General features: G+C 34.7%; 6 protein-coding genes, 1 long non-coding RNA gene and 4 other non-coding genes across 14 annotated transcripts; 4 read left to right on the plus strand and 7 right to left on the minus strand.

Moving 5' to 3' along the window:
- Positions 1 to 435: 435 nt before the first annotated feature.
- On the minus strand, positions 436 to 16084 carry LOC129245997 (gustatory receptor for sugar taste 43a-like). Its single transcript, XM_054884478.1, has 12 exons — positions 15931 to 16084; positions 14993 to 15047; positions 11178 to 11310; positions 9417 to 9516; positions 9297 to 9353; positions 8616 to 8759; positions 8362 to 8487; positions 6456 to 6534; positions 6173 to 6365; positions 6028 to 6096; positions 5852 to 5941; positions 436 to 498 (listed from the first exon to the last, which is right to left on the minus strand). The coding sequence occupies exons 1-12, from the start codon at positions 16082 to 16084 to the stop codon at positions 436 to 438; spliced, it is 1263 nt and encodes a 420-aa protein (XP_054740453.1).
- A 1608-nt stretch (positions 16085 to 17692) lies between these two features.
- On the minus strand, positions 17693 to 20724 carry LOC129244622 (lactoylglutathione lyase). Its single transcript, XM_054882348.1, has 5 exons — positions 20470 to 20724; positions 20142 to 20278; positions 19931 to 20017; positions 19744 to 19857; positions 17693 to 17970 (listed from the first exon to the last, which is right to left on the minus strand). The coding sequence occupies exons 1-5, from the start codon at positions 20707 to 20709 to the stop codon at positions 17847 to 17849; spliced, it is 702 nt and encodes a 233-aa protein (XP_054738323.1). The 5' UTR covers positions 20710 to 20724; the 3' UTR covers positions 17693 to 17846.
- Positions 20725 to 23564: 2840 nt separating this feature from the next.
- On the minus strand, positions 23565 to 24982 carry LOC129244376 (piggyBac transposable element-derived protein 3-like). The gene is made up of 3 exons (XM_054881996.1): positions 24787 to 24982; positions 23895 to 24431; positions 23565 to 23836 (listed from the first exon to the last, which is right to left on the minus strand). The coding sequence occupies exons 1-3, from the start codon at positions 24980 to 24982 to the stop codon at positions 23565 to 23567; spliced, it is 1005 nt and encodes a 334-aa protein (XP_054737971.1).
- A 1425-nt stretch (positions 24983 to 26407) lies between these two features.
- Positions 26408 to 37475, minus strand: LOC129246482 (uncharacterized). Of its 3 annotated transcripts, none has more exons than XM_054885339.1 (9): positions 37398 to 37475; positions 36447 to 36783; positions 31198 to 31391; positions 30834 to 30947; positions 30300 to 30482; positions 29894 to 30220; positions 29621 to 29723; positions 29404 to 29556; positions 26408 to 29301 (listed from the first exon to the last, which is right to left on the minus strand). In XM_054885339.1, exons 2-9 carry the CDS (start codon positions 36669 to 36671, stop codon positions 27820 to 27822), a joined length of 2781 nt encoding a protein of 926 aa, XP_054741314.1. In that variant the 5' UTR covers positions 36672 to 36783; positions 37398 to 37475; the 3' UTR covers positions 26408 to 27819. The 3 variants fall into 3 exon arrangements, with proteins under 3 accessions (XP_054741314.1, XP_054741312.1, XP_054741313.1); XM_054885337.1 differs by lacking the exon at positions 37398 to 37475 and adding an exon at positions 37203 to 37340; XM_054885338.1 differs by lacking the exon at positions 37398 to 37475 and adding an exon at positions 36981 to 37340.
- Trnae-cuc (transfer RNA glutamic acid (anticodon CUC)) lies at positions 34895 to 34966 on the plus strand. The gene has a single exon. It is a non-coding gene; the product is annotated as a tRNA-Glu (tRNA).
- Positions 35961 to 36032, minus strand: Trnae-cuc (transfer RNA glutamic acid (anticodon CUC)). Its single transcript has one exon. It is a non-coding gene; the product is annotated as a tRNA-Glu (tRNA).
- A 1828-nt stretch (positions 37476 to 39303) lies between the features above and the next one.
- Trnad-guc (transfer RNA aspartic acid (anticodon GUC)) lies at positions 39304 to 39375 on the minus strand. Its single transcript has one exon. It is a non-coding gene; the product is annotated as a tRNA-Asp (tRNA).
- Positions 39376 to 48232: 8857 nt separating this feature from the next.
- Trnae-uuc (transfer RNA glutamic acid (anticodon UUC)) lies at positions 48233 to 48304 on the plus strand. The gene has a single exon. It is a non-coding gene; the product is annotated as a tRNA-Glu (tRNA).
- A 101-nt stretch (positions 48305 to 48405) lies between these two features.
- On the plus strand, positions 48406 to 48945 carry LOC129246485 (uncharacterized). Its single transcript, XR_008582468.1, has 3 exons — positions 48406 to 48513; positions 48572 to 48686; positions 48859 to 48945. It is a non-coding gene; the product is annotated as an uncharacterized LOC129246485 (long non-coding RNA).
- Positions 48885 to 49789, minus strand: LOC129246483 (lysozyme 1-like). Of its 2 annotated transcripts, none has more exons than XM_054885341.1 (2): positions 49515 to 49789; positions 48885 to 49432 (listed from the first exon to the last, which is right to left on the minus strand). In XM_054885341.1, exon 2 carries the CDS (start codon positions 49402 to 49404, stop codon positions 48973 to 48975), a length of 432 nt encoding a protein of 143 aa, XP_054741316.1. In that variant the 5' UTR covers positions 49405 to 49432; positions 49515 to 49789; the 3' UTR covers positions 48885 to 48972. The 2 variants fall into 2 exon arrangements, with proteins under 2 accessions (XP_054741316.1, XP_054741315.1); XM_054885340.1 differs by having other exon boundaries at positions 49502 to 49788.
- A 10405-nt stretch (positions 49790 to 60194) lies between these two features.
- Positions 60195 to 60749, plus strand: LOC129246486 (lysozyme 1-like). The gene has a single exon (XM_054885342.1). The coding sequence runs from the start codon at positions 60266 to 60268 to the stop codon at positions 60689 to 60691; it is 426 nt and encodes a 141-aa protein (XP_054741317.1). The 5' UTR covers positions 60195 to 60265; the 3' UTR covers positions 60692 to 60749.
- Positions 60750 to 71050: the final 10301 nt, after the last annotated feature.

A 71050-nucleotide genomic window follows, 5' to 3' on the forward strand; every position in this document is an offset into this window, starting at 1 on the left:
CCAGTAATCAAGACTAAGAAAATTATGAATTAAAATCTCGCATAATATAAAAATGTTTCTTAACTCGTTTAAACGCAATTCATTAAATATCTCGAAACAAGAAATATATGACTTAGACTTTAATATATGACTTAGACAACTTTCATAATTATGGGCACAAATATAACTCGATATATGTATGACTTTTTGTCTTGAGTAATGTAATAAAAGTCAGAAATAAATTATTATTACTGAAATTTGAAAATCTCAAAATTATGATCAAATAAAAAAATTAAATAAAATAATTTATTATATGATTGAGTGTTTTTTTCATAAAACTGATAATGATTACGGCCCCTGGTACATTGGCTATGGCATGATTATACTCTATTTTTACTGCTCTTCTCAGCTGCTTTTCAGCATAGGCAGATCTCTCAATTTTTAAGGACTGTCCCATTATCCGCCGGATTTCTGGAACTGTATTAAAATGACAAGATACGTAGCAACGGCTGAGCTCAACTGCAAGTAAAAAATTGAAAAGACATTTAAGCCAATTAATTAAAAATATCAAAGCACTATTGATTTAAATGGAACATTAAATTACTAAAAATTTCTTATGTTTATGGTGATTATACAATAATTAATATAAGTTTTATAAAATTTTTTTGAAGGAATTATGATATTTTGTTTTAAAATTTGTTCGAGGAGAAATTTTAAAATTTTAATTAAGCCATTCTTCCAAAGCACCAGTTTATCAGAAAGCTATAGTTGAATAATCTAAGGGCTGTAGCTTTCTAAGCTGCTTAAGTTAAAGTTCTAACAAACGCCTTATTTGTGGGTAGGTACTCCAAATTTTGACCGCCGTGGCCGAATGGGTTGGTGCGTGACTACCATTCGGAATTCAGAGATAGAACGTCGGTTCGAATCTCGATGAAAGATCAAAAATTAAAAAAACGGTTTTGCTCGATAAATAAAAATCGATTTTTTTTTTTTGCATGTTATTGTAGTAAAACATTTCAAAAATACCGTGTTAAAATTTTAAGTCAATCCGAGCAAAACTTTTTAAGTTATAGAGCATAAAGCCGAGCCGCCTCAAACATCTGCCGAGACGCAGCGGTTGCGCGCGTAGTCCATTACAAACTTTAAACGCGGTTTTCTCGAACCTTTTTTTTAAAGTGCGTAGTCATTGGCATTTGAAAACTACTCAACCGATCCTTTTGAAATTTTGCACACATATTTTACATATAAAAACCTCCCCCCAACGTTTTTTTTCGCCATTTTTTTTATATTAAGGTGGTTTTACACCTACAAAATGGCGGCACACCACAAATAGGAGCGGATGCTCGGTCAAACACACAAAAAGGGTGTACGCCAATTATATACCTACATATATATACTCCAAGTTTTGTTAGGTGAAGTCTTACCGAAGAAATCTGGACATATACACGTTTGGTGAAAGTGGTTGGAAAAATACACGCCAAAGAAGATTAGGGCACCAAAAAGTGGAGAAAACCTAATAAAAATTAGTATTTCTTTATTATTCGTTATTCCCTTACTCGTGATTACTCCTTTACCCGTGTCAGATGGTGTAAAGAAATGTTGAAGAAACTCAGCCGCGGTGGTTTAAAGCACGTCTCGTATGGCATTGCTACAGGTGACCAGATCTATGCATCAGCAATCGCCGATATGGGTGTTCCAAAACGAGCTTTGTGGAAGTAGCACCTCAAAGCAAATGGTGGCCTGTTTTTGTTTTTCAGAAAATCTAGACATGTCGCAACTATACCACTAGAGAAACTTACCTATAACAAACAGTAAATTCTGAATGGTACACAACCATTTACTTTCGAGAAGTTTTCGGAGAATTAAGGAAAACCAACCGCCCAACCGAAAACGATTCACCTTTACCAAGACAAAGCGAGGTTGTTGTTGTTGTACGAGCATAAACATTACTTATACATGCTGCCTGACCGGATATAAACCCGGGTCGTTCCGATAACGAAGAACCGATTATCGTAGGAACATACAATAGAACCGACAGTCGTCGGAGCTCTCATGTATCGGCTCATACAAGAGACTTTTGTGCACTCAAAAGTCCGAATTAATGGGTCATCCGCCTTACAGCCCTGATTTGTCACCCAATGATTACTTTTTGTTCGCGAACATCAAAAATAAAAAGCGAGGTCAACGTTGTTCAATGCCTGAAGGAGCTATTTAAGTTTTTAAACAGATTATTTTGGAGGTATTTGAGTGGCAAAAGTGCTTTGAAAATTCGTTCAAGCGAAAGCAGACGTATGTTGACTTCCAAGGCGAATATTAAAAAAAAACAAAGCCATTTTCACTTATATTTTGCTGTGTTTTCATTATTGGGCGCAATATATAATATAACACCCTCGTAAAAGATGAGTGAAAAATTTAAACAAATTATTTAAGTGAATTTAATTAATATTAAGAGGTTAATTCTTAATATAATCTCTACTTTTCATATAATTTAATAATACGAAAATTCCTTTCCTTATAATTTGCAACTCAAAGTCGTTGGCAACAAAGTTGAATTTTGAAAAAAACTTTCTTTCTCAAATAATTTTTTTTAAGTATATTTTATGCTAATGAATTAGAAAAATATGGATAAAAATTTTAAGAAAAACCGAAGAATTTTATATTTTTAAAAAACTCTATACGATTATTTTCAATTTATACTATAAAGGTGAATGTCTGTTCGTTGTCCGCGCATCACTACGAAACGACAACACCAAATGGCGTAAAAATTTTTTGCATTCATATTTTCACCCAGTGAAGGTTATAGGCATGTTTTTATGATGGAACTACCTTCCCACAGCCCTCAGGCCGCGCCACCACGCTCATTCATCACTAATAATCGAATATTTGCTTAAATTGAATCTAAAAAATCTTAGTTTTTCCTATTTCCCACTATTTATAGCACACTCTAGACTTCATAATCCGCAGAAGCTATTTAACTATGACCCAAATGCAAAGTTCAAAAACGGTGGAGATAGAAAATTAATAAAAATAATTTTGCTTGATATTTTTCTGATTGGTTGTTTTGATTTTATTCAACGAGGCATAGCAGCGGATGCCGGTATTTTAATATTATGGTTATTAATATAAATTATTAAAAATTATCTATATATATAAAAATTAAGCCGAAAAAAGTGTGCATTTGTCCGGGGTAATCTCAGCAACGCGTATAAAGAAAACAATGAAAGTTTCCCACATTGTTGGTGCTGGTTTGGCAAAGGTTTCTGTGAAGTTTGATTGAAATCCGATAACGCGTGTGTGTGCGGTGCGTCGGTTAAGTGTTTTTGCTATTTGCCGCACGTATTTTTTGTACCGCACATAGCATTCATTAGAATTGAATACATTTTGGTTGGGTGTGTCTGGGCCGATTATTATTGTATGAAATTTGGTATATATATATATTTTTCCACGGTGAAGCTTAGTATAATGTGCTTATTGATTCCACTCGCCACCAGGTGGCGCTGCCGAAGCCCAAAACGAGGACCAGGGTAACCCTAGGATGTGTTTTTACATTGTGGGTATCAAATCAAAGCTACTGATGAGTGCTTTAATACAGAGTATTTTTTAGATCTCTGAGTGACCAGGGTGTCGAGATATAGCCGAGAAGGTGGACCAAGGTACCCTTGGATGTGTTTGTACAATATGGGTATCGGATGGAAGCTGTTGATGAAAGCTTTTAAGTGAACTAATTTTTACTGCCCGTTTCCGGGATAAAGAAAGGAGATGGAGCTGGAGATGGAAGAGGAAAAGGAATAGCTACAGGAAGAGGAAGAGGAAGACCACTTATTATTAAAAATTAAAAAAAAAATTCTAAAAAATTTTTTAAATGTTACATATACGCTTTTTATATAAACGTTAATCTGAAGTCAGTTATAGTGAAAAATTCATTCTATCATTGCCGGCGTGATTGGTGATCGTTTCCTTAATTTTTTGCAGAAAGGTTATACTAATATGAGATATTACCAATATCATTCATATATTTACGTATTACCTGTGTACTCACAAATATACGGTTGAAGCAAATATATGTCAGTTTTTTTACTTCGCCTGGAAAAGTTTATATAAATTTAAGAAGAGTATGGTAAATATAACTTATTTTATATCAGACTTCACGCAAAAAAGTCATTTGCACCTGAACACATAGCTGGGTTTAAGCGGGGGAATAGAACAGTTCTCTTCTCCTTCTCCGCTTTTTCGCACACGTAATTGTATGGGATGAGTGCATGATGGCACATAAAAAGTCACTGGAAGCGCTTGATAGGACATTACGATATTTACGTAGTAAAAATGAAATGTTTGGTCGTGCCTTAGTGCTGCTGGCAGGTGATTTTAGACAAACACTGCCTGTTATTCCTCGAGCAACTGTAGCAGATGAATTGGCTGCATGTTTGAAATCATCATATTTGTGGAAACAGTGGAGACATGTTCAAACACTCAAACTAACTACAAATGTACGTGTTCTAATGCAAAATGATCCATCAGCTGCTGAATTTTCACAGCAATTATTGGATATTGGAAATGGCAAAGTTCCTGTCGACAATTTAACTGGCTTAATAACTTTTGTCAAATAAGTCAAACGAAAGAACAGTTAATTCAAAGTATTTCCCCAAATTTGCCTCAAAATTACAAAAATCATGATTGGCTTAGTGAACGAGCCATCATGGCTGGCAAAAATAAAGATGTGAATGAAATGAATGCGGCTATTTTGGCTAACATACCAAGTCCAGAACAAACATATCGATCCGTTGACACTGTTACAGATCAAGATGATATTGTAAATTATCCCATTGAATTTTTGAATTCCTTTGATTTACCTGGATTACCGCCACACATGCTAAACCTCAACCGATTATTATGTTGAGAAACATAAATCAACCACGACTATGTAATGGCACTCAATTAAGAGTTAAGAGATTGATGAATAACGTCATTGAAGCAACAATTTTGAATGGAAAATACTCTGGTGAAGACGTTTTAATACCGCGAATACCAATGATACCATCGGATATGCCGTTTGAATTCAAACGTCTTCAATTTCCTGTTCGCCTTGCATTTGCGATTACTATTAATAAGTCTCAAGCTCAAACTTTATGAATTTGTGGTATTGATTTAGAATACCCATGTTTTTCTCATGGCCAACTTTATGTTTCATGCTCAAGAGTTGGTAAGCCATCGGTATTGTTCATTTGTTCAACAACGCATGGAAAAACGAAGAATATTGTATACCAAAGAGCATTACAATAAAAAAAGTAATAAAGTAAATCACATCAAACGTTTTTTAATTGCTATTACTATTCAAAATTTCTTTCATTACTATTCATGCGCGAGAATTTCTATAAAAAACACACAGTATTTCTCGGCTTAATTTAATTAATTAATCTAGATTTTTTTGAAGACGACCAGCGGAACGGGCGGGTTTTCGCAAGTTTTCTATGAAACTAAAGCCGGCTTTGAAAGTATTCGATGCGGTAACAGCTGGTGGTAACAGAGGAAGAGGAAGGCCTCCTCTGCGTTGGAAAGATCAGGTGGAGAAGGACTTGGCTTCACTTGGTGTGTCTAATTGGCGCCGGTTAGCACGAGAAAGAAACGACTGGCGCGCCTTGTACAACTCGGCCAAAATCGCGTAAGCGGTTAAGAAGAAGAAGAACTGGCACTTGTGAACTGAACTAAACAAGGTCAAAAATAAAGATTTTCATCGCTCTAAATAATTTTTTTAATTGTATTTTATAAAAAAGTTATTCAAAAATAAAAAATGGATGCTTAATTTTGTGCCACCTTCTAACTTGTTACTAATTTAATGAATAACAATAAAATATTTTCCAGTTTGTCTACTCACCGATGTCAAAATATTTCTATTAATACGACATAGCCCCAGCGCGGAGAATTCTACATCGATAACAAGTAACTGTTGCCAAAACTTTTTGATCTATGCTTGAAAAAAAAAACAAAAGTTTATATTACAAATTCAGTTGCTCACACGATTTGCATGAGCAACAAAAACAAAAGGTTCACCTCTTCCACTAGTATCGGCTCATTAGTTCTTCGCTCGATCTCGGACACAATTTGTATAGTTTTCTTGGACTGGTTAATATTTTTTTATTATAATAATTTGATATAGAAGTTTAAAGCAAATGATGTTGGAAGACTTTATACACACCTCCCTCGTTGCAATGTGACATGGTTCCACCACCAATAACAATCGCATTATATGCAAAGTAATCCACAATGCTTGACCCCATACATAGCCGGTAGCATTTCGATTTAGCAACGCCACAAATAGAAAATAGGAAGTGGCCACCACGTGCAGCAGGCAGGATACTAGGATGAAAAGCACAGCAGTGCCATAGGTGCTGGTGGGCGCAAAAAATAATTATTTGGGCTTATTAGTTTGGAAAATTTTATTTGATTTTTTTAGGTTTCTTTTATATGATACTACTTACTGTGAAAAAATTTGCACACATTTGCCCAAAGATTCGTGATGGTCGGCAAGTGATCGCAACAGGCAAACTCGTGTTTTTCCTGAAAGAAAAGAGCAAAATAGCTTAGACATTGAAAATGGGCGTGGAGCTAAAAAGATATGCACGATTCTTATATGTATTTGTACAATGGTTTTTTGAGCATAAAAAATTGAACATTAATTTTTAAATCTTCACAATCTTGCGCTCCGCTATATCTTTGAAATTATTGCGTATTAACTTTGATATATTGCGGAACACTTTAGCAACTAGGGAGATTTAAAATTTGTACACCCGTGCGCACTAGTGTACTAGAGTAATATAACATTTTTCACATAATGGTTGTTTGTAATGCATTGAACCCATTTAGATAAATCGAATAAAAGTTGGAATATCGCAAGCTTCCTAGTACGAGTGGAAGATAAATTGGTATAAAAATTAGCGAAATCGGACAATAGGCACCAAAGACCAGAAAGTAGTCACAGTCCATAGTCCACAGAATGGTAATTTCGACACTTCGGTAGCTACTAAAGAAAATTTGCTCATAATTTATTTAAGAAATTGTCTGAGAGACAGAAGTAGGATTTGTACATGAGGAAAAATATTTTTGAAAATTGATCTCATTTTGGCAAAGAACAGATAGACATACCCGTACTTATATATAAAGCCCATATGAATAAATTATGAAAGGTTGTATCAAAATCAATAAGAAGAACTAATTGGCTGATGAACTGATTGAGGGTGACCAACGTACATTGTCCAAATATGACACAGAAATCAAATCAAACGAAACCCCTGACTCTTTAGTTAGGATGGAGACTGCAGATGGGCAAAACTGATGTTACCTGTCATGTCCGACCGACTGTCGCAGATCCTGTTACTAAGCAGAAACGACTGTAGGCAGCTGGTTGGCCTGATGATGACAGGCTACTTTCTATTGGGGAAGCACTTGGAAAAGATGGTCATATCAGGCTATGCACTTTGCCCAGCATGTGGTGAGGAGGATGAGACGGCGGACCTCTTCCTGTGCGTCTGCCCGGCCTTCGCTGGAATCAGGCTCGGGGTCTTTGGTACTGATGTGTTAAGAAATGACCTCCTTAGCTTCTTAGCACCACAAGATCTACTCAAATTTCTTTGGAGGTCGGATAGATTGAAAGAAAATTAAAAAGGGAACCCGAATGCAGTACAATGGACTTAATGTTGCCTGAGTGCTGTACAAAAAAAAAAAAAAATGAACAGAAAGAAAAGTTTATGAACCAAATACAAAAAAAAATGATTTTGAGTCATGAAAATTTTTGTTTTGACCTTCACGCGCTCCATTAATTGTCTATTTGTATAAATTGTAATAATTATAAATCATCCGCTAGAGTAATTAATTTTGCGCCACCTTGTAAAAGAAAATGCCATTGAAGACATCTGGTTTAAACAAGACGACCAGATTTGCGTCTGAATTCTGCGATTTCCGAAAACTTAATAATAAGCCGAAGCGGTGACGTCAATTGGCCTCCTCGGAGCAGCAATTTGCCTACCATTAAACAGTTTAATGTAGGGCTCCATTATGGACAAATATTATGCCAACCACCCAGAGACCTTTCAAAAGTTGAAACACGAAATTGATATACACTTTGATGAGATAATTGCCAAATATCGAAAATGTATTAAAAAATTGGGTTCACAGCGCCGAATGGGCTTACAGTACAGCCAGCCGTGAAATAGGGTTGAGCTTGTGTAATAAAAAAAAAAGTCGAATGAAAAAGAAATCATTGGAAATACTAATTCGTATTTTATTTAATATTATATTATTACACCTAAAACATGCGCCGGCTATATGAAGCTCGGCTCCAACCGAATTAAAGCTCTGCTTCACTAGTTTTTTTTCGCTTAAACTCACCTAAATTTTCTTTATTCATTGATTCGCTTTGCAAATGTTGTATACTCTCATGTAGTGACATCGTATTACCTGGAGTGATTCTAATGCTATTAGAATGATTTTTCATAACACCGTAAACTTTTTTATCTGTAAAAAGAAAAAAATATACGGGTTTAGTGTTGAATGAAATATTTACAAGTGTATTTTAAATCGCTTTTTTCAAATGTTTACTTATAAAATAAACACCATCAACCTTGTACTTATTATACCCTTACCTGTAAGATAATGACTCCTCAACGTTTCATTTAAACGGCGAAAACGTCTGCCAAGTCCAAAGGCAGTGTTGGCGAATAAAACATGGAATCCCATCATGATAAAATAAAGGAAATAAAATGGTAAATACCATTCGATATTGGTTTCTGAAACAAAACCAACAAATGATACATGTTGCTCTATATGTACAGGGTGGCACGAAATTAACCACCCTATCGGAAGATTCATAATTTTTGCAAATGGCGTCGTAAGACAGTCACATTTCCCACTTGTTACAATCTAGACAACCGCAGTATACAAACCAACAAACAATGGAGGGGGTAAAGGTCAATGTAAAGAATTCGATCATTGAAAATATTTTTTTTTATTTATGGATGATAATGATATTTGGATGATTAATTTTGTGCCACCTTGTATAAAAAAAATGTCATTTGCTACAAGAATGCCATATTACAAAAAAAAAATTATTTACTTTTAGATAATATGTTTGCAGAAATGGCCACAAGCTCTTTTCTAAACTGTGAAAAAAAATTATGGCAAAACCAAATAAAATACGTGTTATTACTTTGACTTAGGAAGGCATAGTCAATTTAAGCCTTTAAATTCGTTTTTCTTACCTTATTGGCTTGTGGATTATGGCGCTCTTGCAGCAAATGAGCGATAGGTTATTTTCAATCACTTACTGCGAGACTTGTTTGGTCCGATTTCGACTTGGAGTAACCATGTCCATATGTCAAACCCTTCAACAAAATTTTTTGAAATTGTAAATAGCAAATGTCTATTTTTTTAAATGATTATACAACCTATCAGTACTGCAGTTATTATCAACGGGATTGTGGCCAATAGTCTGGCTACAATGCGATCACGTTTGAAGTTCGAAAAAGAATGCATTTCGGCATCGAACTGTAGAATAAAAAATATGTATGTACTTATATAAGAATTAATTAATCTCGTCGTAGTGCTGGGTACTAAATTATTTAATATTTTTTATAGGTTTCAGGTTTCACATATCGCTGTAGTGAAAATTTTCCAGGTCTACTTTTTTCGAAAATATTTATTTTAATGCCAGCAGCAAGAAAAATAAAAAAATGCGTCATTGCCCAAACTATTGAACTACTTATTTTATTGTTAACCGTTTCTTCTCCATGATAAGAAACTTTGCTAAGTCCAAAATATTCATCGATACTGTAATAGGCCCCAAAGAATACCAAAACTGTTCATCAAAGTTATGGAAATCGATTCGTTTGAGACTGTTTTAGCTTGAAATTCGCAAAATTTGAAAAAACTAAAGATGTTCCAAAATAACACATGGGCTGAAAAGTCCCGAGCCTAACAAAGAAGACAGGTTTCTTTGTTTACACTCAGCTTTATTCATTAACGTAATTTCCATCAAGAATAACGAAATCATTCCAACGCCGCTCTAACATTTCAATACCACTTTTGTATAACGATTTAACTTAGGCCTCAGTTCAGCGATAACCTCTTCATTCGAGCGAAATTTTGTACCGGCGACCATTAGGAAAAGCCATTAGTCACTGGGAGCCAAATCTGGCGATACGATGGATGTGGGAGTGATTTGCAGTTCAGTTCATGTAGTTTTGTCATTGTTTAGATTGATTTGTGATACGGTGCGATGTCTTGTTTTTGGCCAACAGTGAGAAAACGCGGCACCCTCTTTGAACAGAGCTTTCTTATAGTGAAATGCTCAAGCAATATAAAGCCAATACGTTCTTTTGATATCTTTACGATGTCAGCTAACTCAAGCAACTTCACTTTTCGGTTCATTGGATTTCGATTTTGTGGATTTTTGTGCATCATAGGTGCTTTTACGACCACATTTGAAGTCAGCAAACCATCGGTTTTTTGTTGTTGCTTCTGAGCAAAGCGGAGTCCCCATAACACATTTCCAGCCATTGCTTCGCTTGAACGGTGTTTTCCCCCTCATCAAGAAGCAGTGTAAAATTAAAACACGAAATTCTTTTTGATCCATTGTTATGAAAATAACCTCAGTAGCGTCACTCTCAGCCCAATAACTCACGAACTAATGAATAGAATACAATGAAATTTTAACAACTGCCTGTCTAAAGTTAGTACTAACTAAAAAAGAAGTGAACGCAATAAAACTAGTGCCTTATATATGTTTGGCCCGGCACTTTTCAGTCCATGTGTTATTATTCAATATTAAAGAAGATTAGTTATCCAGAATCAGAAAAGCTGATTTTTTTAATGCTTCGAAAGTATAGTCTATTGAGTATTCAGTCGCATTACAAAATTTTTTGATCGATTTTGAAGCTTGTTTAGCTTCTACAACCTTTTTAGCGATGGCGAACAGTTGGCCTGCTAGCAAATTCGTGTTATTTAAAAATTGAAACGCATTTAATTGGGTAAAAAAGTGGAAGAATATCTCGCCGATGTTAAATATGGAGTCTCTTAATGGTTTTACTTCTGAGTTCTTATCTGTGTTCGTACCTTCGGTTTTAGACAATTTTAAGAATAAAAAGCTTCGATTTATAGCACTTAAACTTTATGCTATCTATGAAGAGTGGATAGAAAAAATTATTTACCTTCCTTAAACGTGAATTGAGCTCTTGTGTAGGTTTCACGCTGAAGAGACCGCAACCCATGCCAGCAGCACTCGACAACACCACCACAGTCACATCGAACGCAGTTACCACTTTGGAGGTAGAAGTATTCATTCTAAAAGATTGATTATTTGTATTAAGAGGTAAGTTATGTATTGTAGTTGTGAAAGCAGGCGATGCAATAAAATATTAACTTGATCTCAAAACCTTTTCATACTACTTAGTGAGTCTAAAAATACAGTGAATAAATTTCGACTTTTCTACAAAACCTTTCAGTCATTTCTAGTTAGAAGAAAAGTATAAGAAAATAATTTAAAAAAAATGTCAAAGAGGATCAAATTCACATATCCAACTTCAACTTTTCCAAAAATTCTACATCAAAACATTTAAAGCACTCACTTTTAATAAAAATGCTGCATAACTCCGAGCAACATGTTGTTAGCAACAATTTCACCAGCAACATTTCTGCGCGCAAATAATAATAATTGCATATTTTTAATGCTTATAAGTAAATTTTCAATATTATACGCTTCATTCATGAAAGTTTAATTAATATTTTTTTAATTTTTTGAAATATAAATTTTCTTTTTCAATTATTAGTATTAACATTTTTTTAACATAAAAAAGCACGTAAGCACTAGAGTTTTTGCACCGTGGTAAATATATTAGCAAGTGTAACAATTAACAATTCAAGTAGTAATAAATATTTATGTGCATATATAACATCCCCATCGCTAGTAGGTAAGTTAACTCTTATATTCCAATTTATTAAGTATTAATTACACAGCTCTAATTTATTACATTGTTTGCATAAACCATTTTTTAATAGGTTATTTAGGTCGTGAATTCCAGCTAGCCGTAAGTGGATTGACAATACTCGTACATGTACCTGGTCGGAACCACTACTTACGGTTCTTTACTGATGGTGCAAAGTTTAATTAAGTTGGCTTGGCGTCTACTGTAAAAAGACAAAAGTAAGCGTTTCGGCTCGTCTTCCTAATCTGTAGCGTATTTCAGGCTGAATTTCCAGTCATTAATGAGGTAGCTGTCTGGTTAGGCAAAAATGTGACTTCCTTTAGAGAAGCCTATACTTATTATGCGGCAATTTAATCTCTTGATGGGGTTGTCACTAATTCCATTATTGATCGCAAATGCTGAGAATCTCTTAACGAGATAGCGGAATATTTTCGCATCCATTTGATATGGGTGCCATAGTGACACGCCAGGGAGGTGTAAGGGAGACAAAGCGAGAGAGGACACCACCTCCGTATGGAGACTACAATGTTCTCAAACACCTCTCAACTTACAAACTGTGTGGTGCAAGTAGCATTGCCACTTCGGCCAACACGAAGTGAGTTCATAGTCTGACGTGTACACTACAAAAAGAATTTGACCAAAATGGGATGTCATGCACTAAAAGGTTACTTAATCGGCCCAATCGTCGAAAACGGCTCTATGTTAGATGTTTTCATCACAGGACACTGCTTCCTAGGTTGTCATGCTCAAATATTGAATATAACTTATTTCGACTATTGCAGATGCTGTGAGAATGAGGAGGAGGAAGAGTCTGTCAGACATCTTCTTTGTCCTGCGTGGCATGCAACTGGGTTTAGATACTTTGGCTCATCGTTATCCAATGATACTGCGGACCTTAGAGATACAAGTATCAGTCAGATCAATGCGTTTGCACTTAAAACAAAATGGTTTCACTCCTGTTGTGCTTTGGTATCACAATGGATCGGCAACGGTCTACGTGAGCTGGTTTATTATTCTACTACTTATTAAATTTTTTTATAATGTTTCAATAGCATTATCGTATACAAGTTTTATTTTAATATTGGAACTATGAATATTTTCTTAATTAGTATTTATGTTATTGTACATATTTTGGTTGCTCTTTGTATGGCGAAACTTTATAATTTTTATGTATCACTTATTTCTATTTTCCGTATACTTTTCTCTAGTTTTATTTTTATTATCAATATCTAAGTCCAATATTTACTGGTTTTTATTTGGTGACTGGTGACTGATAAAGGGTTGTCCAATAACAGGTGTTACAGATGAATGGATTGAGCTATCAAGAGATGACTAACGATTTTTTATGGCCGAAATTGGATGGTATTGATCTGGGCAATGTTTATTTTTAACAAGATTACGTGCCACACAAGCAACGAAACCATTGATATTTTGCGAGAAAAGTTTCCGGACTGTGTTATCTCTTCAAGAGGTGATCCCAATCGGCCACCGAAATCTTGTGATTTAACAACTAGTTTCTTTGGGGCCACGTGAAAGATAAGGTCTACGCCAACAGCCCAGGGTCGATTCAAGACCTCAGAGATGGAATTCGTGAGGTTATCGAGGACATAGGGCAGCCACTTTGCAATTCGGTTATAGAAAATTTGTGAAAAGGATATAGTCCTGTAAGTGTGGTTGTGGTAGTCATTTGTCTGATGTTATTTTCCACTATTAACGGCATACCTTCCTCTTTATAATGAAATAAACATCCGATCATTTATATTACAAAATAGCATTTTTCTTTGAATATCAAAATAACACCTCTTATTGGAAAACCCTTTAGAATTTTTATAATATTTTTAACTAGCTGAATTTGTATTATGTGCTAAACAGTCTTGCAGCGGGCAGCAGGTAACGGCTGACGGCTACTTGCATAACATTTAATCGCATTAAATCGCACAGAATTGCGGCGGCAATGGTTCTCTTGCCGTCGGTTATTTTTACCGCGGAAAAATAGTGAGACGCATTTCAATTATCTCCGCCGGGTTGAAGACTCAGGGTTGTTTTTCTGATCACTTGACGACAATTTGTTTGTTTACAAGCAGCAGGCCGGCAAATAACAAGCAAATAATATTCGATTTGATTGTCACAATACGCCAAATCTTGGAGAATCGACACACACCATCTTTTCATCGATTTCAAAGCTTCATTCGACAGTACGGAAAGGCGTTACCTGTATGCCGCGATGTCTGAATTTGGTATACCCGCAAAACTAATACGGCTATGCAAGATGATGTTGCTCAATACGAGCAGCGCCGTCAGAATTGGGAAGGACCTCTCCGAGCCGTTTGATACCAAATGAGGTTTCAGACAGGGTGACTTGCAGTCGTGTGACTTCTTTAACCTGATTTTGGAGAGAATCGTACGAGCCGCAGAACTTAATCGCTCAGTCACAATTTTTTATAAGAGCGTACAATTGTTGGCGTATGCCGATGATATTGACATCATCGGCCTTAACAAGCGCGAAAATAAAATGCAAACCAAATAAAAAAATAAATATTGTACTACACATTTTCACACAAAATGAAGCGATTTTGGCCATTTTTTTGTTTCTATTTTTCATTTGTAAGTAGTGTAAAATTGACTCAGGACACTGATGCGTGTTAAATAAGACGGCAATGTTGGCAACATTGTAGCGCAGCATGCTGCTAGCGACATTTGCTTGCAGCGCCAGTTGAAGTTGAACATTGAAATGCGTGAAAATAAATGCTTTTAAATTATTTAAAATTGAACTAAAATTAAAAACAAACAAAAAACACTTATGCACACAGTAAATTATTGATGGCAGTTTTAACATAATAAAATGGATGAGAATATTTTTGATATTTATTTGCTTGATTTTATGGAGAACAATATATTTATGTTTTCTTTTAATTAATGTGTAATTATTATATTATTATTAAGCTATTGAAACCAAAACTTAGTAATATAACGATTTTTAAGCTTAGCGTGCTGTATATGCGTATTTTAAAAAGGTAAGCGTGATTTAAAATAATACTTACCGCAAAGGAACTTCCGAATTTACATCGAATAATAAGCCCTCGATGCTAAGAACCACTACATATAATATATAAAAAATAACACCATACTTCATCATTTAATGAAAATTATAGAACTTGTGCTGCCACTAAAATACATTTTACTTTCATTTCACTAAATGAATTCAATTTTTTTTTTTTTTTTGCTTGATTTAAATTCTACTTTCACTGCTTATTTAAGGGGCGTTGGACCTTGTGTTGGACTAAAAAATCGATATTTTTTTTATGACATATTCTAAAAGTACATCGTCTTAAAAATATTAATTAAAAAAATCATAAAGATCGGAGCACTAGAACGAAAGTTACAGACCGTGGAAGCGCGCAAATTATCCATAAATGAAGTGCACGCAAAACTTTAGACGCGGTGATCATTATTTATCAAAAACTATTTGACCGATTTGCATAAACTTTTTTTTTATTATTCGAAGTTACAACCCGTGAATCTGAACGGTTCACTTTTTATAAATATTTGCATAGTTCGCTGAAATTAATTTTTTTTTTAATTTTTCAACCCCTCAAAAATCGTTTTTTGGTGCAAAGCGGTTTTCATGTCGAGAAAAATTTTTTTTGGGTAAATAAACCATTTAGATTTACTAAAAAACATTTTTCTACAATAATCATTTAATTTTTTTGATTTCAGTTAAGCTGCTCATGCGCTACCGTGATCACTGCAAGCCTCTTCTAAAAAACTGCGTTTCGGGGGAGAGGCGATATTAACAATAAATAATAACATTTTTTTAAATAAATACATCAAAATGTGTTCTTCGAGAGTTACACTTCAGCATGATATATGCCTCATTTGAATAAAAGTTCTAAAACATATTTAAAAAAAAATTATAACAATCGTCCATTTTTTCGGACTCACAAGGTATATAACCCCTTAAAATAGCGCTCATACGCACCCAGGATCAGGCCTAAAGCAGCCGAGTATGCGGACAACAAAATGCTACGCCTTATCTCAATTGCGCCTTTCGCCTCTTGACGAATCGAAATCGGAGCTAAGCCTAGAACTTTGCTGAGATAAAACACACTTAAAGATGACTCGTTGATTTCCATTTTGTAAATTTGATTGTTAATTAAAAAAGTAAAACTGTTTTTTTTTTGTTTGAAATTCTATTATATACTACATATATGTATATGTATATATTTTTCTTCCCGTTAGCACTCCGAAATGTTAACCGAATATCAGAGTATAACCTCCGTATGCGACAACGTACGATCTCCGTTCACCAACTGGCATCGCCTATTCAAGTTGAAACTGTGTGAAAATTAAAATTTCGTCAAGTACAAGTTGTTATGCATTCATTTTGATAAATGACCAAAAGTGACGGTGTACAAACAAGCACTGGTGGTAAACAGCATTTTCGTCACCACATTCCGTTGCCACTAATGGGCCACACACTTAGACGCAAATAAGCGATTTATTGTTGAAGTAAACAAAATGCACACACGTCAAGAGACTAGGCAGTAATCAAGTTGTACAAATTCAATTTAAGTTCAACTTCAATTGATTCTTCCCTCATAACTAAACACACCAATTGGCAGACGCAAACCAGTCGAGTTTTTTGAGGGCAGTTATTACTTTTTTGTCTGATCTCAATTACGCCCTTTGCATTTTGCTGCATCGAAGTCGAAGCTAATGCCACGAGTTTGCTGAGATAAAAAAAATCTTTGAAATTAAAAATAAAAACTCGTTGTTTTCCATTTTGTAAATTTGATTTTTAATTATAAGCACAATATTTCCTATCTTTTTTTTTTAATTGCACCAAAGGAAATTATTGGTTTTCAATTAAACACCAAAATTACAGCATAAAAATATATAGGCATACACACATCCACTTGTATGTACATAAATATATTTATATAATATATATTTTCCTTCCCGTTAACACCCCTAAACTTTATTTGAAAGATATCAGCGTATGACCTCCGCACGCGCCGACTAAATTTCGTCAACTGGTATCGCCTTCTCAAGCTGACACTTAGTGAAAATTTAAATTTCGTCAAGTTCAAGTTATTATGCACGATTTTGATAAATGACCGCCACTGCATAGGTATACAAACAATGGCTGGTAAATACCGTTTTCGTCCTTTCCGTTGTTACTAATGTGTCATACATTTAGGCGCAAACAAGCGATTTATTGTTGAGGTAAACAAAGTGGGCACATCGAAAGACTAGGCAGTAGGTACAGGTGCCTTTACCATACAAGTTTGTTTACATACGTATGCGTGCACATGTTTGCATATGCATAGATACGTGGGGTCGTGTCTGGTTAAATTGTCGAAGTATATCGAAACAAGTTGGGAAAAAATTTGTTGCAAATAAATGTTAGATTCTTATCTTAAATGCGCCAGCAAGCCCGCACACGAGAAACATATTGAAACGGCAATACCATTTGAGGAGCTGTAGTAGTAGTTGAGAGGAACACCAAGTAAATCAGCCAGTCACTTGTCCGTAAATAATGTAAATAATATTGCTAAAAGCGTTATTTTGCATTCACACGTTTTTGTGAGTAAATAATTTTGCGAAAGATACATTGTGTATATTTTATTCATTTTGTTGTTGTTGTTGTAGCAGTACCTTTGCCCTGTCAGTGTAGCGTAATCACCGGTCGTCTTCGTCTAGCTCATCTAACGGTAGGCCCAGGAAACAAACTTCGAGTGTCTCAATGCTCGCTGCTTCTATATTATTTATGTTTTATTTTTTTAACAAATTTTGGCATTTTATGTACAACTTGTGGCATGTAAGCATATAATTAAACTTAATCAACATTTTAGAACTGAATTTCCAAGAAATATCTAAATTTACTGGTTTGCTTTAGCATACAGTGTTGGCGTTGAAAATCTCAATCCAATAACCATCGGGATCCTTGATGAAGGCCAATCCTTTCATACGTCCATCGTCGGGTTTCTTAACAAATTCAACGCCATGCTCTTCGAAACTGTATAAAAACAAAATCAATTAATTTTATTATTCCTAATTTTATATAAATTAAAATCAATTTTTTATCAATTGAATATTTTTTTATCAAAAAAGTATTTTTGTTTTTTTTATCAAAAAGAACTAAAATTTTAAATAGAATTTATAAAAAAAAATCAATCAATTATTTTTAAATTTAATTTAAATTAAAATCAACTATTTTATAAATTGAATTTTTTTTTATATAAAACATTATATTTTTTTTTGCTTTTTTATCAAAAAGAACTAAAATTGTATATAGAATTTATAAAGAAAATCAATTAATTATTTTGAAATTGGTATAAATTAAAATCATTTTTTTTATCAAAAATAAAATGTTTGTTTTATCAAAAAGAACAAAAATCTTATATAAAGGGTTTTTCAATAAGGGCGGGTAGATGTTGAAATGGAATAAAATGGCGTTTGCTGTGTGGCACGTAGCGTCATCCTGCTGGAACCACATGTCGTCTAGGTCCATATGGTTCAATATGGGCCATAAGAAATTGGAAGGGCCACCACGTCTACCGAAAAATGGGCGCAATGCGCGCAACGTTTGCGTTAATGAACACACATTTTGATAATAAAGTTTTATCATTTGAACGTGCTGTTCAATCGTGTAACTTGCCATGATGATTTGGCATAAACAACTGAATAATAAACAAAAGATTTGATAGAAGTCACCACAACAAAATGGCTGCCACAGGGCGCCAAAATCGACCTGCGCCAATTGAAAAACCCTTTAGAATAAAAAACTCAATTACTTTTATTATTTCTAATTTAATATAAATTAAACTCAATTTTTTTATCAAAAAGTGTATAACTTTTATATAAAATGTAAAAAAAAAAATCAATTAATTATTTTTAAATTCGTATAAATTTAAATAAATGTTTTTATCAATTGAATATTTTTTTATCCAAAAATAAAATTTTGGTTTTTTTATCAAAAAGAAATAAAATTTAATATAAATTAAAATCAATTTTTTCATCAATTGAATATTTTTTTATCAAAAATATTAATTTTCTTTTGTCAACTAAAATCTTATATAGAATTTAAAAAAAAATTAAGTACTTTTATTATTTTTAATTTAAAATCAATTAAAATCAATCTTTTTATCAATTGAATATTTTTTTACAAAAAAAAATTTTTATATTATAGCTTTTTTATCAAAAAGAACTAACCAATCATACACTGCCTGGCTATCGATCTTATCATATTTCCTTTGAAACGTTTATTGAGCAAATCAAATAATTTGCAAAGCTTTTATTTATGCACCCAAAATTATGATACATTTTAACAAAGAAATCGAAGATTCTTGAGGTAAATATGTATTTACAATCTGCTATTAATAATTTTTTATGAATATTCACATAGTAGATGAGAAGTTTTTTATTTTTCATTTACAATTTTCTTTTTCTTTCACATACAAAAATAGCTAGCCGCCGCCCGTTGTCTGACGCTTCATGATGATGATGAAAAATACAGTGGGCATAGCAGCATAGAGCAACCCACTCAGCTGCGGTGACAATTTATTTGAATATTGGCATGCGATAAGATATGAACCGAATTCTGTACTTGCATATATGGCACTAAACAAGCACTAATTTGTTTGTATGATTGTGGTTTGGACATACCATATAGCAATAACTTTAAGATTAATTTTACCAATTTTCCTAAGCGGCGAGACATCCCGAAAATCTCTTTCTTGCCTTTGATATCGTTGACAAAATTTCTATCCAATAATTTATTCTTACTCACCGCTTGCAGGCCGCATAAACATCCGGCACCATTACACCAATATGACCGAAGCCGCGTGGATCAGAATTACCATTGTGATACGACTGGTTTTCGTCATTCTCTGTGCCCCAATTGCTAAGAAAAATTTAAATGTTTATTACCATTATCATGATTATATTGTTCCATAAAATCTAGAAACTTCACTTACTGTGTCAATTCAACAGTTGCCTTGCGGCTCATAGCCCAACGCCTACGTTCCAATGGATCCTTCGGCACTTCCTCGGGGTTTTCATAGCTGCAAGCAGGGTGAAATAAATATAAATTATTTGCATACAATTTTAAAAAGCAAACTGATAAGGCATCGCACTTCAAATAACTTTAGATAATAGATTAAAATAGATTTTTATGCATGCACGTACCCCATGAAGTACAGCGAAAACTTGGCTTCCGGAAAATCCAATTTCACCAGCAATGACATGCCCAGTACACCAGTGTAGAAAGGCAGCGATTTACGTGGATCTTTGATGCGATACATTGTTTGTTGGAAAAGAAAATCCTAAAATGCAATTCATTGTCGATCAACAAGATACGATTGCCATTGTAGATATGCACATTTGTTCATACTTGCACTAGTATATATTTATAAGTATGCTTAATAATGTCCATATAAGGAAATATATGTATGTATGAGCATTATTCCATATGTAACTACATTCTTTTGAGCGGATGTGATCACGCCTGCCTTACCTTAGTAGCCGGGTCTGCGGGCTTGCATAATTCCACTGCCTCCTCGTTCGTCAGACCAGTTGCTTCGGCCATTTTCACTGCTTGAGTAGTAACAAATGTCCGGGAGAACTTTGTAGTAGTTTGCAATAATTTAAATGCTGGATTTACTATGCGGCCGGCACTTTTGCAACGGACACAATGGAAGGTAATAATTCCGCACAGTAGTCGAGTGGAATTTGACAGCAAAATTTTGGCACTCATATTTAATGGAATTGAACAAGTAGCTGCAGCGCTGCCACTTATCGGTAATTTCTTGTTGCGTATTAGTAAATTTAGTAGAGTACTAGCGACAGGTGAGTAGTAGAAAAAATTGGAGAGTTTGAAGTATAAGTGAATTGAAATGCACCCACTGATTATATGATATTAGAAAATAATAAAGATTACGTTTAAGAATAAATTTAAATAATTTGAAAAGCACAATAAAAAATACGAAATAAATAAACGAACGTATGATATCTGGAACCAAAGGTATTATAAAACTAAAACGAAATAAAGAAAATCTCAAGCAAAATGAAATCAAATGGAATATAAATAATTAAATAAATAAATATTTTACAGTTTATCAACCATTTCGTTGGTTGATACTTACAAACATTTTGCTTAAATTTTCTATATCTACATACACACATTTTCATATAAGGTGGCACAAAATCGACCACCCTGTTGATAGATTTATGATTTTGGCAAATGGCGTCGTACGACAAAATATTTGACACTTGTGAACCAGACAGTTGCAGTATGCAAATATACGAGGAATGTAACGCGTAAAGGTCTAGATAAAGATTTTTATCAATTTCATATATCGAAATATTGATAATAATTCTTACAAACAAGTATTCAAAAGCAAAATTGGATGAGAAATGTTGCGTCAGCTCAATTTTGAATATTTATATGTTATTACATTATAAGGTTAAAACAAATTGAAATAAAAATATAAAATACTTCAATGAATTAATAAAAATATACCATGATAAAACCAACTTTTTTTGCATTAGAATATTATTTTGTATAAATCGTTAACGAAAAATAAATAAATAAAATTGAACGAATTGAGTGGAAATTAAATCATATTACTTAAATTAATGAATAAACATGTTATGATAAAAACATTTTTTTTTAAGCCACATTATAACACTTAAATTAATTAATAAAAATATATTATGCTACAATATCTTTTTTTGTTTCAGAATATTATTTTATATGAATTAAAACATTATTAAATAACAAAAATGGATACGTAAAATACATTTTTTACTTCGGAATATTATTTTTTATAAAACTATTTTGTTAAGTTGCGCTATAAAATTAAATCAAATCAAAGCAAAATAAAATAAAATATATGAAACGAGCTAAACTAAAAATATATATAATATAATTAAAAAAATAATAATAATAACATTTCTGCTTCACATGTTTTTTATAACTACTAACAAGGGTTTTATTTCATTTAAATAAAATTACACAATTATGAAATTAAATTAAGTTTAGCAGCTCCATTACAGGCAAGTATATCACAACTATGTGATTCGCTGGGTCATCTTCAAAAATATTTGGGATATAACAACAACAAATACGTGTTGTTAATTGTGTTTTTGTATCAATAAATAGTCTCCACGAAGGTTGAACGAATATGTGGCGAAACGAAAACCTGTGTGTTTTACGTTGAAATTTTCCGAAAAGCTTCCAAAACAACCCAGCACAAATTCGAAAGTAGCTCATCATGTCATATTACATAAAGATCCATATAATTTAAGCAAATTTTTTTAATATAAAAATTAAAAATTATATAAAAGAAAAAATTATTAATAAAAGTATATCTATTATACCTTTATGGGTGTTTTCCTCCTTATAAAAAGAATTCGAGTATTCGTTATATGGAGGAAAGCACACAACACCGTCAGCAGGAAAAATTGTGTACAACTTTGACTGAGAGGATCAGACAGGGTAACTAGGTGCTAGGGCGGCTTTGGGCAAATTTGACCGATTTTTGTTTTCAACCCTATTGTTTATTTTTTAAATATTTAAAAAGGTAACAATAAAATTTCTATAACTCCCTCAATTTTCGACTGATTAGCACTGAGCTCTTTCTCTGTGAGTGTCCTGCATTTGCTAGAGCAAGGTTGCGAATTTCGGCTTCCGTTGTCATGAGAACAAGTAAAATTCGTTCTTTCAAAGTGGAGAATATTTTCAGATTTGCCAAAGAATCTGGAAAATTTTCACAAGTCTAACGACGTCTATTTCTCTATTCTATCTTATCTTTTTCCTTCTGTTGCTTCTCTCCTTTCCTCCTTGACTATCTACTGTTTCATTTTCCAGATCTTTAAATACTCGGGGTGTTTTAGCCCAGGTGTTTTAGAAGTTACCAAAACTCTCGGTGCTGCTTGGCTCGACTTTTCAAATATACATGATATACAGCCCGAACTATCGCACAAAGTGATGGACAATTTTGTTATGCGCATCCTGTGATGCCAGAGGAGTTGTGATGAGCATTTACCTTAACCCTTTCGCTCCGACTTTTGCAGGCGATTTGCTCAAACTTTATTTTTCAGTTTTTGGATACCCATTGGTACTTTATGTGCGTAGAAACTAGATGAGGCTTGTAACTTATGTAGATAACGGTATTTTGAGGTGGGACATATGTGTCCCAACAGTATTTAAAAATGGGATATATTTGTCCCAACAGGGTACAAACTACACCTAGAAAGTAGAAACATTTTTTTGGTAATAACATATGATTTGTACTTTTATTTATTTTATGAATGTGATGAAGCGAAACATTGTATACAGAATGGCAAATTACAAGCCCGGCAAATAATTTTTGTTCTTTTCTCGACTTTTCGATTGGCGCATGCTACGCACCGACGTCTTTTAGACTGCTCTATGGGTAAATGATCCCCCACATTTGTCATTGATTTGTACCTAATCGATGATCTTCCAGACCGACGGGATCGTTTATATGCGGTAGATTCCTTTCCTTTTTCAATTAGCGACTCGGCAATCTCGACCAGCACTGGTAAGAAGGCAGGTTTCTTCTTATTCAGCTCCGAATATATAACTCAAGTGTTTACAGCAGCCACCATCATGCCACAATAAATTACTTTTTTCCACCATTTATTTGATTTTCTGTTTATATCATACAATCCCGACATTTGATCTGCCAAGTCCACACCGCCCATTATTGCGCGGTACGTCTTTACAATGTCAGGGCATGGAAACTCTGCCTCAGTTCCATCTTTCATTTTGCGTCTAACAGTGCTCATTTCAGATGTGAGGCAGTTACTGAGCAGCATTACCTCTTTGACGTCCTGCCACTTTACCGCTATGGTACCTGCAATCAAGAAAGTTACTTAAACAATTAATTAAAGGGTTTTAGTTTGACTTCGTACCCGCCGAATTAACTTTGAAAATAGCTTCGCCTCGCTGCAATTTTTCTGGTATTTTCGGAACACTCTTCCGGTTGGACATGCATATTCCCAAAGCTGGATATGGTATGTTGTTAATGAGATTAACAGTGGCGAAAAAACGATCAAAGCAAAGTGTCACGTCAGGGTTAGAAATCGTTGCTGCACGATCATTCACAACTCGTTCGCCGAGTGTCCCTTCAAGGACAGATCCTTCTTTTCCACAATAGATACTCATGTGATAGGTGTATCCAGTCAAAGAATCGCAGCGTAGCCACATTTTGATGCCCCGTTTAACTGGCTTGAGTGGCATATATTGCTTGAGTGATGAACGCCCTTTGAATTTAGTCATTTGTTCATCGATACTTTGGAAGCTACTATCATCCCGGCAGGCTTTGAAAGTTGTTTTCAAGCAATTCATGAAATCGTCAATGTAATAGGTTTTTCCTGCATCTGCAGGCTTGTCAACTGGAGCAAAATATAGCTTAGACATTATCTGCCCAAAACGATCACGTGATATGGCTGATTTTATAGATTCATTGCTCAATGAGTTATGATTCGACCAGTAGTTTTTAATCGACGGTACATGGTTATACGATAAAACATGCATCCAAGTAATATATCAATTTCATCGGAGTCCGTCTGAAGAAGTTTTTTATTGTTTCGCTCCGTTATGGGTATTTTAATGAGCCTCTCATTAGTACATTGGGCAATGTACAAAAACATGCTTCTTGGAAACAATTTGCGAAAAATTTCGTAGGGGGTTGAGTGGAGCCCAATATTTACTGCAATTTTGCATTCGCGGTGGTTACTAACCGATTTTCTTGAAACAAACGACTCATTCGGTGTGCTCCAACCGTGCCTGCGGCTTCCTCACCTCGTGCAGATTGATCGTCTATGCCACCATTCTCGTCACTCAATCCGGTCTCCTCTGAATCGCTGGAAGAATCGTCATTGTCAGTGGTTTTATCTAACTCATCACTTTCGTCACTAAAATTAGTTCCTGATTCCATGGATTCATCATCATCTTCTTGAAGTAATGCACTACTTTGATCGCGATTTAATTTCGACATTTTTGCTGTCTACGAGGTTGCAAAAATAAAAAAATTAGCTGTGTGATACATTATGTACAAAGTACTGCTGGGACATATATGTCCCTATATAAAGCCCTGCTGGGACACATGCTTCCCAAAATTAATTTTCGCTGAATATTTTTCACAAAACTCTTATTAAAATATATATTTGTACTTACCAGTAAAAGGGCAATATTTTTCTTTAGAAAAATCAACACTTCTTATACAAATACGTATTATTTCACCAAAATTACGCGTAAATTTGATGCAATATTAGCGACTGCTCACAAACAACTGATCAAAACTAAACACGATTGAAACAGTGTGGAATGCGGATAACGGTAAATTGTAAGTATTGTTCGCAGCTACTGATTGGGACATTTTGGTTGAGTTTCCTATGAAAATTACAAGTTTCAGGGTGAAGTGAACATGCTGTGGGATATCAGTGTCCCAGCAGTAGCGAAAGGGTTAAATGGTATTTCATACATAAATGCCATGGACTAGAAAATATAATGACATAGAAAAATAAGTTCGACACATTTTGTTGTGCTTTATTTGTAAAATAAATTCTTCGGCCTTATTGACCACTTTTTATTAATACAAATTTTTCTTTTCGAAAATTGTTTTTTTATTATGGATCTGTATGTATGCAGCAAGTTTATACATTTAAGCGCCTATTACTAATTATATATTTGTTTTTGTTTTTTAAATACTTTATTTATTTATGCTATGACATATTTTAAGTTTAAATATTACAACAAAAAAATTATAATTTATGATAATAAAGTAAACTTATGTTAATCTGACATCTGTCGTTCTAGAATTAGCTATAAAAATAACTTAACTTTTGCATAAATAGTAAAAAATAATTGTATAATTGGTATTTTTATGTAGGGGCAGTGGTGAAAAGTCTTGTACTTATTAAAAACTCTACAAACAGATAGAATTTTTACAAATACTTAAATTAATATATAAATTCTACTTAAACACCGGATGGATCAGGCGATAAAAAAATATATATTCACAAAACACATTTTTACTAACAGCTAAAGCAATTAAAAATAATTTTTCTTAAATAAAATCGGAATATAAAAACCGCTATTTTTTGTTTTCTGTTTTTTTTTTTTGCTTGTCGTTTGTTTTGCTGTTTTTTTTAATAAATTAAAATATACATTCGTATAAAAATATAAAAACATATACAAACATAACTATTTTTTATTTTTAAATGTATTTTTTTTTTTAATATTTAAAGTGACTTAATATATTTGTGCTTAAAATAGTCCAACCGTTGTCGTTAGAAACTTCCAAAAAAATAATTAAAAATATCGGCGATTTTAGACTACAAATTATGTTTCTCTTTAATTACTTTCAAATTTTTTTAAGACGTCACACTTTTATGTAAAATTTGTTTTTTCATAATATTAAAAAAAAAATATTTAAAATTTTATCTAGAAAATTTACTATATCGGATGTTTTTTTAGATGCATGAGAACTATCGATATCGACAACAAAGAATGGCAAACTATGTTGACATTTCTGTTCAGTGAAGTTTTGCAAGTCAGCATGAATTGGCAATTTAACGCCAGAAAAATACTGCCATATTGTGGATATTTTTAGTTTGAAAAAAAAAAAAAATAAATCTATTCACGAAGTTCATAGAGCGAAGTGTTGAACAAGATGCCGAAATGTCGATTCGTTGTTGTTATTGTTGTCGTTGTAGCAGCATAAACATTCCCTGTACACGTACGGGGAATGCTGCCGGAGTTACAGTCCTTGGCTAGATATAAATACGATTCGGTCCGGTAACGTAGAACCGACTGTCGTGGGAATGTTGTCCATTCGTCGTCGTTCTCAACCTGTTGGCCTTTGTTCTTCGATCACGTGGACAATTTTACGTAAGGATTTTCATTTGCTTAATGGGGTTCATTTTAATTTAATCCAGATTTTAATTCAGATTTTCGCAAAAAGTAGTCAAAAATTGGACTGATGAATGGCCCATGTGAATTGTAGTCGCGCCAGATATACGCCAAATATCAAATTCAAAAAAATAAATGCCATTAAATTATCTGCCAGATTATAATAAATAGAAAAAAAATCATTACAACAATATTTTTGTTTTTTATTATCATTTTAACTTATCAACCTCTTAAAAACACACTCTATATTAAGTACTAGGTCAAGCAAAATGTTCTGCCCATTTTCAGCTGATATGCAAACATAAATACATACACTTGCGTTTATAGACTTTCGCACATGAGCTTTATGAAAGAAAATTGTCAACATTGTATGCAAAACAAAAAAATTATCAAAAATCAGCGCTATTTTTGAACGACTTCTAATTTACACTTTATTAAACTAAAATTGAATGAGCTATAAAACTGCATACTCAGAAGCTCTGTAAAAATTCTGATTAAAAATTTGAAAAATTCGTTAAATTTTTGTGAATTTTATGCAAAGTTTGGAATTTTGATTTATACGAAAACCTGTCACTATGTTTTTTTTAATTAACAAAAAAATTTAGTATAAAAAATATTGTGAATATTGTAAATGAAAAAAATCGCAATTTCTCAAGTGGCTTTAAAAATAGCCCATAGTCCGAATTATACCAATTTTTTCTACAATAAAAGAGTTTAAAGCACTAGTTCACGTAAGCTTCCAGTTCAAGAGTAGCACTAAAATCTAGATCCTTTCAAATAAATTTATGCTAAACTCCACCCACTAATTACAATTCGAGCTGAATAAGAATTGAAATCCAATTCCACTTCAATGACTACTTCGTCTAATTAGACACCGAATAAATGCTTCACATTTTTCAAATACAAAACTTCCATTGCTTCTCAATACAATCCCGATACCGTATCGGTCACTTTTGAGCCTTGCGGGCAGGAACGTGTGCGCATCGTCGCACTGTTGCTCGCCTGTTGCGCCGTCTGCATGCCTGCACCGTGTTGCACCAGCACTGTCACGTTGTTGCCACCCCCATTCTTGGTGCCACCGCCATTACTGCCGCTGCTAAGACGCATTGCAGGATTGCTGCCGAAATAGATCTGTTGGTTGCTGTGCGATTTCTCACGCACCACATGATGCACCACTTGCGGGGTACCGCCTTCCAACAATGATTCGTGGCTGGATGAAGCAAAAGCCGCTTCGAGACGCTCCACATTTTTGGTCACACGACGCGCTTGCAACGCAGCTGTTACATCTGGCTTTGGATACTTTTGCGGCGTATTCATGCCCGTCATAAAGAAGACGCCGTTGAAGTGTTGCGCTGGCGCTTGTGGCTTCTTGGCTGCCAAAGGCGGTGGTGGTGGTGGTGCAGCAGCTGACATACTTTGTCGTTTACTAACACAATTATTTGCATTTCCGCCGCCACCATTGTTGTTATGTTGGTGATGCTGGTGCTGGTGTTGGTGTTGGTGCTGATGTGGGTGTTGATGCGTGTGTTGGTTACTCGCTTCGCGAAAGGCTTTCATTGTCGGATCGTCGTCAGTGTGTCGTGCATTCATTATGACATCAAGCAATTCACGCGTCGTGCTCGCATTGTATGCGACGTTGGTTGCATTCACTTCCGGTATATCCGGCGATTCGATAATGTATGGCTTCTCTATATCGGCGGGTAGCTCATAGTCCGCCTCATCGAAGAATGTCTGCAGCGCTGTGACGCGTTCCACGGCTGCGCCATCGCCATGATTTTGTAACACTAACATGCCATATTCGGAGCCGTCTAGCTCGGAGCCATCCGCTTGTGAGACGAGATGTGCGAGTGAACGCGATTTACGTGGTGGTTGTGGCACAATATTCACCGGTACAATATCCTTTTCCTTGGCGGCCTTGGACTGGCTTAGCTGCTGCTTGATTTGTTGGTGGTGCTGTTGTTGTTGCTGTAGTTGGCATGTCGATATCTGTTTCTCTGCCTCGCTCACAACGTGATCCAGCTCTTGCATAACATCCTCAATGGTGGTGGCAGTGCCGGTGGCAGCACCGCTGTCGCCCGTTGAATTCTCCGGTGATTTGGATTTGTTTTTAAGATGTTGTTTGGTGGTCATGGAAGCGCCTGCTTTCTGAGGTAACACCAATATGGGCACTGGACTAAGTGAGGGGCCCGTCTCCGAGCTGCTTATGCCCTCATCTTCATGTTCGCTATCATTCTTGCCCGGCGGTACATGTCGTGGCAGCGCTACGGGTTGTTTGTCTAGCGATTTGAAGGTATTTTCATTCTGTGCGCCCTGCAGGCGGAATATTTCGCGCTGCAACTCGGCACAACGTTCCTGCAGACGACGTTCCATAGAGGTGAGAACGGCTTTCTCCTCGTGTAGGATCTTAAAGAAATAGACGCAAATGAAGGAGTGAAAATTTAGTGTGAAAAAATAATGATTTTTTGGCGCATTTTAGAACTCTTATATTATCTCATCTCTCATTACCTGCACTCGGCGTTCCAATATGACCATCTGAGTGCGCACACGATCGGCTTCACGCGCCTGCGTGATCATTTTGTCCACATCTACATAAAGCTCGTGAAAACGTTTTATCTCATTGCGTAATTTTTCCAGCCAAGACGAAGCCGATGAAATTGTCTGGTGAAGTTTACGAGTAAACATCAAATGGCCCAGTTGGGATTTTTCACAAACCGTCACTTACCTTGGCTAAAGAACCTGGCTCGAAACCGGCCTGAAACAGTTCTGCTTGCAGATACAAACGCTGTTGTAGATTTTCCGAACTCTCCAAGAAGGAATTAATAAACCTATGAAAGGAAATTTTAAAATGACTTGAAATTACCAAACAAAAGAAAATACAATAGAAAGTGGAAGTGAAGAAGTTGTTGGGCGGAATTTCTTTTCCTAGTTTAGACTCTTCGAGCCCTTCCCACTTCACCTCCCTCACTAATGTAGTTTAATTGTTCACGCCACTTACTTGACTCCCACTGCCTGCAATTCGCCCGAACCACCGCCACTGTTGAGCATCCCCACAAGCAGACGGAAACGTACTGGTTCACTGCAGCGTAAACGTAACGTTGACATAGCCTCTGAGACGGCTGTATGCCCAGCTGTGACCGATTTTTGTGAACCATGTCCCAGCGCTGTCTTATCGCAAGCGGCTGACATCAGTTGCATGGCCAAGATGCGAGCGCGTATGCCCTGACCTGTAGCCGAGGAGGCCAAAGGCATTAGACCGACTGGCGTTGTGCCCAAACGGGCGGTTGCGTCCAACGAACGAGAGCAGCAAATGCTGAGGCATTGGCTGAAAGAAAATGTGAGCAATTCATGAAGTAAAATTATAAAAATTTTAAAACACTAAATGAGAGGTGGGGTATGCTTACAGGCAAGCCAACTCGTCAAGCAACGCACGTCTCTGATAGGAGGGCGCATTTCGTGGCATTGAGGCGGACATTTGATTTGGAGTGAGGGGAGAGTTGCTCGTTTGGGAAAGTTGTATGGCGCGGAGCACTTCGAGAAGTAAACTGATGCCGTCTGAAGGTGTTGCGACGAATTCCTGAACGAAGCTGTTTTAGAGAATGGGGAAGAAAAGAAAATTGTTTTAGTGTGATTGGGGAAAATTTAAATCGACATTCTGCAAATCTTAAATTAGATAAGCAAAAAAAGTATAATTGAAATTAGGCAACAGTGCATTATTTGTAAATGTTTTTTTTTTAAGTTTTTTTAATTTTTATTTATGAACATCTACTATAATTATAAATGATTCTATTACACAATTAAGACAAATAGCAGCAAAAGCTATTGGGTAAATTGCTTTATTTTATTTTTTTCATTTAGTGGATTTCATTTCATTTTACACCAGTAAAAAAGATACAGCTTTGCTCATTAAATATTTTTTAAGAATATTTAATACGAACCTTGGAAACGAGACTCTTAGATCTGCACGAAGTTTTGTCAGTAAGTCCGTTACTGACGCAAACTGCCGCAAGGACATCTCACCATCACTCTCTGGCGCTGCCGGTATGGGGCTTCTAAGTGAAAAATATAGTAAATTTTAATATAAAATATTTGCAATTTTAAAAATTATGTAAAATAAATTTATTTGCGTTTTCAGTTCTTATTTTCTGTGTGAATGTACAATACGAAGGGACAAGACGCTGTCTGGATTTTCGAAAACTAAATTGTTAAGGTTTATTTTATTTTCGTTTTCTTGTAAACTGCGTCAATTTAACTTCAAATATTTTTTTTTATATTTTTATTTTATTCAAAAACCATATTTACTTGTATTCTGCATGCTTATGTGGCAATGTCAATGATTTATGATTCTCATCTTTGTGACCGCTATTTGTTGTTGCCGTTGTTTCATTATGGTTATCATAGATTGAACGCACATTTTGCCCACTCTGACGTTTACCGAATTTTTTCAAGGACTGCACGTAGTCCTCTGGATTATAGACTGGTGGGCGCTGATTTTCCTGAAAAGAAATATAAAGGAAAATAATCAAAAATTAAAGAAAGAAAAGTTAGGCTGCGAACATATATCTGTACATACAAGAAATTTGTTAAAATTTATTAAAGTATTTGGAAAGTTAAAAATTCTAATTATAAATTGGAATTCTAGACTAAATAAAAATATATGAGCTTTTATCAGAAAAACGAGCAAAAACACTGTTTGACAAAAACTGCAAGAAAAAAATGTTTGTTTCAATTAGAAATCGTTCAAATTATACACGTATTTTGTTTAATGCCCACAAAAATTTGTTTGTTAAGTTTTTTGTTCAATTTTATATTGCAGAGTTAGGAGTTCTTCTTCTTCTTAATTGGCGCTATAACCGCTTACGCGATTTTGGCCGAGTTTAACAAAGCGCGCCAGTCGTTTCTTTCTTGTGCTAACCGGCGCCAATTGGACACACCAAGTGAAGCCAAGTCCTTCTCCACCTGATCTTTCCAACGCAGAGGAGGCCTTCCTCTTCCTCTGCTACCACCAGCTGTTACCGCATCGAATACTTTCAAAGCCGGAGCGTTTGTATCCATTCGGACGACATGACCCAGCCAACGTAGTCGCTGGATCTTTATTCGCTGCGCTATGTCTATGTCGTCGTAAAGCTCATACAGCTCATCGTTCCATCGCCTGCCATAATCGCGATCGCCAACGTGCAAAGGTTCAAAAATCTTCCGCAGAATCTTTCTCTCAAATACTCCAAGCGTCGCTTCATCGGATGTTGTCATCGACAAGCTTCTGCGCCATACGTTAGGACGGGCATGATGAGAGCCTTGTAGAGTGTTAGTTTTGTTCGTCGAGAGGGGGCTTTACTACTCATTTGCCTACTTAATCCAAAGTAGCACTTGTTGGTAAGGGAGATTCTACGTTGGATTTCAAGGCAAGAGTTACCCTTCTTGAAATAAAAATGAAATTATGTATATAGCAATTGGCCGCCTTTGCCAGCGCTGCGTTATCTTTTTGTTTATTTAATAATTCGATTGTTATTGAAGCTTTAAAAGAATAAAAATAAATAAATTGGCAAATAAAAAAGAATTCATTACGTAAATGTGCAAAGCTAAACCCAGCGCATGACAAATAGTTACTTCATGCAAACAGTTTAGTAGCTCATGTACACAACATCTGTTAACTTTTCTCATGTTAAGTTCAAAACACATTAGAGGTGAAATGTTAAATTTACCCATGTGGTGGGAATGGTTAGTTGAATAGAATAATATTTTCTGCTAAATTTCTATGGCGGTGTTATTGGGGGATGACGTGAAAACTAGTTTTTGACTAAATTAAATTTGTTCGCTTTGGAGGTATGGTGGCAAATGCTATCGCACAAGGGAGCAGAGTTCAAATCTTTGCCGGGTTCAAATCTTTACCGAGGAGATATGTTGGTGGTGTCGTTAACATTTTTTTTAAAGATGTGAACGACGAAAAGCGTGCCGGACGCCCGAGCACTTCAACAACAGACGAAAAAATTGATGAAGTGAAGAAAATGGTATTGGCCAATCGTCGAATCACCATTAGAGAAGTTGCTGAGGATCTAGACATATTGATTGGCTCGTGTCATTCGATTTATTTTCAATGATTTGGGCAGGAGACGGGTCGCCGCAAAATTCGTACCAAAACTGCTCGATTTCGACCAAAAGCAGCTTCGCATGAACATTGCTAATGAGATGTTGGACTCTGTGCGCGCGACCCAAATTTGTTCCAGAGGTTCATAACAAGTTTGGTCGAATGTAATTGTAAATGTTCGATTGCAGGGGCGTTGTGCATCATGTGTTCTTGCCACTGGGTCAAACGGTCAATAAGGAATATTAGCTGCAAGTTATGCGCCAGAAACGCCCGGATTTGTGGAAGAACAAAAATTAGCTCTTGCATCACAATAACGCCCCTGCTCACACATCGTTGCTTGTGCGCGACTTTTTGGCCAAAAACAACACACTAATGATACCACAGCCACCGTATTTCCCAGATCTGGCCCCTGTGACTTTTTCTTGCTCCCGAAACTGAAGAGGCCCATGAAAGGACGACGCTACGCTACTATTGACGAGATAAAGACGGCATCGAAGGAGAAGCTGAACAAGATAAAAAAAATGATTTTTTGAAGTGCTTCGAAGATTGGAAAAAACGTTGGCACAAGTGCATAATATCTCATGGGGATTACTTTGAAGGGGACAAAATAGATATTAATTAATAAATAGATAATTTGTGAAAAAACACAAAATTCGCGATACTTTTTGAACACACCTCGTATATTTAGGGTGTGTGAAAAATTGGTATCAGAATCAATTTTTGTTATTATGAATTATTGCGCTTTCTGTACACTTCTTACATAAACTTCTTAGTATATACATACATAAAGGCATAATGGAGTTATTTATAACTGAATTTTTGTTATATGCCATATATGAATATATAAATTCTTGTGCTCACCAAGCTTGGAGCACCAGAAGAGAGTCATCGTATGAACTTTTCCAAATAACGGGCTCTTGTACGAGTACATGATGCGTTTTAAATAACTAAAGTGATTGTTATTTGCTATACTTGAGTTATAAATTAACTTTATTTCACATTTAACTGCTGAATAAGCTGCGTATTATAATCATAACCTAATGAGCAGCGTTGCAGAATTTGAGGTAAAAAATAAACTTTTTGTTGTACCATAGGAGAGAACACATTAGAGGAGTAAAGTGAAAAGCGTAACGTTCTTACTATTATATTTGTTGTTATTCATCATCGGACTAATATGACAATATTGTCAGCCTCTTGGTTTTGCTGCCTTTTTTGACGAAAGTTAGGCTTAAAAATAAAAGTAAAAACCACTGCTGTCAGATGGTTTATAGTTATGTTACGTACCGTGCAACTAATTCGTTTTTTTTTTTTTTTTTTGTTTTGGCTGAGATTGGGCTAAAATGCCTTTCCACCATGGTTTACTATCCGTCGTTGCTACTTGTGTTGTGATTCCACTAAACCATCCCTCTTCTTCTCCTCCATAGGAATATTTCATTCTCAAAGAGAGAAATCTACATTATTGTACTCTAACGGAAAGTTGCAAAAATATGCACTTGATGCTAGCTACTTATCTGGTTGTTTTAATTCAAAAAAGCAATGACAGAAAGGTGAGCGGTTCATTCTCTGCAACAATTTACTTGAGAAAATTTGGCAATGAGAATATTTGCAAGTAAAAATTGTAAATCCAGCCATAAACTGAAATGCTATATGGAGCTTTCAAATTATTCGTCTTTGCTATAGTTTTGGGGAAGTAAATTTGACACGAATTGCTTCCATGTCGCACTCAAAGCCACTATTAAATTTGCAGTTATTTTCAGAGAGAAATGGGATGAGAAAGCAAATAAATTTCAAATAATTTTTACTAAAAAAGAATTATAATAATAATACATATAATATGCATATAGTATATTACGTATATATATATGTATGTTTGGAATATAAGCTCTAATAATTGAATTGTTAGGTTTTCTAACATCCCGTATTGTCTAGTGGTTAGGATATCCGGCTCTCACCCGGAAGGCCCGGGTTCGATTCCCGGTACGGGAAAATTAAATTTTTTCTCAACACTTCTTTCGAATTTTTTTTTCACATATGGACATATAAATATGTATATGAATAGAGAATTGAAGACTGAAGGTGGCGTCTTCACAAAACAGTTACTTAATTCTTCACGATTTTTATAAGTTTGACGTCAGGCTCCTTTCCAATACAAAACAAACGAAGAAAAGGGGGAGTACACTGATACAACAACAACAAAAGAATGAGAAATTACATGTTTGTGAAAATTCAGTAAATGGCTTGGTGATTTGTGAGATTTCAACGAAAAACCCAATGAAAACAAAGTGCCGCGTGTTAAATCGTGAGAGCACAACTTATAAAAATACCTCCAAATGTTTTTTTTTTGCATATCTGCAAATGCATTTGTTTTTTTTTGCATACGAATGATGCCGTGGCAAAAATGTGTTTGTGTATAATTTTTTCGGTTTGATAGATTTTATTGCTTTCGCCTATTCTTCCTCTTCACAAACAATTAGTTCCCCTTCTTTTTATTTGCTTATTCATGGTGCCTCACACAGCGAATTCGAAAGGCGTAACCTTGTATTCTACCGCCCTCGGTATAGATACATATACCATATGAGTTTGGTCAAATCAAACCGACTCCGGATAAATCCAGCAATCCAACGAAACAAATATAGAGTTGATCTAAGCGTGTGGGCAAACAGTCCCCATACTCAGATATGTAAAATATTTGCGTAAATAATATGAATTTTATTAAAGTATGATACAAATAAAAATTATTATAAAATTGTAAAAATAAAATTTATGTATAAAATATTCAAGTTTATTAAAATGAATATATTTTTATGAGAAAGGTTATTCATGCAAAAAAGTTTAACTAGCCATGTAGTTACATAATACTCTCCAAAACTCATTAAATTGCTTCATAACTAACGTTTAAGTCAAGAAATTTAAAAAAATTTTACAATATTAAAATAATTGTATATTAGAATTCCAAAAACTTTTTATTGTAAAATACATTTTCCCGTACCGGGAATCGAACCCGGGCCTTCCGGGTGAGAGCCGGATATCCTAACCACTAGACAATACGGGAGTTTGTTAGTACTGTACTAAAACAGTAATATAACTACTTGCTCATAACTGCATCTCTACATATAACTAATAACAGAGATTGCGCTTCTCATTTTATTAACATTCTTTGCTAACAATCCACTTTTTATGTTTAATAACATTTCGATTTCAATATGGCGTTTTGTTAAATCAACTGTTAATTAGCAAACGTCAGATACAACACCGCTGTAAAAATTTAACGGCTGCTCACTTAGCTCATGAGCAGAGATTGTTCGTTAACATACCCTCTCATAAGTAATGTAGGCAATTTTTAACATGAACATGGCTACAAAGCATTTATTTAACAGCAAGCATTGTTAATATATCATTTGCAGTGAAAACGAAGGAGAGTTGAATTATACATACACACAAATAAACTTTGTTCAATTGTACGCACCTTATTGAAAACAGCCTGTGACCAGCTATTCTCCGAACTGGACATTTTGTACGAAGCCATAGAGCCGTTAATGCTGCTGCCACCGCAATTGCTTTTCTGTGTAATGGATGGCGCAGAGATTGTTGTACCGCCGCCACCACCACCACCAATGGTCGTGGTCACGGTGGCGCTATGTGCAGCGGCTGCAGTTAATTTTGGTGAATTTTGACAAACACTCGGCGCCATCGGATAACTATTTAAATGACGCAGTTGACGTTGAAGTTTTTGTTGGTGCTGCAGCTGGTGGTGATGTTGTTGAGTGGGTGCGTAGCGTTGCTGATAATAGGCAGAGATGTCACTGCAAGCAGAAATGACAAATATAAAATTATTATTTATTAATAAAGCAGCGATTTTTGGTATGTAGTGAAAATACAAAAAAACACCAAAAAACCAAAAAGAGAGAAAAATTGGATGATTATAACTGTTGATTGATGATATGCAACTTTCGGCAATGAATAATACGGCTTGCCGTTTTCTAATGAAGTTGAAACTAACAATTGAGTTCTGCGTCAGCGCAGTGAGAGTGAGGATCAATTAATTTGCATGCCACTTTTCACTTAAGGCATTTTTCCGTAAGATTTGTGCCCAGTTACGGGTGTGTCTTGCACTAAAGTTCAGCATGACTGATTAATTTGAAGAGACTAGCTGGCGTGGCATTTAGCCTTCGCACTTGAATGGGCCTGTTGTCTTGTTATCCTGCACACACAAAATAACTACCTCCGCCATTGAATGATAGTGATGAAGATGTTGTGGCCAGTTGTTATCCGCCGCCAACATTGCGGTGTTACTTTACACTATACCGTCTGGCAAAATGTTGCCGGATTAAACTATTTAACCGCTCCTAAACCTGTTTTACAACTCCTTCATGCTTTTGTTTTTTATTAAAATTTATGTTCTTCATTAGTTAAATACTTTTAATTTTGCTGCATTGACATCCCACTTGTGCGGCGCCTGCTTCGGTGGAGGAAAATCACCATAAAAATGACACTAAATGGACAGCAGGAAAGAGCGCTAATTGTTTCAGTGATTTTTCACTCACTTGCCAAATGTGTTGGGCGTAATTACCGGATTAATTAAATGATGTGAATGGATGAGAAATGTGAAATACTTCAAAGTAACTGAAAAATGAGTAAAAAAGTGAAATAAAAAAAACATGAAAATATTGATTATTCTTATTATAATTTTTATAAAAGTGTGCAAAACATTTTTAAAAAGTAATGAGAGCGAAAATAACTTTATGTTGTCTAAATAATTTTTTCATAAATTCAATGAGACCGAAGATAATTTTATATTGTGTAAATAATCGACTATCATCTTCGAAATTAAAAAAATAATAATAATGGGGAAACATTTTTATAAAGCATTGGACCGAAGTTAATTTAATATTGCATAAATAATATACTATTCCCTTCGAATTAAAAAAAAAAGTTTTATTTTTAATTTGCAAATTTTAAGATCTTTATGTTGAGGCAAGCACATTTTTATTGAGTTATCGACTTTCGCGTTCAGATACGCGCAATTACGTTAACTCTATCGCGGTTTGCTGTCTTATGATTTTGTTTGTGAAAATAGAAAAATGGAGAGAAATTGGGCTTTAAAAAGAAATTTAGAGAAGACTTGAAATAAAATTTAGAGGCTGCAATACAGAGAAGACCGTAACATCCTCTTCCTTTGTAGTTTCGTGCTACTATTTGTATAATTTTAAAAGAATTTAATAATTGAAAAAAAAACAAATTCAAAATTTCATAATTCATAAATTTCAAAATCTCATACATTTTTTTTAATATATGTATATATTATATATAATTGGCGCGTACACCTTTTTTGGGTGTTTGGCCGAGCTCCTCGAGAGCATCTCCTCCTATTTGTGGCGCGCGTCTTGATGTTGTTCCACAAATGGAGGGACCTACAATTTCAAGCCGATTCCGAACGGCAAATATTTTTATGGGGAGCTTTTTCATGGCAGAAATACACTCGGAGGTTTTTCCTGCATTTTGGTCTTTCACTAAGATTCGAACCAAGGTTCTCTCTGAATTCCGAATGGTAGTCGCACACCAATCCATTCGGCTACTGCAGCCGAATATGCTTAACATAAATTATTTCTTCCACTTTTTCCTCTTTTATGATTCATGACATACTTTGCTCTTCTCATTGAATAATCTTCAAAGGGTTACATGGGGAATCCGATTCAATTTCGAATACCAAAAAATCCACTCATTTTGTTTGTGAAAACAGAAAAATGAAGAGAATGATGAAATGAAATTTAGCGACCGCAAATCAAGGAAGAACGCCATGCCTTTTCCTTTTTAAGAGACAATAACTTTTTCTTGAGACAATAACTGTAACTTGCAATGCTTTCTATTCACGCTGAAGAAATTAACCCTTACACATTTTCCGTTTTGGCTTTTTTCTAACGTTTAAATTGAATTTTGAGATTGGTGTATTGGGAGACTTATAGTAGAATTTTATGACAAACGTTTTTGTGGTACATTTTAACACTGCATATCTCTCCGTTAAAGAGTTTTCGGCATTTTCTCGCAAAAGGGACAAAAAATACCCATACATGAAGGAGTTAGAGGGTTAAAATGTTCCACGAAAATGTTTGTCGTTATTTTTTGTATAGAACTGCTAAATACATCTTGTATCAAAAATGCAAGGATGAAATAGTTTCGTATGCCGATTTACCATATGAATCTACAAAAGTGTGAAAGCCGAGTACGAGATCATTTTTGGTACACATTATGTAGATTAGGTAGAGAATAAATAGTAATTCGTCGCTGTAATATATAAAAAAGGATATCGCAAATAAAAAATGTATCTCCCCGGCGGGGAATCGAACCCCGGTCTCCCGCGTGACAGGCGGGGATACTGACCACTATACTACCGAGGACTGTTAAAATTAATCTTGCCAAACCTGTACAAAAGCGGCAGACATAACTACGTTTGCTAACAGTTCTGAAAAAGGATAAGAAGGACAACAGAACAAAAACAAAAATGTGCTAGCAGGAAAGTAAAAAAAAAAGAAAAAGGGAAACAACGCGCATTGAGGTTGAAGGAAAACGAGCACATTAAATGTGGTAGTATAACAGGAAGAAAAGGATTAAAGTGTATAAAAATGCAGCTTCGGAAGGTAAAGGGATGTGAAAGGAGGTAGGCAAGCACTTGAATTTGCCTTAAACTTAAATTTTAATAATTAATCTAAGTATCAGTATTCTCACCTGTTTATATTTTTTCAGGTTGCATTATCTTGAAGGACATTCAATAAAAATCCATGTCAACAAATAGCGCATTGCTACCTGCAAACGTCCACTGTAGCCTGCATGAAGCATTCACTCACGAAAATTTCTTTTAAGACTTTGGGAAATCCGAGAATTTGGAGTTCTAAAATGACGATACTGGCTGAAAATTCCAGACTCTTGAAACTACATCCCTGTACTAAATGCTCTAGACCTGAGTGATCAAATACTCAGAAATATTGCGTTAATAAAAATAAGAGTGGAAGTTTTTAAAAAATCAAGCAATTTTAATACTAATCCACCACTGAATCTTCGAAGCATATAAGAAAAAACTATTCTTTCAAAATTGTTTACTCACTGATGTGGACCTCTCGGTGATTAGAAAGCGAGGCTAACTTAAAGCTGCAATTAGGGGTGCCGTAGCCATAACGCCATAGCCGTAACCATAAGCACAGCCGCAACATTACAGGAATTGTCGATTAGTTATACCTTAACCATAAACAACTGATGTTGAAGTAGAATTAATATCAAAATTTGCATTTCGTCATAATTTTCCACTAAGTCAATTAATTTTTCGTCGTCCATTTCTTATATTCGAATTTTTATCGTAAATATCAAATGGAAAGTATTTCACAGCTGCTTACGGTTACGGGGTTATGGTGCGCACCTTAACTTTTCTTTCATGCCCAACAGCTGATTGCTATGGTTACGGTTTTGGCTAAGGTACGGCACGACTAATCGCAGCTTAAGTCATTGCGCGCCTAAGATAATAGAATACAGAATTACGCAGAATTTCGAGAGAAAATTCGCCAAGACGTATATTTTCATTTCATTGTTACAAAATCTTACAGCCCAGCGGTACAAATGGACTAAAAGTTAAGACTAAAAAGTAATTTGATTCCAGCCTAGAGATCTAGGAAGGGCGAAATCAAGATGGAGACTATTAAAAATGTTATTAATTTCATTATATTTAGATGAGGTGTGAAGAAGAATTTCAAAATTGCAAAGATACCTTGTGCCTCGAGGCGGTATATTTCTATTAGATTAGATTAGATTCTTTATGAGGTTTGCACTTCGACCTCAGAGTCTTTTGTGCCCTCTACTCGTCCTTGTACCTCCTTTAGACCCAATTCCCTTATTCAACCCAGGATGGAGCTGGGTTGGATTGAGCGTATGTGCCTTTCTTCTGGCTGCTGTTCGCCAAGATGTCTCACCCTTTTCCGCGCTATGGCGCTGCATTCCAGGAGATGGAGCATTGGAGTTTCTGAGATTGAACGCAGAAACGACAAGAGTCCGTAGACCAAATCTAGATCATATGCAGATTTCTATACCCAAAGCATTCGCCCGTTCCTCTACCTTCAAGCGCCTTTCTCTAGACAACTCTTGGATGGTAAACGACACGGTTGAGAGAACACAGAAGGCTATGTACATATACCGATGTTGAGAGAATTTTATAGTCCGGAGTTGAGATTTAAAAATTTTTTTTTTTTTGTTATTGTTTATACAAATATTTTTTGAAGTGAAACTTGTAGGCGTCGATGGACGAGCGGGAATGGAGAGTAAAATTTCAAGGCCATGCAACGTTTTAGGCATTTTCGTTCCGCGAAAGAGGAAAAAGATACCTTATATTTATATATCTTAGATGCACTTTAGGCTATTTTTCCTGAGTTTTTCCTTGTGGTTGATAATTTCTAGTGAGAAATAACAATGCCTACTTTTTTTCTATTATTGTTTATATTCTCTTCCAACAATCCAATCTTCCAATAAATATACAGGGTGGCTGATGAATTTTGCTACATTAAGAAACTCAAATAACTTTTTTTTTAGTGTATGGATTTCATTTATTTTTTTTCAAGTTGAAGGTCATTAAATTTTATTAAATGTAGCTTAACTAGTTTTAAAAATAATTGAATTTAAATGCCCCCCATGCTCGTTGACACAAGTGCGGCATCTTAGTAAAAAGTTGTTCATTGCTGCTTTGAGAGTTGCGACAGGAATAGCCGCAATTGTTGCCCGAATGGATTGTTTTAGTTCATCCAAATTTGTTGGCTTTGCCTTATAAACTTCTTGTTTACATAAACCCCACAAGAAAAAGTCAGGTGCAGTAAGGTCAGGCGACCTGGGAGGCCAACGAAATTCGGAGTTTCTTGAAATCAGTTTATTGGGAAATTTTCGTCGCAACTCTGTCTTAACAGTCTGGGCTATGTGAGACGTTGCCCCATCTTGTTGAAACCACACAGAGTTGAAAGGAATTCTCTTTCGGCGTAGTTCTGGATAGAAAAATTCTTTCAGCATTTTCAAATAACGGTCTCCAGTAACCGTAACGGTGTGACCATTTTCTTCAAAAAAATAAGGCCCGACAATACAGCGTGAAGAAACCGCACACCACACTGTCACGCGAAGATGATGCAATTCCGTCTCGTGGAGTATCTGTGGGTTAGAAGTACTCCATATTCGACAATTTTGTTTGTTCACATTGCCGTTTAAATCGAAATGGGCCTCATCAGACATGAAAAGGCAGTTTAACATGTTTCGGTCTTCTTCCACCATTTGCAGGATCTTCTGGCAAGTCTGCTGCATTCAGTTTGTTAACCATTTGAATTTTGTAGGGAAATAAGTATAAATCTTTGTGCATTATTGTTTGCAAAGACTGTCGGCTGACACCAAGTTGAGCAGATAAGCTTCTTGTTGAAACCCTTGGATTGCTTTGTATAGCTGCAGCTACAGCAGCGATCGTTTCCTCCGTCCGAACTGGTGGGTTTCGATGATAAGGCCTTCTTGCGACTGTTCCTTGCTCAGCAAAATTATTCACCAGTCTCATTATGGTCCATCTGCTCGGGGGATCGCCGCCAAACCTCCGCCTGTACTCTCTTTGTACCAAAACTACGGACTCCAGTGCGTGATAGCGGCGGACTATCCAAATTCTTGTTTGCGTGCCCCAGTTATCCATTTTAATAAATTTTAAAGATCAATCTGCAAATTAAAACAAAAATGGAACAGATAACTTAAAAAGAAAAAAAGTTATTCAATTTTTTTTTGGTAGCGGCTTTCATCAGCCACCCTGTATAAACCTCACCTAACTTGTTATTTATACTTAAAAAATTGACATTTTTGACAATTTCCTCTCAGCTCTCTCTCCTAGCTTTTAAAAAAAGTTACGTTACGTCAAACTTACTCTCAAAACTTCACTTCCAACTATTAAGCCTTGTAATTCTATCATTTCCATTCTGATAATTATGGGAATCGACTTAGTCGTAAATTTGCATGCTGCTCATCTTTGGCTCATATGGACAGGTATTTCAGCAACCGAATACGAAATGTCCTATGTTTTTTTATAGAAAATATCTGCATTTAAAAATAAATAGGAACACACCTTTCACAACAACCTAATAAATTACAATTAATTAAGTTGTGTTCAAGTTGTTCATTCCAGGTAATAAAGTCATGTCCAATGCCGTTAATTTGATGCTAAACCAACGCAATTAGTACCGGGAATACTCACGCGTACATACACACATACAAATGTGCAAGCGAGTTATGGTAAGCACAAAAAAAATTAAAATAAAACTGTCTTCGCAGCTGTGCTTTGCATGGAGGCGTGGCTACGCGATTTGATGTACTAAAATTGAAAAATGGACTTTAGGAAAAATTACAAACAAGTTTTCCTTCGGTTTTCAAGTTTTCAAGTGTATTTTCATGACTTTTGTTGCATTCACCTGTCCATGGCATGTAAGCAAATGCGTTTGTTTTGTCAGTTTTGTTTATCATTGCCGATAAAACTGCCTCACAGACATATAACTGACAAAGAGTGTCAGTTTTTGGGGAGGCAGTTAGATGATGGAGAAAGAAATATTAACATAAAGTGAGCCAATGAGTGAGTTGATGCATTTTATGGTTTTTGATTTTGTATGGAAAGGATAGGAATTGGTTGGGCTATAAAGTGCATAGACCCATTAAGTTTTAAGATCAGTTATTTGCTTTTTTAATTTTCTTTGCAAAATTGTAATCAAAAGCAATTTTATGAAGAAGCTTGTCAACGAAATTTCACTTTCACTGCCAATTAAACAGCCGTTAAATATGTAATTGAGAAAATGTATTATACATAATAATCGTTATTTTCATAAAAGTATTACAAAAATTTAAATGTAAAAAAAAAACGAAAAAATTGTACAGGAAAGTTGAAATTCAAAAAGAGTTCAGAAAGCACCTCCCAATAAGAGTAATGTGAGTTAAAAAAAGACAACATAAGAAATAATAGCTGTCTTCGATTCACCACTTCTCTGCTCGCCAAGCGAAAAATTTGTATGCGAAAGCAATAACAATTTAGCGATGTCCAAGTGCCTTTGTTTATAGCTGCGCAACCCACAAGCGACATGCTTACGCTAGTGCTTCCAAGTATCCGAGTAAGTGGGGCTATTTTACGGATTATGCTTATTCTTACCAAATTTAATCGTTCATTGTTCGTTTTTGTATTTTTTAGATATATTTTCGTTTTATAGATATTTCTCGTTTGCTTTTCTTTGATCACAAAAAATTGTCTTTAGATTTGTTTTGTTTGTGAACTGTCAAAACGAAAATAATGCAGTGCTGCCAAATCACATGTAACGTTGGTTTCAAGGGAATTTTTTTTTATTTTGCTCACTGTATCGACATCAGGCAATAGCACTGTGAGCCACGAATATTTGGATACGAATTAATATATAATATTATATAAGTATTATGCCTGTCTTTGAGTTAAAACCCTTACCTTGTTTTATCTGTACAAAGATATTTAAAATTACTAAAAAATTTACTGTTCATTTTTTTACATAAAATTTTTTTTGACGTCAAATAAAAATTTTTAAAAATTATATGACTTAAACTAAAGTAAGCAAAAGCAAAAAAAAAATGTTTTTTTTATTAAAAAAGTTTATATAAGGCTTTTTTTCAGTGTGCGCTTTGTTAAACAAATTTTTATTTTAAAAAATATGTCGTTAGTTTTCGTATGTTTTTAAATATTAAGTGGAAAAAATTATTTGTTTTTAGTAAGTAAAATTGTATTTATAATGGAGCCACCATTTTATTTTTCCGCTTAAAGACTAAAAAATGTTTTTTTGAAATTACTAAACATTTTAAACTAAAATTTAAACAAAAAAAAGTAAAATTTTTAATCTTAAGTACACAAAATTTAATTATTTTTTAATAAAAATTAATTATTTTTTAATAAAAAATTTTGTGTTAGTTTCTTTTTCAGTGTGTGTGTGTGTGTTTTTTGTAAATGCCTTCTTTATAATTTATAAATAATTTTGCACTCAATTTTATTCGAAAATTTTTAATTTTTTTATTTAACAAAATATGACGTCTCTTTGCGTATTTTTTTTATTTTATGTAGAAAAAAATTATGTATTAAATTTTTTTCAAAGTGTGTCTTGTTTGGAATTTTTTTATATTTTAAGTAAACAGAAATTATTTGTTTTTATTAAAACAAATTTTATTCAGTAAACAAAAATAATTTTTTTTATTAAAAAAATTTAATAAAATTGATTATAGTAAAAAATTTAATACCTTTGTTTTACGTGTTTTTCGGGCAAAATGTGCCGTTTATAATTTGTGGGCGGTTAAAGCTCTCTACTTAAGACTAACAAAGCCGCAGCTCTCATTAGTGGTGAGGAGTCTTAAGCAGGCACTGTCCGATGGCAATCTATGAGACCCGTTAAATCTTACTGCCAAGTAGAGATTATACCCTAAATTTTGAGTCACATTAGAATTCTGTTAGGTCGTTCCATTTTTGATGTCTAACTGGTAAAGATATTTCCATAAAAAAGAAAATGAAAAAGGGTTTTCCAATGTGAGAAACAAAATTAAAAATTCTAAAAATGCACAAGAAATATGTATATATACATTTTTAAGTTTACGTGTGAATTTTTTAAATCTAAAAGAAAATGTTTGAATTCGTTTTTTAAAATCAGTTATGTTCGCATTATCATTATTAATAAAAGCTAATTCCATTTTATAAAAAACAAACCAGAAAAAGTAAATGCAATACAATAATAAAATAAGATTAAAAATAGCCCAGCCAAATTTTTCCACTACAAAAAGTAAATGCGATATCAATACCACCAGTTTTACGTTCAATGAATCGCCCATTAGACCGTTAGTTGGCCGCTTCTTTTCCACAACTTCATTTTCCATGCAGTTATTCATTTCCAATATTTATTTATTGCTGTTCCGTTTATTTAATGCATTTTATTGTGGCTTTGCTTGTTCTTGCCGTTAGTATCTTCAATACTGATTCGCATAATTTTCAAAACTGTACCCAGTTCGTTTACCAGCCACCTAGCAATGTAAATTATGCATACTTGCGGTAGTGGTAGTACACTTTTCTTTAACGGTAGCTCATTGACCGCTCAAAAAAATTTTCCCCTTTTCAATTGATATTTATTTTTCAACAAATCGAAATTCCAAAGCGCGAATTATGACAGTGGGCTCAATAGTTTACGCTTAATTGTTGTTGTTGATCCATTGGAGATGGCGACGGTGCTGGTGCTGTGACAGCAAAGTAAGGAGATACAATACAAAAAATATAATAAAAACAAAGCAACAACAATATAAAATACAAAAAGCAGTAAGTTTACAAGGAAAAAAAACAAACAAAAAAAACAATAACAATTTTCAGTTGTTTCGTGCCTTGTACTTACACAAAGTCTTCAATGAAAAGTTAACGCGCTCTGTTCTGTAGGCGTTAATCGGAATTCCATCAGCGACAGGTGACAGTGGCGATTGGCGGCTCGCCGAACGATTGTGTCCACTATAGTATTTCTACAAAGTGTGGACTGTCAACAAAACGTGTATTGGGGGAAAAATGCATAAACGAAAGTAAAAAAATAAAAATTTAAAGTTAAGCAATCGGTCAGCCGCACCGGCGAACGTGTAACGATTCTTCGCTTTGACTCTGTAAGCAGGCAGTGGGCTCTGATTGCCGATTGCGGTTGACGGTTGGCGGTTTTCGTTTTTTTGCTTTTTTCTTTTTAAAAGAATAATAAAAATTTATATGACTTTTTAATACATGCGTGCGCACATATTTCATTCTAAATTTTTAATATTTTTATATTATCGTCAAATTAATCCGTTACTCAGAATAATATTTTGCGATTGCTTCCAAATAAATAAATAAATAAAAAGAAGAAAATAAAATTATTATGCAGTTCTTGTCTTCACCAAATCGCTCGCTAGCAATCAAGCACACATTTTCACACATACATACATACATATTTCTATTTTATTTTTATTATATGCTTGCTTCAGAATTCTTCTCTTTAAACCCTGACCAATTTATATGCAAGTCGCTAATTCAAATGCACTTTGCCTAAGTGCCGCTATAGTCTACAACAACAAATTGTCTAGAGGTCTTAATTTTTTTACGATGTATTGCAATTTGTGGAGCAACATCAGGACACACGCCACAAATAAGAGAAGGGGAGAAGGAGCTCGGCCAAACACCCAAAAAGGGTTTAAGCGCCAATTATAATATATTGGAATTCAGTGTTCACAACTTATTTTATATTAGCTTTAGTTGTTATCACTCTTGCTTCTCACAATGCTCATCCTGCTCTTTCTACTCTCCTCAGCCCTCAGCCCTCAGCCACCTAAGATTTTATTATGCAAACTCACAGCCTTTACCTATTTTTCATTACTTAATTTCCTACGAATTTCTTGTCATGAGTTTCTGCATAAAAAATTTTCCTACTACCTGTTGTCTGTTTGTTATTGCAATAATTTCATATGCTATGAGCGCAGCAATAACAATTATTGGTTACGCACGTGACTAACATGCAGAAGGATTTGCTTTTTGTTTTCATAGAGCGGCATTTTTATTTCTTCAAAATTTTTAAAAGAGGGTTAAGAAAGAGTTTCACAGAGATGCAATAATTTTGTGATTGAAATATCAGGATAAAATTTTTTCCAATTTGAAATTCAATATCGCTAATATTCGGAAAAAGTTACAAACTCACACTATTTCTTTAACGATGCTGGATGTTCAGTAACAGAAAATATTCGATAAGACACCTGCTGGTAGAGACGAAGGAAAGGGTTGACATATTTCTATGTGTGGGAGATTATAGGAAGGGGCGCTTGCCCAAGTTAGTTTAATAAACTTGAGCCAATCAAAAAGCAGGCATTTTTTAAATGAGTTTGTCTCATTTTTACAAAAATGCTTTTTTATTATATATATTTTTACTTTTTTGCAATATCATTAAATGAAGTAAATATAAAATACTATATAACCAAATCCAAAAACCATCATTTCTTTAATTCATACCTAATCTTTCTGTTGTTGTTGATGTAGCAGCAATCTTTCACTCTCTACTTGTATTTTGTTACTTAGACTACTGCTGTTAGTAGACAGAAGAGCGCAATGTATTGTATGCAGGAGTTAATATTTCTATGTTAATATACATAGCGGTAAGTACGTGCATTAGAAGAAGTAATGTTAAAGGTTAATATGTTACAATGAGCCATAAAATATTTACCTCCCATATGGTCTAGTGGCTAGGATATCTGGCTTTCACCCAGAAGGCCCGGGTTCGATTCCCGGTATGGGAAGTATGATTCTTTTTAATTACTTGTTTTTATTTTTATTATTATTTTTTATAGTGCTTTTGTTTATTTTTTGCGCATTTTTAAATATTTTTGAAATTATTTTAGTGAATTCATAATAAAAAATTTCTTCGTAGTTTGGTGCATTTTCCTTTGAATATTTCTTAATACCAGTTTTATGAGCATGACCAGATATTCGTACGAAAGCGCAATAGGTGAAAAAAAGTACATTTTAAAGAAAAAGGTTACGAGATAATAATTTTATAATTACAGCTCCCAGATAAATCCTTAAAAAAACTCATTACAAGTTGAGTAAGCACCATCCTCTAGCAGAAGTAGTCATCAACACATTCCAGGTTTGCCATACAATACCAGCGGAAATGATTGGGTAAGATGATAATGTCACATGCAGTGAGATTGAGGCATACTTGGACATTAGTATACTGAGCAGCACTAAGATTTTGCATGTTCGGACAAAGTGTTTCGAAAATTTGTTTAAACTTATGCAAAATTATATTGATTATTACTACAACCACTAATATTAATTTTTCTATTGTTAGGCCAGAAATAAAAATAGCAACCCTCGTACACCACATTAGCAAATTTTATACATTTTTCGATGTTACAATGAAATATATTATACAAAACAAACAAACAACTTTAAAATAAATTTTTTATGCTGAGAAGCAGTCATCGATACTTGGCAATGTACCATTGCAATATTTCCAAGTGGCCCAAGCTGTCCAACCTTGTTGCCTTAGAATCTGGCGAGCGCATGTTACAGAGTTGCTGATGTCATCGGTCAACAGCGCGGTGCAGCTCAATTTGCACTCATTGTAGGAGAAACGTTCATCAGGAGGTTGACACCAGTACTTGGAGTTGATTTGGAAGATTCCGTAATCATTAGAACCGTTCGTGTTAGTTCGGCTAGTGACGTTGGTTCGGAAGGAGCTTTCGTGTTCGGCAATGCAGGTCCAGCGAGCTAACTGGTCCTTCGGCACATCCAAGCAATACATCGCACGAGCTAACGAGCAACGGTTCATGACAATACCAGAAACTGGTGCAGCCAAGACTAAAGCGGCGACGAAACTAATTGCAATTTCCATTTGAACGGTTTAAAGTTTTCTCAGAACACTGACAAATATATGGACAAAAAGTGGAGCTTTTATAGAAGGTGCCTTAATACGAGAAATTGCAATTTACTTTATAGCTTTACTTTTCAATCAAAAGTATCACGAACTCGGTGTCGGAGAATATGGATTTTATAGTGCCTGCACTTAAGTCTCTAATTACTTTTTTCTAGCGATAAGTTGCTTTGCATTTTGCAACAATTTCTCAACCCAAGTGTATAGTAAAAAGCAGAATTGGAAAAAATACTACAAAAACTCTGACTTCTTTCTCTTTGCAAACTTATATTTTTCCAAACTTTAAATTTCTTACTGGATAATTTGTTTAAAAGAATTTTTTTAGGCTAGAGAAGAACTCAGTTGTTTTCCACACATTAACTATTAAATACAAAAACACTGAATTATTTAGTCGACAAACTTTGTGCACATTTGAGTGTTGCCATTTGTGAGTTAACGTTCGGGTGTACACTTCCATTACAGAACTCGAAAGAACAGTCCATTTTCGCTAGCTCCAACAGAGGCGATATTTTTCGAAATGAAATTTTGAGAACAAATCGGAAAATGTTAACAAATTCTAGCTTAAGTAATACAGTTTGGACCGTTAGATCAATAGCTACGATATCGATATTTACTTTGAGATTGTGATTATGTCCAGCCTTCAAATGTATTTAAGCTATAGGAAAGCTTCTCAAAAAAATCATTTGATAATTAGAAGCGTCATGAGAAGAGTCTGAGTATGAGAGTCTCTATTTGCTGTGGAAATAGAGAAGACGTGTATGAGAAGAAGCTCTCTCTGATCTTTTAAGTTGATTTCCTTATTTTTAACATAATTGAAGATAATTTTCTCAACTAATCAATATTTTCTTTAATTAATTAAAAAATTGAAAAAAATAGTGCACGAAATATGAAAAAGAAACTAAAAAAAATGTAGAAAAAACTAAAAGGAAATAATATCATTTTTTTTTTATTTTTCTATATGTAAAAAAACCCAAATTTTTTTTACAAAACAAAAAAAAATTCAAACAGAAATAATTTTTTTTTACAAAATGTTTCGTTTTTTTATTTGAATGTTTTAATTTCTTATATTAAATTTTTCCTTTTTTGGTTTACAAATTTAAAAACTAATTTTAAACTAAAAACTAGTTCAAGTTAATTTACAAATTTAGAATTATTAAAAGCTTTCTTTCTTAATTTTATTGTTTTAGTTTTTATAAATTTGAAAAACGAAAATACCAATCCCTATCCCTACTAATATTATAAATGTGAATGTAAGTTTGTTTGTTACGCTTTCACGCCAAAACTACTTAACCGATTATTATGAAACTTTGTACACATGTTATTGGCGGTGTTAGAAGTAACATAGGATACTTCTTATTAAAAAAAAAGGTCTCGAGATATAGGTCAAAACGTGGACCCGGGTAACCTTCGGATGTGTATGTACAATATGGGTATCAAATGGAAGCTGTTGGTGAATGCTGTAGTTCAGAGTATTTTTCATGCCGCTCCGTGACTAGGGTCTCGAGATAGAGACCAAAACGTGGACCCTAGAATGTGTTTGTACAATATGGATATCAACTGGAAGCTGTTGGTGAATGCTTTAGTACAGAGTATTTTTCATGCCGCTCCGTGACTGGGGCCTCGAGATATAGGTCAAAACGTGGGCGCGGGTAACCTTTGGTTGTGTATGTACAATATGGGTATCAAATGGAAGCTGTTGGTGACTGCTGTAGTTCAGAGTATTTTTCATGCCGCTCCGTGACTAGGGTCTCGAGATAGAGACCAAAACGTGGACCCTAGAATGTGTTTGTACAATATGAATATCAAATTGAAGCTGTTGGTGAATGCTTTAGTAAAGAGTATTTTTCATGCCGCTCCGTGACTGGGGTCTCGAGATATAGGTCAAAACGTGGACCCGGGTAACCTTTGGTTGTGTATGTACAATATGGGTATCAAATGGAAGCTGTTGGTGAATGCTGTAGTTCAGAGTATTTTTCATGCCGCTCTGTGACTAAGGTCTCGAGATAGAGACCAAAACGTGGACCCTAGAATGTGTTCGTACAATATGGATATCAAATTGAAGCTGTTGGTGAATGCTTTAGTACAGAGTATTTTTCATGCCGCTCCGTGACTGGGGTCTCGATATATAGGTCAAAACGTGGACACGGGTAACCTTTGGTTGTATATGTACAATATGGGTATCAAATGAAAGCTGTTGATAAGTGCTTTAATACGGGGTAATTTTCATGCCTATTGATGACTAGGGTCTCGAAATATATGCCAAAACGTGGACCCGCCGTGTCTTTGCACCGAATTAAACCAAACTTACACACATTGTTAAGTAGGTATTGAAGATGGTTTCCGTATAGTTTGGATACCTATTGGTAGATAGAGTCTCGAGATATAGGTCAAAACGTGGACCCGGGTAACCTTTGGTTGTGTATGTACAATATGGGTATCAAATGAAAGCTGTTGATAAGTGCTTTAATACGGGGTAATATTCATACCTATTGATGACTAGGGTCTCGAAATATATGCCAAAACGTGGACCCGCCGTGTCTTTGCCCAGCGAAGCGGGCCGGGTTTGCTAGTATTTTTATAAATACTTAAATTATAAAAACCGAGATTTTAATTAGTTTTTAATTTTAAATTAGTTAACAAATAATTTTTTTATCACACATTTTTCGTTAAATTAAAAGAAAACAAAATTTTAATTAGTTTTTAATTTTAAATTAGTTAACAAATAATTTTTTTTTTTCACAAATTTTTCGTTTTTAGTTTAAGTGTTTAATTTTTTTATCAATTTCTTTCCTCTTTTTATTTTTTCATAAAAAATGGAGTTTAATATTAAGAAAATATATTAAAATTAAAAAAAAAAAAATATTTTATTACACAAATTTAAAAAGAAAAGTAAAAAAAGTTAAAGGAGAAAAATATTAAAATTTTCTGTTGAAAAAAAACAATTTATTTTATTACATAAATTTAAACAGAAAAGTAAAAAAAAATTAAAGGAAAAATTATAATTTTTTTTCTAAATAATTATATTATTTTTTTTTTTTGGATTTGAACGCTTTAAGTTCCACATATTAAATATTTTTTTTTTAATTTTTGTATAAAAGGCTTAACAATTTTTTTAACTTTTGTTTACAATTTTCTGTACAAATTTACAAATTAAAAAGGAAATTATTAAAAGGCTTTTCTTCTTAATTTTATTGCTTTAATTTTTATAAATGTATAATAAACAGAAAAATTAGAGAAAAATTAAAACTTTCTTAGTTTTAATTTAAATAAAGTTAATTTAAATATTTTATTTAAAAAAAATATTTTTGTATAAAGACTCGTTATTATGTAGAAATTATTAAAGTGCTTAAAGCAAATTTTTATTTATTGTTTTGTATTGTTTTATTTTTATTTTAAATTAAAGAACAAAAAATTATTAAAAACTTTTTCTTTATTGAGTTTATTGTTTTAATTCTTTGTAAATGTAATTTTTTTTTTAAATATTCAAAATATAAGAGAAGGAGCTATATTGTTTTTTTAAGTTTTCTTTTTAATTTTTATAAGTTTTAAGTCTTTTTATTTTCGTATAAAATATTAGACAATTTTATTACCGTTTTTAACAAATTTTTAATTTCTGTTTTTCTTTATTATATACAAATTTTAAAATTAAAGAAAAAAGCATAAAGTAATAAAAAAAATATTTAAAAAATTATTTAAGATTTTTGGTTGTTAACTTCAATTGACTACTCAAAGATGAGTAAAAAACGTGCGTAACCTCGTTTATAAGATGAGTTTAGAATTTTTTTTACTTAAATTATTTTTTTTAATTTTTTGCATAACACTATTTTTATAATAGAATTTGTGGTAACAAAATTTTGGGGACTTTTCAAAGTCGACATCGACATTGCGAGTGCCCACACTCAGAACAATTAAATAAAAAAAAAACAATTACTATTAAAAGCAAAGAATTTTCAGATATTTATGTAAATATTTGAACTAAACTGTTAATCGATCTTGAAGCTCTCGATGAAAATCATCTCATGAAAATCTACTCAAATGGCCGAAAAACTGGCGAGTTTTCTCTTTTTGAATCTGAACTCATATTCTCTATCCTATATTTTCCATGCACATGATTTGCTTTTTCTAATTTTCGTACAATCATTTGGAACAACGTGAAAAAAAACAACTATTAACTTTCACGAAAACGTACAATAAAACAGCAAACATTTAAAAAGTAGAAATAAAAAAGAAAATTCAAAATTCAATAAGAAAAAAAAACCAATAATGATAAGCGACGAAAAATAAAAATGCAATAAAAATCACACATAAATATAATGACAGTGGCAATGGAGAATAATACGCTGATACACGCGCTGACAGGCACTTTTAAATTTACAATTGGCCCGCATGAGCAACAAAAACGAAGTTGTTGGTGCACTTTTGCACATTGCGATTTCATACCCTACAGTCATTCATTTGTACTGTAAGTAGCTGCAGTTGAACTTTGTGTGAATCGCGCAGTGACGGCTGACTGACTACCTCTTTTATGTATACTATATTTTACAGTAATTCAAAATTCACGAGTAGCGACATACATACTCGTACATACATACATATATACATACGCTGAAGCGTGCGAAATTTTGCACGCTTACGATTTTACGATTTTTCATTTGTTGCGAAAAAAAGCGAAAATTGTGGGTACATGAAAATATAAACATATATTTGTGAAGAAAATTAAAAATAAATAAAAAACCTATTTAAAAATTGCATGAAAATATTGCTTTAACGCACTAGTGGATGAACGTACTCGCATAATGCAAAGTGCGATTTTTCATATTATTTTTTTATTTTTTTTATTACTATTACAATATAAAAAATTGTTTTCTTGTATGCGATAAAAATGTTAGCCGAATGTTGAGCATTTGATTAATTTTTGTTGTTATTTGCCCAGAAGCTGCTGGACAAGCATTGGAAATCTATAATTGATAGTCCACTTGAGTGCTTGCTATCTAACTTAAAGGCATGTTAGGTGCTTCAAAATGCAAATAATATAAAATACCAGCTGAAAATATCAACGAATGTCTGCCGACAGTTCATAATCAGAAGTTATCCCCCTAATTTATCAGCCTAGGTAACCTCGTATATTTATTCCTTTTACTCCATAGTGAAGCATAGGGCCACATATGTATGTATGTGCGCAGCCTTAACTACAACAAAAGACTTTCATAACACAGTTCCACTCCATACAACGGTGTGTGTGTGCTCGTCTACCTACGAGTGCCGGGCTTAACCAGGCTCTCTAGTTATTTCATTTACTTTTTATTTATTTGTTTTCTGTTAGTTAAAATGTTAAATTTATAGAAAACGTAAGAGGTCTTAAGTTTAGTAGTATAGTTTAAAGCAGGTGTAGATAAGTTATCTATTCGTATAATAGCAATAAAAGCAACGTAAATTCGTCTTCATTTGTGTGGTTAGCAAGTACCTATGCATGCGCACATTCGAGGGGTGCCTTTTATATTTCAGGATTTGGCAACCCTGGTGTTGCAATCTGGCAACTGACAGCTGTATCGCAAAGTTTGACATTTTTTGGCTTTTACGTACTCAGAACGTTTTGAAATACCAGCGCTATTTGTGTTGTTTACAGTAACTTAAAAGATTCATCTCGGTCCAAAAATGGGATTAAATCGTGAACATTTTCGTGCGATTATTTTTTACAACTTTTGACGTGGATTAACTCAGCAACATTGCATGGATGAACTTAATTCATTTTTTGACGCTGAAGCTCCATCAAGGACCAGTATTTATCGATGGTATGGTGAATTCAATCGTGGTCGTAGTTCACTCCAAGACGAATTTCGTGCAGGTCGTCCAAAATCAGTTGTTGATGCTGTGCGCGAACTGATATTGCAAGATCGTCATGTGACCTATCGTGAGATTGAGACAATCTTAGGCATTAGTGGGACCAGCATACATTCAATATTGCATAAACATTTGACTGTCAAAAAAATTTGTTCGCGTTGGATCCCACACAATTTGTCAATCGCTCAAAAAAAGGCTCGTGTCGATTGGTCGAAGGAAATGCTCGAAAAATACGATCGCGGGGCTTCGAAACACGTCTATGACATCGTGACAGGTGATGAATCATGGATTTACGCGTATGAGCCCTAAAGTAAACAGCAGTCGACTGTATGGGTGTTTCAAGATGAGCCAAATCCAACAAAACTTGTTCGCGCACGAAGCACTTCCAAGCAAATGGTCGCCTGTTTTTTCGGAAAAAACTGGACATGCCTCAACCGTACCACTACAACAACGCAGAACAGTAAATTATGAGTGGTACACAACCATTTGTTTGCCAGTTGTCTTCCAAGAAATTAGGAAATCCAATCGCCAAAGACGGATCACTCGTCACCAGGACAATGCGAGCTCTCACACATCGGCTCAAACAACTGCATTTTTGAGCACCCAAAACATCGAGTTAAAAATTAAAAAAAAAAAAAAAAAAAATTCGACGTTGTTACCTGCGAAACTTTATTAGCTGATGAAATCAATTTGGTTTTTTGATTTTAGTTGATCCAGTAATGAGTTCTGAGGGACACCGCAATAAAACTTTTTTATGAGACGTCCGCGAAGATTCGCTGCCACCAACTCATTTCTTCATAAAAATCAATGAAAATTTCACACAATATTCTTTAAATATGACTTTATAATGAAGTAATTTTAAAATTTTGAATAAATCAACTGTGTCGACAAAAAAAAATTTCGAAAAATATGCTTGTTTTACACCGAATTAACCATACTACCCCCTTAAAGCGCTTTGAAGTCAAAACACCGATTTTTCATAAAAAAAACTTGAAAACTTTGTTGTTTTAAAACATGACAAAATTAAAAAAAAAAACTCGACGTCATTACCTCGTGAATAAAGTAAAGAAACAAAAAAACCAAATTTGAAAAGAATCGGTGCAGTAGATATGAATCTACAGTGGACACCGACCGTAAAAAAGGCAAGTGTGAGAAAAACGCGTTTAAAGATTTCGGCAGCGTGAAATCCGGTTGGAGAGGTAGATACTTAATCCTTTGTGTCTTTGTCAATTTTACTCTAATGCACTTCAAACTTTCACATAATAATCTTAAGATGTTATAGAATAATTTAAAAAAAAAAAAAAAAAAAAATGAAAAAAAAAAAAAAATACCATACTACCCCCTTAATAGGTCATCCGCCGTATAGTCCTGACTTGGCACCGAATGACTTCTTTTTATTCCCGTACGTAAAAAATAAACTGAGAGGTCAACGTTTTTCGACACCTGAGGAAGCGGTTGCGGCATTCAGAATGCATGTTTTGGAGGTACCTCATTCAGAGTGGCAAAAGTGCTTCGACAATTGGTTCAAACGCATGCAAAAGTCTATAGATCTTCATTGAGAATATTTTGAAAAACAATAAAGTGATTTTCGATGATTAAAATTTGTTTTTGTTCTCTAATCCCGACAGACGCAGCTGAGAAAATTTTTTGAGAGCGCACTAATGAGAGTTCAGCATTTTTTCACACACAGCGAATTCAACGCCAATTCCATTCTATTCAAGAGCATTTTATAGTTTTGTTGAACTGAAATTCAAGCTCCTTAAAGAGCTTCCAACAATGATAGAATTTGGTTGAAAAGTAAGAAAAAATAATAAAATTAAGTAAAATTTTAAACGAAATAGTTTTTTTATTCAATAAAATCGCCCTCAACTTCATACACTCATTCCAATAATCGCCCATTAATTTTATATCACTTCTCCAATCCACTTTGTGGAAGCTTTGTGCAAAATATAGTTCCCCTTGTTTTTTTTGTTGGAATGTCAACGAATGCGGCTAAATTTGCGAACAGTTTTCCTATGTATGTACATATAATTCTTCATGTAAAATATGAAGTTGAGTGCCGAGTGTTGATCCGAGTGCCGAAGACGAATTATGCTTTAGCAAGCCAATGCGTGCTCTCACTCTCAACTCTTGAGCATTCAAAAGATTGAATTAGTGGGTCATACGCTTTACAGCCCTGAATTGACACCTATTGATCTCTTTTTGTTGCCGAACATCAAAAATAAAAGCGAGGTTAGCTATTAAATTGTATGGGAATGAAATTTGTTAAAAATAATTTTTTTTTACTTAATTTTCTTATTTTTGTTTTTATTTATTTATTTAGTATCAGCCCTTATACGCTTACTCAAACCTGTATCGTCGCAAACAATATCATATATTTCAATATAATATACATCAAATCATGGACTTTCTGGTGTTGCTGCTTTTTTCGTTATCATTTTACTGCGTGGCTCTTCTTCAACGCTTGCATGAGCACGTTTCAACTCTGAGCCCTATCGATGCACCGAGGTCCTTTAAATATTTACCATTCCTTATGAATTTGGTTTGCTGATGAACCTTCAAAAACAAAGGTTCGTTCCATTGGGAAAAATACCTTGACACGTGAACTTCAAATGGCTTATAAGCAAAACAGGAATTAACAAATCGAAATAAAAATTGTTGGGTGCACAAATGACAGAGAAATATTAAAATGGCGTATACATTTTGATTCCCCTACTGGTTTATAAATGTCGCTCTTAATACTTTTAAGCCAATCTATACATTACACTAATGTTTTTTAACAGAGTGAGCAAACCTTGCTAAAATTTGAAGTACAGATTTCACACGGTGGAGATGAAGCAGACAAAGTTACTAGTTTATAAACTGCAGATATTCAATGGAAGGAGGGAAATGATAAGAATTTTTTGAGCATTTCTTCCTAACACGATTTGTTCACTCCCTACGGTGCATTATTTACAAGTGTACGCCAATGTGAGTAAAGAGTATCCCAATATGACATACGAAGTTAAAGAGAGCAGTTTACACACTTGCACAGGCGTCTACTCGGGTGGCCAACATAGCTTTAACAAGTTAACAGAAATTTAAAATGTAGTCGAGTTTGTGTGCGTACTGTGAAATTAAATTTCATTAACATTATCTTCGTTTACATTGCATGTTAATTGAAACAGTAGATTTCATAAAGAAATGTACATACATACGTAAATCGTTGAATGATAACTTTCGACAGTTAACATCCCTAGAGCACAGATTTTTTTATTTTATTTTTTTGATTATTCAAACTGGAGGTAATTATATAGTTAACAACCCGAGTGCAAAAATGTGTCAATAGAGATACCAATGGCACGTTTTGGTCCCGATATTAATATTCCGAAAACGGTGCGCAATTTTTTTAACCGTTCAAAAGTTATTAACAAAAAATATTTTGTTAAAGTTGCAATTTTTTATCACTAATTGCATTTTACACTGTAGTTGTTGAAATAATTACAATATATAGCAAGATATTTTGCTGAAAAATCAAGAATACAGTGTATACATTCTGTAAAAAAAATTCGGGAATTGTAAATTTAAAAAGCGCGCGTTACACATAAGTCTAATTTTTTTTTGCTGGAATGTTTGTGCAACTGCCCTCTATAGTGTCGCTGAGTTTGAGCGTAATCTGTCAATTAGCTTTTTTTTGGCATTTAAGTGTATCAGTTAACCGCGGGTGTGCTCTGCGATTTTCACTATGGATAAAAATATCGAACAAAGAATTTGTCTTAAATTTTGTGTGTTTGAATGGGATTTCGTATGCCGAATCGTTGAAAATGTTGCAGAAAGCCTATGGCGACTGTACTTTATCAAAAACACGGGTCTACGAGTGGTATAAGGCCGCGCAGTCATGAAAGATTTTCGCCGATCTGGTCGCCCATCAACGTCTGCAACGGATGAAAACGTCGACAAAGTCAAGGAAATGGTGCTGGAAACCATCATTTAAGTTTGAGGGAGGTAGCTCGTGACCTTAACGAGTCTCACAAATCAGTTCGCAACATTTACACCATCGTGACGACGCGTGGCTGCTCGACTCGTTCCAAGAGAGTTGAATTTCTTTCAAAAAATTCATCGGAAGAAGGTGGCCGAAGACAAGCTTGGGCAAGTGAATTCGGACCCAACGTTTATCCAGCGCATCATAAACAGGTGATGAGACGAATGTATATGAATTTGTCATGCAAACGAGTCAACAGGTGGCTGAATGGCGCTATCCACGTGAGCTGAAACCCAAAAAACCACGTCAAAGTCGGTGAAAAGTAAAAGTCATGCTACTCGTTTTCTTTGATTATCAAGGTGTTGTGCACTCAAAATTTATTCCAAATGGTTCTACGGTAAATAAAAAATATTATTCGTAAGTTATGCGACGTTTAAGAGAGAAACGGCCCAATGTCTGGAAAGAAAGCATATGGATCTTGCACCATGATAACGCACAGTCTCACAAGGCTCATTTTGTGAACACTTTTTTGACCACAAACTCGACAAATAACATCGAAGAACCAATACAACTTTGACTTTTTCCTTTTCCCAAAACTTAAATTGCCACTCCGCAGACGCCGTTTTGAGTCGATAGAGGTCATTAAGGGGAATTCACTGAAGGAGCTGAAGAAGATCTCTTCAAAATCGTTTAAAAACTGCTTTGATGACTGGACTAATCGTTGCCATATGTATAGTGCTTCAAATGAAGCCTTTTTGGAAGGCGGCAAAATAAATTTTGATGATTACACAATTATTTTGCGTTTTATCGAACATTTCTCGTTACTAATTGGACAGAATGTAAGTTGGGTAATACGGCAATTTGCTGTGTTTTTCTTATCTCCTTTGCGCGTCATAAGTACAACTAACTTTTGCAAAATATTTACTATAAAAGCAGTACAAAATGTGCACTTCAATCATAAGTTTACTACAAACACTTAAAACACTAGCCAACGGAACCAATCAACGAAAACTAATCAACATGAAAGTGGTTGCTTTCTTCATGCTCGCCTTGGTTTTGGCGGCTCCAGCATTTGGTAAAACTTTCGATCGCTGCTCGCTGGCTAAGGAGATGTATGCTCTCGGCGTACCAAAAGATCAATTGGCCCGTTGGACTTGTATTGCTCAACGCGAGAGCTCTTTCCGTACCAACGTCGTTGGTCCAACTAATTCTAATGGCTCCAACGATTACGGTATCTTCCAGATCAACAATAAATATTGGTGTCAGCCTGCTGATGGACGCTTCTCCTATAACGAGTGTAATTTGAGCTGCAATGCACTGTTGACCGATAATATCGCAGACTCTGTGAAATGCGCGCGCAAGATCCAAAAACAGCAAGGTTGGACTGCTTGGTCCACTTGGAAATACTGTAATGGTGCGCTGCCCAGCATTGACGATTGTTTCTAATTGGATTTGTGATGTTACATTGCTTGGCTGTTAAATAAATTTCAATTATATGCAAGTATTGAATGTGTTTGTGCGTGTTTTTTCCTGTAGACTTGTGACTTTTTCATAGCCTTATACTACTGTGGGCAAAAAGTAAGGTGAATTTATTTGTCAAACTTCGTGGGATTAAAATTTCGCTCTAGATATTTTTTTCCATGAGTTGGCAGCACTGTTAATAACATCTGGGCCAACTTTCATGTGAATGTTATTATCAGTAATATATTTACGCTTGTGTTTACCAAACGACCAAGAGTGCATTTTTCGATTTTTACAATGTCTGATTTGATTGAGCAGAGAAGTGCCATCAAATTTTGTTTGCGGAATGAAGTTTCGGCTGCGGAAACGTTTAGCATGTTGCAGAAGGCATTTGGTGATTCGACCATGTCGCAGAAAAATGTTTATAAGTGGTACAAAAACTTCAAAGAGGGTCAAGAACGTGTTGATGACTTGGAGCGATCCGGACGACCATCGACATCAACAGATGACCAACACGTCAATAAAGTGAAGGAGTTAGTGCTCAAAAATCGTCGGTCGTCTTAAAGACCCCACTGATATGATCGGAATATCAGATGAGCGTTATGTGTCGTTTACGTGAAGCAATTCGTCTAAAAAGACCAGAATTATGGGCCAACAACTCTTGGTGTTTGCATCACGATAATGCACCGTCTCACACTGCACTCGTTCTTCGTGACCATTCCGCCAAAAATTCCACGCATATCGTTCTGCAACCACCGTATTCGCCTGATTTGGCTCCGTGTGACTTCTGGCTATTCCCAAAACTCAAGAGACCTCTCCGGGGAACGCGAACGCTGATGGCTATATCGGAAATGGACTATTGCATGTTTCGGGGATTGGAAAAATCGTTGGCATAAGTGTATTTCATCGATAGGGGATTATTTTGAAGGGGATGAAATTGATTTACAAGAATAAATAAAGATTTTTCATGTTACAACCAAATTCACCTGCCCACAGTGCTACAATTCGAATCCACATAAGGTGATTCCGCTGTAGCAGCTGATTTGTCACCGGTTTCTTTTCGGAAAATCTGGTCATACCGCAACTTAAAGCGGTTGATTCTGAGTGGTACACAACTAATTGCTTGCCAGAAGTTGTCCGTGAATTAAGGAAAACCAACCGCCGATGACGATTCATGCGTCGCCAAGCCGATGCGAGTTCTCACGTATCGGCTCACACATCCTTATTTCACACCCATTGATTTCTTGTTGTACCCGAACATCAAAAATAAAAGCGAGGTTAACTATTAAACTGCGCGAGAATGAAATTTGTTAAAAACATTTTTTTCCTAAAATACTGTAACAAAAATTACTCCATTTTTTGTCTAAAATTGTTTTTTTTCTTCTTTTTTATTTTTGTATTTATTTTTTTCCGTGATACACCAAAGGATAGAAAAAGTTTTTTCTATTAGCTGTCCGTCGTCGGCAGCCAATGGCAAACCCCCGAGTGTATTTGCCATGAAAAAGCTCCATAAAAGCTTCATAAAAACCATTTGCCGTTCGGAGCTGGCTTAAAACTGTAGGTCCCTCCATTTGTGGAACAGCATCAATATGCATACCACAAATAGGAGGAGCTCGCGCCTCGAAATCCACAACTGAAATCTCTTGAATAAAAATTTATCACTAATTTATTGAATTTAGTCAAAATTAACTTGCGCTAAAAGAAATATGCTAAAACTTGACCTTGTGAGTAATTATAGAGTAATAAGTAAATATTATATCTAGAATTTTGCTACGATTAGACGGTTAGCAAGTGTGGAAAGGTCGATGAGGTTTAGACGACAATTACTAATTTCTTTTTTGTAATATTTTCATTTATTTTTTTTATTAACTTATTTTATTAATTTTAATGCTTTTCTTCTTAACAAATATTAAGTTAGATAAGGTGATATGGTTCCTCATGCGAAGGCCCACAACAACACACAACATTTCGCCCCTTATCATGCCGTTGTGGGATTAAAGCGGAGAAACAAAAGATGGGGAAGAGTGAGTTATGCATGTGGGTTATGGCGTTGGACCAAGCACTTTTGTTTTTGCAACGACATGTATATGGGAAAAAAACGTAGGGGTACGAGTTTATAGCGGTTTGGGCAAGTAGTTGGTGATAAAATTTCAATAAAAGTGACATCCAACGGTGAAATTTTCTTCCCAACTTCATTGTTATTGAATCGAGTAATTTCAGTGCACGCCCACAAACTAAAGTAGAACATCTAATATAACAAAAATTGCTTCAAATTTTGTAGCTAATCGTAGCCAGTTTGGAATGCAAATTACAATCAAATCAGCTATCTGCAGAAGTCCAAATAAAATGGGAGAAATTTTCTTTGCAATAACAGCTAATTAGGAGCGATTTTCAATTGAAAAAGATCACTGGAATGCGTTGCATTGCGCAGGCGCGTCTTTTGTGCAGTTCGCACAGTGAAGTTGAGCTGCAAAGCTACAAAAATTGTTTGACAGCCGCCAAAGGCTTTTGAATGCGAAAAGCATTTATTAAAATAATAATGGGAAAGAGGAAGGAAAGCAAAGTGTGTTGGGTGTTGGGTGTTGGTGAATTGATGGAAGGTAGGCAACGGTAAATGAGCAATCGCTTGGCAGTGGTGGGTGTTTTTCGACTGCCTTCGGAAGCAATGAAAGGTGGGCGTGCATGAACAGGTAGAGTAGTGGTGGGCAATAAAGCTGCGTGCACAATGAATTATGCGAAATTTAAGCAAAATATGAATTTACTTTATTATTTCATTTTTCTTGAAAATCATGAAGGAGAAATTTTGTAAAATTACATTATTTGAAGTTTGCTTTGCTTTTAAAAGAAAGAAAAGAAAAGAAATGGATAGGAAATAAGGCACGTTAAATTTACGCTTGTTCGGCTATAATTGCTGGAAAAATGTGGAAATTTCAATTTATTAACAAAATGGAAGTAGGTAGACAATAAATATGAATGAGTAAAAGGTATATGCAAAATACTTAGGAAAATTATAACATAATTGCAAAGCGGAATAAAGAGCTGGAAAAGGAAAAAGAGGAAGTATACAAATGACAGAGGTTTATAAAATTGATTAATTAAATAAAAATGGATATAAATATAAATTTGCATTGTTATTGTTGTGATATAATTTTTTTTTATAAATAACATAATTTTTCACAATTTTCCAGACTTCTTTTTTGAACTTTTTCAGAGAAGATATTTTCGTTTGGCCCATTTTATGCCTTTTTTCCAAGCAAAAGTGTCTGCCATTACCAAAGGCTGCTGCCTCTAGGAGTGTACTAAATCGCGGCACTTTCAAAGGAAATTCTACCTCATCTTTTCATATACTCAGCGTAGCTATTTTGAAGCAGTGAAGCCTATCATAATCCTATAGACGCAGGATACAGAATTGGTCTGTAAACAGTTCTCGGTAGATGAAATTTGATCCACTGGTAATCAGAATATTCCCGCAAGCAAGCCGATCTTTGAAAACCTCAAGCAATGATTGGATGTCTGCTTGAGTGCTAAAATTACTAAATAGGAACCTTTATTTTCACTCCCTTCAGCAATCGGATCATAGGCGGCATAAGTGGAGGTCAAACTCATTTGGGCTGAACCTTAAGAAAACAGCCTGTCTATTAGCCAAAGCCAGGTCTGACATTGCGAGATCGTTCTTACTGAGCATTGGCTCTTGGTACCCATGCGTGCAGAAGTTGTGTGTGTGAGGGGAGATTGAACAGAGATAGTTGAGTAACGGAGAACTTCTCTAGAAGCGGATGAGCACGAATTTTTGCAGCATTTGTCCACGACATTCTCAATAGTATCAACAATGCGAAGATTATGGCAGCAAAAAATGGCTTTTAGTAGCTACTTGGGTGTTGGGTCTCTTCGTCGTCATCAACATATAACTAAGATTTCGCATTTGCGGGCGAATCCGCTTTCTTTTTAACAATTATTTAGGCATCTCCTTCAAAGCTCTGCGAAAGCTGCGAGTTCTGTCAGAAAATGGCTTCCTTTCGATTTCTGGAAGCTTAAAGTATATTTTAGGAAAATGGTGCATTGAGAGGAGGTAGCGTGGTTACCATATCGGAGTCTGCAACGGCAGCCAAACTTATTTAAAGGCACTTAAAAACCATCGTATTTCCTAAAAAATCAAATAGGAATGTAAGTTGTGGCTAAATTCTATGGCAAAGCGGAATTAGTTTTCATTTATATAGGTTCGAAGACACTGTGTCAGAGTAACGCATAGGCTGATGAAGTGGCGAAATGCGGATTCGCGGCTCACTTAAAGGAATCAGAGCGAATTACCGTTCCAGTCTCGCTGGATCCTTTGCGCAACAAACACACGGACTTTGTCTCACACCCGCAAAATAACTAATTGCTTCTTGAAAAAGCTGATTAGGCTAGTAGCGGAATTCCTCATTAACCTAAAAAGGAAGGAGGAATGGTTAATCCGGCCGATATACTGGCGATCCACTTTGAAACCCATCAGATGGTATCACGAGAATGACACTGAACTGGAACCTTCAGGGGAGCAGAAGTCGCGGCCGGCCAAAGATCACTTGGAGAAGGGCGATGTTGCGCGAGCAACCAGATGCCGATATCACATCGGACGGCGCAAAAACAACAGCCCACAACCATGTACGATGGAAGAGTCTTGTCGAGATCCTACTCTCTCCCGAGCGTAGTAAACAAGGATTTAATAAAAAAAAATGTGCCCTTAGTCTGGAGGAGGATGAGAAGGCTGAGAGGGATGACAGTACGGAGCACTGTTTCAATTTTTATGCAGGACTCGCTAGGCGCAGAAGGATTATTTGTGGACTAGAAAACAGCTATCAGCTACATTTTCTTAGCCTCAGCACATTTTTTTAGATCATTATAGAGTTAGGGCGAGCCTGATGAAAAGTTAAAATGGTAACATCCCTCTCGCTCCCCCTTTTGCTCATTCTTACTTCCTGTCTTGGGCCTTAGCGCAGGTGCCATGGATATCTCTGACTGCCTGGTTGGATTTCCAAGTACGATCGCAAATCCATCCATCCATCCATCCAAGCGCACTTTTGGAATGAACTTATTGAGTCTGTTGGTGTGCCATGAATTCTCTTTCCCCTTTCCTCTTTCCTCGTTCCTCTTTCGTCTTCTGTTTTTCATTTGCAGACCTTATTTACGAGCTCACTGCCAACGAAAAGCTTCAATAAACTGACCCATGTGCTGGCGTGCACTATCTTTGTGAACTAGACGAAGTGGAGCTTAAGCACTTTACTCGTCTAATTTAGCGACCCACGCCAGTTAAAGCCTGTGATTGGAAGACATCATAAAAACATTTGGATGGGAGTTTTAACTGATTCTTAACTGTGTAGAGGGTTGCACGCGTTCGGTTGCGATTTGCTTACTAAACTAAGATTACGAATCTGCGCTAAGTAAAATTTTTTCTTCTCATTTCGTGACGTTTCATTTGTTTACGCCTTGTCGATTGTTGTTGTCTTTTCACTAGCAACATATTGCCAATGCATGTGTAAAATTTTCACTTTCATTTGAGTGGCATTTAGATATGTGCGACGCCTTGGTAGCATTAAATGTCGACAAATTAACGACGGATGGACACCAACGAGCAATCAACGAGTTTTTGTAACGATTACGCACTTGCAACACTGGGTACACCAGCAGCAAAGTGAGTATAGTGAACGGTGACCAACATTTGTAGCAGCTGACAAGCAAAATAGACAGGCAAATTAGCCAGCCGCCTGCATGCACACCAGCCTTGTTGGTGTGCAACTGTCAAAAGTCGCTAATCGGACTTCTTTGTTACTTTGTCTTGCAACTTGGCAGCAGCACTGTTTTCCTGGCCGGCGACGCAGTGAACTGCTGCAATAGATTTTTTTTCTTTGAAAATGTATTATTATTGTAAAGTGAAATAATTTTTTTTCAGCCGCGTTTTCACTTTTATTGGCCAACTCTGGCCTTCGCCTGCTGCACCGCTTCTGCCTTGAAAAATTGAAAACAAACTGGTATCGGTCATGCATCACAGCTGCTGCAACACACTGTATTTTATAATAAAATTTTTATTGAATTGTTGCTCGCCTAACTGTCACAGTTGAGTTATACATACACTACGTATGTACACATATGTATGTAGGTATGTATGAGTGTCTAATTGCTCTCGGGTAAATCGGGTGTTGACAGCGTAAAACTCCACAGAGACCGAGACTCGATGTAATCGCCGATTTTGTCATTGGCGCTTACGCCAAAATGGACAATAATTTATGTTCGCCTGCCATAAGTTGCGGATGCTCGTTGCAACTCAATGTTTTGCCATTTCAATATGTCATTCAATTTGAAGTATGTTTATTAGTGCTGATGTGTGCGACAGTAAATTTTCTAAGAGGCAATGCTATTTTTTATATTAAAATTATATCTTTTTGTTTATGGCAGTGACAAATAAGCGTGAAAGAGGGACTACACTTTGAGATGTCGTTTTGCCTTAACTCCAATGTAAACACCAAAAGGTGTATAGGTATGTCATATATGTATGTATATGTGCATGCATAGTTTCGCTTACTTTTTGTGGTGCAAGGCTTTTTTTGTGCATGAATATTAAAGTTTTCCGACTAAAAATGGCATCAGTCCTCCGACACTAGCATATACAGTAAATATAAAAAATACATAAAATGTATAAAATATTTCAGTGCTGAGTAATGAAGATAATAGTAATATGAGAAGCAAATAGAAAAAATGGCACTTGTATGGGATAATCGCAAATGAGGTAAAGTATTTTTTCATCGTTGACCAGTATTGCATAGAGTCGAATAATTAACATTTTTATTATTATCAAAAATTAATTTATCAAATTTACTTATGGCATTGGCTATGAAGTAAAAATACCTGCATTACTTGGCGGGCTGGACGTTGAAACGCCAGAGAATCTTCTACGCGAACGCGTCTTCTTCCGTCCACGGCGGAAGCATTGAGCACCTGGATGAACTTAAGTGATGTGGCTCTATATCCACTGGTGATATGAAGCGAAAAGCCGCAGAAAGCGCTTAAATTCATTAGAAACCCTCAATCACAGGCTCGCGGTTAAGCACAATAGACCACATTAGAGGTCGCAGTGCACTATGGCCCAATACTGACATGGAAAATGATAAAATACCTTCATGAAACCATATGTTTTTCGGTCATTGATTTGGTATAAATACAATTCAAATACGAAATAATAATATTTAAAAAATCAAAAATAAATGATTCTCGATTTTTTTCGATTATTTTTATCGGTTATCGGAAATAATTTTCGTTTTTATTGACAGCATTGCCAACACAATAAATGGTCTATTTCAATCGATTAATTTTTTATTATCGATTTTAAAATCGGTTATCGGAAACAATTTTCTTTTCTACTGACATCATTGGCAAAAAAATAACTGGGGTTTACGATAAACAAACGATTTTTTAATCGATTATAAATTGTTATCGATTTATTTTTTATTTTTCGATTCTCTGCAATTTCATACTCGTTCAAGAACAATATACCCCATTAGAGATCGCAGCTCACTACGATCCAGTAATAAAAATTACACGGATGATAAATAAGTAGTTGTTGATTTATAATTTGTTCTAATCTTGTTCAAAAGATCTGTCTAGTAGTAGTAGTTAATCATTGCTGAAATTAGCGCTTTCATAATGTATAAAAGTTGCACCAGGTTTCAATACCTATACCATTTTCGAGCTCTTAAGATTTTAGCGCCAATTCCTTCATGTAATATATTTTGTATCGCATCAAATTCTTAATAACAGTTCCGGAAATATATAATATTTTATACATACATAAGTATACTGGTTCGACCTTACATACATCCGTGGTTAAGTTTTTGGCCAAGCCCCTTCTCCAATTTGTGGGTTGCGTCTTGATCTGTCCTATAAACGGAGTGATCTACACTTTCTTCCCAGCTCCTAATGTTCCATAGTTTTTAAGAGAAGCATTTTCAGAAAGCATTGAAAGTTTGCCATTTCTTTTGGAGAGACAAACACCTTTAGAATAAACTTTTTTTATACTTTGATGTTTCGAATGGCAGTTTAAAAAAAAAAAACTTTTTTTTGTGACACAAATGCGCTTTGTGCCAAGCAGCGACTGCTGGTAAAATTTTCTTTCACATAATTTATTGTTTTCTGTTCATAGAGGACTTCAAGCACGGACCAATAGAATGGTAAGTACACTCGGATACGACTGTAAGAAGGACTATAACCAAATTTTATGATCAAAAATAGCCAAAACTTGTGGTTTTCAAAAGTCTACTATATTTATTCAATTTTCATAATTGATTTTATATATGTACTTAACAACGATTGTCGATTCATATTGAAACGAACGTTCTACTATGTCACACAAAAGAAGTCAGTAATAAAAGTCAGTTGCTCAAAATCCTCTATACGCTTTGTGTATAAAAAGCTTGCGATTCTAGTTAAAAGCTTCAATCATTTTACTACCTCACTTATTTATTAAAATGTCGTCTAGACAAACAGCAAACAGCAATTGGTTACTTGGCAGAGGTCATAAAATGGAAAATTTGTGATAAAGTCACCACCACCCGTGGTTTCACCAACCAATTGCTGAGAAGATTTAGAATTTAAAATATCCAATAACACAATATACTCCCCCGCATACACTCATGCTCAACATAAGTTTCTTCTTCTTTCTTAGTATGACAGTCCTGGGTGGACCACCGCTTCCTGCTTTATGGTCAACGTAATAAATACACTAAATTTGGACCACTTTTGACTATTATCCTTTTTTTTAATTTTCATAAATTTTTTATAAAAATATATAATAATTCATGCTATAGCATCTAAATCCGTTTTTAAAACGTTGTACAAAATTAATAAAAATTAGACAAACTTTCAACAAAATTTCAAACTTTTTAATAAGAATTAAAAAAAAAAAATGGGTACGCAGTTTTATAGTCCGTCATATGAAGTTCAAGTTTGACGGGCTTAAAACTTTCGTTGATTTTTAAAAATTTATTTTTATATGGAAGAACGAATGCTTGAAGTTTTTTTTGTAAGGAGAAAATTCCCAAGTCGTTAGTAAAAAAATTGTAAAAAAATCAACACGATTTTTGCGCCGCTTTAAACTTAGACTTTATTACAGTAAAATTTAATAATCATCAAACTGTGTACCCAATTATTGTTTGAAAACTCTGTTTAAAAAGCTTTGAACTCTAATGGGAATTTATTGATTTTTTATAGATTTTTTTACAAAATTTTAAACTTTGATTTATATAAAATGTATTGAAGAATAACTTTATTTGAAAAAAAAATTATAAAAAATAAAAAAAGTAAGTTGCCAAAACTGGTCAAAATATACTGTATTTATTATTTTGACCATGAGTGTATATACCATAGAGCGCCATAAAATGTGTTCACATTTATAACTAACTTTATTGCTGCGGCAGTGGGCGTGTTCCTGTTCGATTGCAAGCTATGGTGTAAAAATAGTCAAATGCTTAATCTAAGCAGTAAATCATAAATAATTGGCTTATCGGCAAAACTGTCGCATTCAACACGATTCGAATGTGGTTGACAGGAAATTCAGAGATATGATTTGAAATGAAATGAGTGGAGCGAAAATGAACAAAACGGTTGAGGGTTGATAGTTGTTTTATGGTGCACATTTTAAAAGCTATGTGACTTGAAATCAATAACCGCCTGAGACATATTTTGCTTATGGGAAAAATCATTTTATATACATATGCTTATAAATTACCAGGAAGAGAATAAATTTTCACTAATAACTTTAAAAAACATTGTGTGTGTCACATATAGTACATAAGCGATCTCACATATAAACTAAATATAGTAGAAGAAGAAGTATAAAGTTCTCCAAGTTTTCTCGTTTTATTTCGAGGAGGAAATTATGTATATATATAAGTATACATATATATTTCACCGTGGTTCCTAGGTGGAATATAGGACCTCAAGAAATTAACATAGCAATAATTATCCAGTTTTCACACTATTCTTCAATTCCTGGGCAATGTTACACATAAGTGCTCAAATGGCGGTCCTGCTCTATAATTTCCATGATTTAATTAACATTTTCGACGATTGCCTTAACAGAGTATGTCTCTTCGGCGTCCATACTGCCACAACGGGGCAGTTGGAATAACAGTTTTTTTATTGCATTCGTTGGCAGTATGCAGTCAATAAACAACAAAAATTTGTTTAGTCACCTGCATTGACTTTTCACCTCAGTCGTAGTGTTACAGAAGAATATATCTAAATTTCTCTTTTTTACTTTTATTTTGGAACGCTGTAACACACAACTGCCTTCGCTAGACACAAAATTGTGAAACA

Source organism: Anastrepha obliqua, chromosome 4, assembly GCF_027943255.1.
Source record: "Anastrepha obliqua isolate idAnaObli1 chromosome 4, idAnaObli1_1.0, whole genome shotgun sequence".
NCBI classification, from domain to species: Eukaryota; Metazoa; Arthropoda; class Insecta; order Diptera; family Tephritidae; genus Anastrepha; species Anastrepha obliqua.

Coding starts and splice junctions, on each gene's coding strand:
- LOC129245997 (XM_054884478.1), bottom strand. CDS start 16,084: ATGGAAATCAACGAGTCATCTTTAAGTGTGTTTTATCTCAGCAAAGTT. Junction 8,760..9,296: donor CGGACCAAACAAGTCTCGCA/GTAAGTGATTGA, acceptor GTTTTGTTTCAG/AAACCAATATCGAATGGTAT. Junction 8,488..8,615: donor GAGGAGTCATTATCTTACAG/GTAAGGGTATAA, acceptor TTCTTTTTACAG/ATAAAAAAGTTTACGGTGTT.
- LOC129244622 (XM_054882348.1), bottom strand. CDS start 20,709: ATGAGTGCCAAAATTTTGCTGTCAAATTCCACTCGACTACTGTGCGGA. Junction 20,018..20,141: donor TTTTCGCTGTACTTCATGGG/GTACGTGCATGC, acceptor CCCTGCTTGCAG/CTATGAAAACCCCGAGGAAG. Junction 19,858..19,930: donor GCAACTGTTGAATTGACACA/GTAAGTGAAGTT, acceptor AATTTTTCTTAG/CAATTGGGGCACAGAGAATG.
- LOC129244376 (XM_054881996.1), bottom strand. CDS start 24,982: ATGTCGAAATTAAATCGCGATCAAAGTAGTGCATTACTTCAAGAAGAT. Junction 24,432..24,786: donor AGACGATCAATCTGCACGAG/GTGAGGAAGCCG, acceptor CTATAAAATCAG/CCATATCACGTGATCGTTTT. Junction 23,837..23,894: donor TTTCAAAGTTAATTCGGCGG/GTACGAAGTCAA, acceptor TCTTGATTGCAG/GTACCATAGCGGTAAAGTGG.
- LOC129246482 (XM_054885339.1), bottom strand. CDS start 36,671: ATGGCGCCGAGTGTTTGTCAAAATTCACCAAAATTAACTGCAGCCGCT. Junction 30,221..30,299: donor CTTGACGAGTTGGCTTGCCT/GTAAGCATACCC, acceptor ATTTTCTTTCAG/CCAATGCCTCAGCATTTGCT. Junction 29,724..29,893: donor TTGCAGGCAGTGGGAGTCAA/GTAAGTGGCGTG, acceptor TTCCTTTCATAG/GTTTATTAATTCCTTCTTGG.
- LOC129246483 (XM_054885341.1), bottom strand. CDS start 49,404: ATGGAAATTGCAATTAGTTTCGTCGCCGCTTTAGTCTTGGCTGCACCA.
- LOC129246486 (XM_054885342.1), top strand. CDS start 60,266: ATGAAAGTGGTTGCTTTCTTCATGCTCGCCTTGGTTTTGGCGGCTCCA.